This window comes from Dermacentor variabilis, chromosome 6 (assembly GCF_050947875.1).
Source record: "Dermacentor variabilis isolate Ectoservices chromosome 6, ASM5094787v1, whole genome shotgun sequence".
NCBI classification, from domain to species: domain Eukaryota; kingdom Metazoa; phylum Arthropoda; class Arachnida; order Ixodida; family Ixodidae; genus Dermacentor; species Dermacentor variabilis.
In genome coordinates this window covers 121,765,492-121,837,580 of record NC_134573.1, presented here as the reverse complement: position 1 = coordinate 121,837,580, position 72,089 = coordinate 121,765,492, and the positions used below count along the sequence as shown (strand labels likewise).

Below are 72,089 nucleotides of genomic sequence, written 5' to 3'. Positions count from 1 at the left end.
GGCATAGTGCAAGCTTTTCCGTATTATTGTGGAATACATTGTGAATATCGAAGAGCTGTTTTCACCATTACTACAAAAAAAATTTTTTTCACACCCTTGTATTATTAACGTTGGCAAGTTTTTCCATTCCATTCCAAATTATGTAGCCTTGCCTGTTAAAAGTACAACTGGAGCAATAGGAATAAATATGTAGTTTGTTCATATATCCTTGCAACTCCAGAGGCTGTGAATGACTGTGGTTCATCTGTTGTTATCAGAATTCTTAAGCAACGTATTCTGTGTGACTATTTACCTTGTTATGCTTTTTGTTTGTGTGGCCGATAAGCTTAAATTTATCGTACATTTACCCCATTTTAAGTTTTGTTAACCACAGTCGAAAATTCTGAAACATTTGAAAACTGTTTAAAACATTTCTGCTTTCGAATATTGCCTTTTCAATTCGAAGACCCCATCAAACGAACATATATTCGATTCATTATTTGAATTCGGAAACCTTGTTAACTGATGGTGAAGCAAGAGGATGCAGAAATGAGAAGACAGATTGCGGGGTATAAGTACAAAGATCTCAACCGGTCCTCGATGTTAACTAGAGAGAAAGAGTGAGACAAAGAAAATGCATGAGTTCAAGCAGACGCTGTAAGTTTTCCTACTCTGCATATGGAAAGGGGATGTTGGGTGGAAGACACAGCGAGGGAATACACTTGCAAGCGCACCTTAAGTTGCACGAAAAGTATATAAATTGTTCCAGATACATGTCGACTTGCGTTCTTGTGGGCATGTTCTAGTAGCTTTCTGTACCAGAAACGCCTATGCTTATGGTTTAAGGATTTCCACAGAAGAAAAGTCATGCTCTCGTTGGGGGGGGGGGGGGGGGGGAATAAAAGCATTCGATGCAGACCGTCCAGCAATGGAAACATGCTTTGAAGTGACGGTGTCTATGGCTTAGTAAAATGCATAGGTAACGCATCTATTGGTTAGTGTAGCATCGCGACGACCTCCTGATCTCTGACAATTTCTCAGAAGCTGCTGGGCAGTTTGATGCTGTTGCTGTGCCTTGCAACAATGTTGAAATAATAATAACAATGGCATATATCGCTAAGAGGTTGGGAAATTTACGATGACGTTTTTCTCTCCTTTGTTCATCGGCATTACGACCTCAATGGAAATCACTAGTAAACGTGCCATAAGACAGAACGTTTTTTTCTTGAAGGTTATTTGTTAACCTGTTGCGTTGTCCATGTTTCCTTGTCACTTCTGTGGCAAACCTTTCAGTTCCTTTTTTTATTTATGGAAGTATCCAAGAACAGCTCTACGCGTTTGTATTGGTGTACTTTCGGAAACAAAAACAGAAAATCAAACAGTAAACCGAAAAGAGAAGTCATACAAGTTGCAACGAAAGGGTGAATTAGAACTTCTGAAAATTTTCACTTCGTAGAAGTTTAACGAATGCAGGTAACAATAAGTTCGCTTTTGTTATTTGCTTATAATTGACAGGATTACTTATCTTTCTCCGATGACTGCTTTCCACCAACTAACAAATGGTATAGGTTATCGCTGAGTGCAAGTCGGCTTTTCGTGTCGGAAGTTTCTCGAATACTGGCGATTGTATTATCTGTTCTCACCAAGCTACGTGTAACCAAGTTCGGTGTGCGAGAACTTTCCAGTGTAATCACCAGGGATTACTGGAAGGTTCATTGACCCATGTATAAAGAGGTGACGCGTCTGATTCGGACATCAGAATTCTACGACCACCAGCTGTGTTCGCCACTGTCGTTGTGGTTTGAGTGTAACCTGTATTACAGCGCCGCTTTTAAGCGCCCGATCCTGCGGCGAGCGTCGGCGTAACCGAGCGAACGAGCACAGCGAAAGATTAAAGAGCGAAGGAGGAGAATAGCGGGGGATGAAAGACGCGGAGGAGGAGGGTGCAATCAAACCACGAAGTGGAGAGCGAAGGCGGTGAGTATGGCGAAAGCGTGAGAAGAAAAGCGGAGCGTGGCGACGATGGCTACGAGATGGCGCCAGAATATTGAGGGTCGTCTGGGTGGCCTCTCTGCGGCGGCTAAAGACCCTTGATAATTTGAAAGTAACGACACTCTCCTCCTCGTGGCGATTTCCTCCTCGATTCTCCTCACCCGCCAGCTGCGCACGACACGCTTTTACTCCTGGGCTCCCGCAGACGGGCCGCAGCATTCTATGGCGGCTTGTAATTTTGGGCCAATTGCGTGCCCCAGTGGCGTTGACTATCTTGAGAATTGCTGATAACAGCATCAATAATGCAGAAGTCAACGTTTATGAGGTGGTTAGTACTTTCTTAAAGCCGTGTGAACAAGGTATACTGATGTAAAAGGAGCTTTGAGGCGAGTTTTATACTCCAGACAATTTTTCTGCCACATGATGAGATGCTTTACTTAGTCCGTCTGATGTAGTATTGCTTGCGGCACATCCGTTTCTGTGTGGCTTATTAAGCGAAAGCCCTTGATCTCTGTTTCAAGGTCGCGTCGTGAGCTACAGAAAATATCACGTCACCGACAAAATGCCGGAAGCGAACGAAAGCATGTGCAACCGTGTAAAGAGATGAGTACTGATTAGCAAAGTTAAGGAATGATCTATTAGTGATTAGATTAATATGAATTAAGGAGGATTAAGGAGAATTAGGGTGGATTAAACTCGATGAAGCTGGATTGGGGTGAATAAAAGTGAATTAGGTGCATTATAGAGGTTTGGTGGATTAGGGGGGATTAAAGTGAATGAAGGGGTGCAGCAGTGGCGTAGAAGCAGAGCATCCGCCTCGCGTGCAAGAGGACCGTGGTTCGAATCCCGGTGCCGCGCAATTTTCCACCGGATTTCAAAAAAAGATTTAAGAAATCCGGGCGTTGATAAAAATGCATAAACAGGCCTGGAGCGTGGCTTGATCCCGGTGACCAGAACCGGTAACGCACTCCCTCACCAGTGCAGTACTTGGCCACAACCTCCAAAATGAATACAACAATTAAACCACGGCCCTCTGTCGCCATTAAGTGCGAAGCAAATGACCGCAGCGGCGGTCAGACCTGCGACGCCGCAGAGGGTGCTAAGAATCCCTTGTTCCGGACAGGCCGCCATATGAATCTGAACCTGGTACCGTTTAACGCTAGACCGTTATCTATTGAGGTGAGTCTAGCAGGGCTACTGGAGGAATTAGAAGGCAGTAAATGGGATAGAATAGGGCTCAGTGAAGTTGGGAGGACGAAAGAAGCATATACAGTGCTAAAGAGCGGGCACGTCCTGGGCTACCGGGGCTTAGAGGAGAGACGAGAACTAGGAGTCGGATTCCTGATTAATAAGAATATAGCTGCTAACATACAGGAATTCTATAGCGTTAACGAGAGGGTGGCAGGTCTTGTTGTGAAACTTAATAAGAGGTACAAATTGAAGGTCGTACAGGTCTGCGCCCCTACATCCAATCATGATGACCAGGAAGTCGAAAGCTTCTGTGAAGACGTGGAATCGGCGATGGCTAAGGTGAAAACAAAATACACTATACTGATGGGCGACATAAATGCCAGGGTAGGCAAGAAGCACACTAGAGAGAAGTCAGTGGGGGAATATGGCATAGGCTCTAGAAATAGCAGGGGAGATTTATTAGCAGAGTTTGCAGAACAGAATAATATGCGACTAATGAATACCTTCTTCCGCAAGCGGCATAGCTGAAAATAGACGTGGAGGAGCCCGAATGGCGAGAGAAGAAATGAAATAGACGTTGTACTTTGGTCTAACCCTGGCTTCATACAAGATGTGGACATCTTCGACAAGGTGTGCTGCAGTGACCATAGGATGGTAAGAACTCCAATTAGCCTAGACTTGAGGAGGGAACGGACGAAACCGGTACATGAGAAGCCGATCAATGAGTCAGCGGTAAGAGGGAAACTAGAGGAATCCACCTCTTTCATGTTCCTGTGCTGCCCTCTGACGCACGCCGCTGGAAACGTTTTGGAAGGGTGTCGGGGATTTCGCCGGTTGATTTGTGTACCTGCGCCCATGTTGAGTGCGCGTCGGTTGTGCGGTTCGTGGATCGCGATTAACTAATAATGGTTTCTCCGGGGCAGCATGTCGTTGGCCCATCGAGTATACTGATACTGTGTGAACAGGCCCAAGTGCGCTGTTGTGGTAACAGCGCGGGCCGATAAAGGCAGGCTGAGTTCCTGCCGACGCGGCTGCCTTGAGTTCGTTGTCGCTGATGTCTGCGATTGCACATCGCTTTTTGTATTGCTTTTACACATTCACTAAACATTTCGCATATTCAAGAAGCCTTCGAGCGCAGCCTTAATTCCACGTGCGTTTTGCCAAAGCGGTGCAGTCGTTTACATCTACAGCTTCAGATCGCTGTTAGCTCTTCGAATATTGTAGAAACGGCGCATCGCTAATGTGAAATAATCTCAAAATGTAGCAAAACATACAGACGTGTCAGTATGAACGGCCGAGTTCCTTAAACTGTTACTGTGATAAAGACGCATATATATTACGGGCTGTTACTACTGATTATCTATTTTGTTTAACTTCATCATACTTACAGTTTGCGCGTGCTATAAAGTATTATTAGAGACAACTGTGCTCGGCATAAGTCCCCACTTATATGCCGTGCAGTTCTCTCGCGAGAAGGCGGCTGCCATCGCTGACACCGTTGGCAACTGAGCGAGTTTATGCTGCTGTATCGAATGCACTATCTTTTCTTTCCTTTTTGACGCAGAGGTAAACAATGCTTCCTTGTAATTAAGAAATGTCAGCACAGAAACCCACACAGACCCACCATTTACGGGAATGCGACCGGTAGCGATCGGGAACGATGACCAAAGTACAATATGTTGGCACAGCGCGGTGTCGCCGCTTGCCGCTTACTGTGTACGTGCCGTGCGAAATGAAGAGTAGTTATCAAATCGCTATAGGGCCGCAACCTAACTATAAGAGCGGTTTTCTTCGTCCGGACTGATTATTTTTAGGTCCAGCTCCAGCGGTAGCAGGTACACGAACTCGACGGGCTCAGGCCTAACCCAAACTTCGCTAAACAGGATCAACATTGACTCAAACTTCACGTGCACGGCTTGAGAGGACTGAAGCTCGTGCATTTCAACTTCGAAGGCATGTCGACGCATTTTGAGCGCGAATAGTTCTATGTACAAGCGAATGAGCTGCAGCTATCGCGTTGTCGGTTCGACGGCTAATCACGTATACGTATAGGGTTCGGTCAAGCTATCACGGTCGACACTCTGATTTTGTCGGTCCTGTCGACGCGAAAGCCCGTCGCGCTATATGACAACTCGCACCCATCGGTTGCGTCATTGTCGGCCTGTTACGATCAAATGATCTCAGTGACACAGTGCTGAAAAGTCGGCCAATCGTTGGCGTCAGCGTCTTGTCGGTCTCGTATCGACCCAATGTTACCACGCCTTAAAACAGTACATGAAGTCAGGCACGCGCTGCCACCACCAACAACAGTGGGCCGACGCTGTAAGAAGAATGCGTCAGCAACGTGTTTTTGAAGTGTCGCCCAAGTGTAACGCAGGGGTTTATCGATAAATTTCACAGCTGTCAATGCAAGGCGGCAACTACGCGGTTAACGGTGCAGTTCGGACCAAGCCCTGGACCTTTTCAGTTTCAAAGTGGAGTTGCAGTCTTACGCACGTTTTCGGCACCGCACCGAGCTACCAGTAGAGTTTCAACGCGGTACATGGCACGAGCGTTTCTAACAGCGCGCGTCCAAGCGCTTTTTTTTCGGGGGTACTTTCCCCCGATATCTGGCCGCGCGGCCGCGCGCGTCCCTTCCAAAACGTTTCGCGACTAATCCGCTAGGGCAGGGCGCATGCGCCGTCGCGCCGTGAAAGAGGCGGATTCCGCATCAAGGTACACAACAGGTATTCGGCTTTAACTCAGGAAGAGGAACTTACTTAGTGCACAAGATATGAACGACAATCTTATGGGCATCATTAAGAAGTGTGCAGTAGAAGTCAGCGGCAACTCCTTTAGACAGGAAGTCAGTAAGCTATCGCAGGAAACGAAAGATCTCATCAAGAAACGCCAATGTATGAAAGCCTCTAACCCTACGGCTAGAAAAGAAGTGGCAGAACTTTCCAAGTTAACCAACAAGCGTAAAACAGTCGACATAAGGAAGTATAATATGGATAGAATTGAACATGCTCTGAGGAAGCCTAAAAGCAGTGAAGATACTAGGAATAGGCAAGAATCGCATGTATGCGTTAAGAGAGAAAGCCGGCAATATCATTACAAATATGGATGACATAGTTCAAGTGGCTGACGAGATCTATAGACATATATACAGTACCTGTAGAACCCACGACGATAATGGAAGAGAGAATAGTCAAGAGGAATTTGAAATCCAACAAGTAACGCCAGAAGAAGTAAAGAAAGCCTTGGGAGCTACGCAAAAAGGAAGGCTGCTGGGGAGGATCAGGTAACAACAAATTTGTTGAAGGACAGTGGGCAGATAGTTCTAGAAAAACTGGCCACCCTGTACACGCAATGCCTCATGTCTTCGAGCGTACCGGAATCTTGGAATAAAACTAACATAACCCTAATCCATAAGAAAGGGGACGTCAAAGACTTGAAAAATTATATACCAATCTCCATACTGTCGGTTGCCTACGAAGTATTTACTAAGGTAATCGAAAGTGGAATCAGGAACACCTTAGGCTTCTGTCAACCAAAGGACCAGGCAGGATTCCGTAAAGGCTACTCAACAATAGACCATATTCACACTATCAATCAGGTGATAGAGAAATGTGCGGAATATAACCAACGCTTATATATACCTTTCATTGTCTACGAGAAAGCGTTTGATTCAGTCGAAAGCTCAGCAGTCATGGAGGCATTACGGAATCAAGGTGTAGACGAGCCGTATGTAAAAATACTGAAAGATATCTTTAGCGGCTCCACAGCCTCCGTAGTCCCCCATCAAGAAAGCAGCAAAATCCCAATAAAGAAAGGCGTCAGGCAGGGAGATACGATCTCTCCAATGCTATTCACAGCTTGTTTACAGGAGGTATTCAGAGACCTGGATTTGGAAGAATTGGGCATAAGAGTTAATCGAGAATACCTTAGTCACTTGCGATTCGCTGATGATATTGCCTTGCTTAGTAACTAAGGGGACTAATTGCAATGCATGCTCACTGACCTGGAGAGGCGAAGCAAAAGGGTGGGTCTAAAAATTAATCTACAGTAAACTAAAGTAATGTTTAACAGTCTAGGAAGAGAACAGCTGCTTAAGATAGCTAGCGAGACACTGAAAGTGGTAAGGGAAACCTTTACTTAGGGCAGGTAGTGACGGCGGATCCGGATCATCAGACTGAAATAATTAGAAGAATAAGAATGGGCTGGGGTGCGTTTGGCAGGCATACTGAGACAATGTACAGCAGCTAGCCATTATCCCTCAAGAGAAAACTGTATAAGACCTGTGTCCTACCAGTACTCACGTATGGGGCAGAAACCTGGAGGCTTACGAAAGGGGTTCTACTTAAATTGAGGACGACGCAACGAGCTATGGTAAGCAGAATGATGGGTGTAACTTTAAGGGATAAGAAAAGAGCAGGTTTGGTGAGGGAACAAACGCGAGTTAATGACATCTTAGTTGAAATCAAGAAAAAGAAATGGGGGTCATGGGCAGGACATGTTATGAGGAGGGAAGATATCTGATGGTCAATAAGGGTTACCGACTGGATTCCAAGGGAAGGGAAGCGTAGCAGGAGGCGGCAGAAAGTTAGGTGTGTGGATGGGATTAAGAAGTTTGCAGGGACAAGATGGCCACAATTAGTACATGACCGGGGTAGTTGGAGAAGTATGGAAGAGGCCTTTGTCTGCAGTGGGCGTAACCAGGCTGATGATGATGAAAGTGAATGAAGAAGCATTCAGGTGGAATAAGGAGAATTAAGGTCATTAAGGAGGATTATGGTACTTTAACGTCGAAGGGGAATTAGGGTGAATGAAGGTGAGTTAAGGTGCATTAAGGATGAATGTGGTGGATTTGGGTGAAATAAAGCGAGTGAAGGAGGATTAGGGTGGATTAAGGAGGAGTAACGCGCATGAAGGGAGATTAGGTAGGGTTAAAGTCGATGAATGTGTATTAGCGCATATTCGAGGAGTATTATCGTGAATTAGTGTGCATTAAAGCGATTGAGAGATGATTAGGGTGGATTAAGGAGGATTAATTTGAATTAGGGAGGATTAGCGTGCTTGAAGATCGATGAAGGAGGATGAAGGTGGATTATGGTGAATTGTGATGGATTAGGGTACGTTAAGCGGTAATGCCGATTAAGGTGGATGGAGGATTAGCAAGGATTAAAGTCTATTAAACTAGGCTTTAGAACCTTAATACTTCTCCATCAACCTCAATCCCCTTAATTCACCCTAATCGGTCTTAATACTCCTTCGTCAAGCCTATTTTACGTCTCCTTTATCCACCTTAATCCTCTTTCATACACCTTAACCCTTATTCATGCATCTTTTTCTACCTTAATTTTGCTTAATACACTCTTATCCACTGTAAAAGACGTTTATCCACATTCATCTACCCTGATCCATCCCAATCGGTCTGAATCCTCCTTTATCAATACTAACAGACCTGAATCCTCCTTCATCAACCCAATCGACCTTAATACTCCTTCATCCACCTTAATCGTCCCTAATCTTTCTTCATGCACCGTAATTTACCCCAGTGGCTCTTAATACACCTTCATCCACCCTAACTCACCCTAATCGATCCTAATCCACCTTAATGCCCCTTCATCCACCTGGATCCTCTTTCATTCACCTTACTTCTTATTCATGCACCTTATTCCACCTCAATCCCACTTAATACACTCTAATACGCCTTAATCTTTCCTAATTCACGTTATTTCAATCACTAATGAACCATTAGTTACTTGGCTAATCATTCGCTTATACAAGGGTGGACATGCTTTGGGTCGCCTCTGTCCTTTCCTTGGTCACGTGATATTTTCTGTTCAGAGCGCCGCCTTGAAACTGAGATCTAAAGGTTTTCGCCTTAAAACTTAAACGCAATGTGGACTAGCTAGCGGCCGTCGCTTGCAATACCAGGGGTGTATTGGCACTAATTTTTTTTTAGGGCTTGCATTCATTGTATCTGACTGACGCACAGATCGACGTAAGGCAGAAATAATAGCTCCTCTACAAGTCGCTATTTCAATTTTCAATAAAACAGGCAGCGGATCCTAACAATCGCGACACGTGCGATCGAGAGGCCGCATCTTCGCACATAATTGTTCACAGCGGAGAGCAGTATGTATAGTGCTGCGTGTCCAACTGAATAACAACAGTTGGCGACGTGCCAGGTGATGGAGCCGCCACAGAATATTAAACATACTGCGGACAACCGCATTTTTATTCAAAGCACAAATCGCCGCAACAAAATCGCTGGTGAGTAGGCCGGAAGACTGAAGAAATGCAGCATTACGGGACGCTTTGCTACCAGCATTAAGAAAGGCGCTTCACACGCAAACAACCATTTTGTTTGTTGGAGCAAAGTTCTTTCGACTAATGTTATACAGACACTGCTTCCTACGCAAGCCGGCACGCTTGCCTTGTGGTATCACAAAAAAAAAAGCATAACCACCTTCAGGCTTGTTACTGCCGTTATATGCGCAACAGCACATGCATAGCGCTAGCTTACAGAGCAGTAAACACAGCCTACAACCTTCGCTACGCCGACTTAAACACAAGCAAAACGCAATATCCGAGCGTTTCCAAGGGCAATGGCAGGGATACAAATCGTCATGCAGAAAACGGGGTACAAAACTAGCTGTCGCGTGGGGACGCGAAACGGGCAAGGAGAAGGTGAGGAGGTCGCGCGGCGGCGGCAGAATTAAAAGAGTGTCGGTACTTTCAAATTATCGAGGTACTTTAGCGGCGACTGCTGCTAACCGCGCCCACGCGTCACCTACGCGCGCTGCCTCTCGCAATTTCCACATTAGCGAGGCAGTCGCACCAGCCATCGCTCCGTTTACACCACAAGACACATTGTTCGCGTCAGCCAATATATCGTGAAATGAAAAGACGTATCTTGTTGGGTTCAAATTTCGCATTAGGAATTATGTTCATCGTCGACATTTTTTTTCCTGACGTCAGGTTCGCCCAATAGGGAGCTAGTTTGGTGATCCACAGTGATTTCGTGTTCATCACCGCAATTACCACGTGACTATATCGTCTCCAAGTGCACAGTACACTACCGCGATTTTTGTTGCTTGTTGCTCGGCCAGGGACGTTGATTTGCATCCCCACCTAAAGACAAAGAGGAAGCCTGCTTCTTTTAGGTCATACTATGAACGTGCACAAACGTTTTAAAAGAAATAAAGTATTATTACTGCCGATATACGCAAAACGTTTTGTTGCATCTGTGAAATGAGAAGAATGCAGCGCATTGTTTCTTCTGTACGAGAGGCAAATTTCCCGCACTGAACAATGACGTGCTTACGAAGAAGTTGTGTGCATCAGAGTCTCGGGTTCAACGAAGCGTCAATGTTGGGCATAAGGTACATCCCAAAGGCTCCGGTATGTCGGACAAAGCTTTGTCATCCGCCTGATCGTAAGACAGCTTTAGACATTCATTTAATCGCTGAAAATTGAAAGGGATATTGAAATGCCACGATAATAGCGAGTGTCTGTAAAGTAAAAATATCACAACATATCATAAATATCAAACCTCCCTTCTGTGTCAAGAAAAGTTGTAGTCGCATGGAATAATTGGAATGTAAGAAATTTTTATAAAGCTTAGCAACTATAAGAATTCCCGCAGCAATAACGGGCAAGTTTACGTTGACTGGTAATACTGATTTACTTATATCACATCTACTGCACTACAATAGTATTCTATATAAACTATATACAGGCACACGTGTCAAAGAGAACAGCGTCAAAAATATTTGTTTCTAAAATCTACTAAAAGGTTTAGCTGTGGCCGCTGTTTAAAAAGACTAGAAGGGCAGGAAAGCTGAGTATAGGAAACAAACTGAGCACCGCAGTTAAGTTTGATCGAGCTGTTTAAGTTCTTCGTACATGTACAATGGCTTTCGAGTAGTGCGAAATAAATATTTAGCGCACGCAGAAGTGGCTGGGTCAGCCAGTTCGTCTTCGAAGCGAGCTACAGAACAATAGAATGTACTATACGCGCTTATTCAGGTACTTTATCAGTAACTATTCAAGTGCGTATTCTAACTGTTTGCAGAAGTGTACTTTATTGTTCGTACTTCCCAGTGTATTTAGAGTCAGTGTGGCTAATACGTAAATATCTGGAAAAATATTTTTAGTCGTGCATGTCACTAGGATTTGAAGGCATTTTCGACTTATTTTAAGACGTGTGCCTTGACATCAACATCAAGGAAACATTCCTTTCACGAATGTTATACGTTCAAGTCACTTTCCTGATGCAATGAATTCTCTGAGACCTTAAATTAAAATTGCAATATTTGCGTCATCGTACTTACCACCTTCACGCTAACTTATTTTTATTTTTATACGAGGCTCAGTGCTTATAAGTATTAGTACTCCGAAGCCTGCAGCGATCCCAAGCAGCGGCCTTAAAGCGTTTCTTATTTTTCTCATGGTTACGCTATACAGTCTGTAATCGTTATACTATGAAGGTTGTTATCTTGTTGTATGAGTAACCTCTTACCTTTAGCACTTAAATTTTCCTTTTGCACGACATGGAGCTCAGAAATGAAGCTTGGATGACGAGCCGTAGTTGAAAACTTTGATAACGCTGGCCACCCGGTGCGCGCTAAAATATATGACACGATAGTTTGACATCGATAGCTGTTGAAGGTTGTTTCCTCAATTCTTAGTGTCATCTGTCCCCGCTTCCATCACAATTAAAGGCCATAAAAAGTTTTCTGAAAATCAAGTTCCACCTGCCACATTAGGCGTAACGACGTTAGTCCTACGGCGTAAACATTTCGCCCTTCATGCACCTATATGAGGGCAATAAACGAGAAGCCTTCCCCAGCAAAACCACACTGCTGCGAACGCCTGGCTACAAAGAGGAACTAATACTTGCAAAATAAATATTGAAGGTCACTGTTCGCTGCCATTATTCAACAGTTTTCACATGCATCAAAATATTACAGTAATAATCTGCTAGAAAATAATTAATCCTCTCGTGACAGTTTCGGGGGCGGGGGGCACCACTTGTTAATCGTCTGAGCAGACCATGGTGACCAGGTCCCAGAATAAGTCACCCACCAGGACAATGTAGGCTGTGTGGCCAAGGCACACTTCTGCTATAATAAAGAAAGAAGGCAATACAGAATTGGCAGGGATCTCTTCAAAATGCAACGTGAATATAAATGTTCATGAAACGTACTCTGTTTCGGAATGACCAGTCTTTTCGAAGCGTAATTAATTACTATTAATTACTATTTAATTAATTTAATGCGTTATCATTCCAGGTACTTTAGTGCTTGAATGCGTAAAACAAGCAGTTTCCTTGAAAAGTGACTGGAACATCAGTGCATTTCATCGGACACCTTGAAAATTAACATATTGAAACTGGCGCAGTCCGAAAAATTCGTTCCAAGTGAATACGCCTTGCGAACTTACTGGCTGTAATTCGTAAATTGGAATAGTGGCCGTAATGTTAATAATAGGAAAGTAATAATGACTGCGTGTGAATAAAGCTGACGTCGGGTTCCGTTACGTACATCCGGCACTGCGGCACCGAGCAGTAGCCTACCATGCTGCACGCCTCCAAAAGCAGCCGCTACCTATTTAGTGCTTTCACATGCTGTCAAGCAGATACCCAAGGCGGCAACACCACACCACTTGATAAGAACCGCAGCGCAGGTGGGACTTTAAACTTTCGTTTTCAGCTCACTTCGGCGCTTCCGAAGCAGCCAACGCGGCCGCGGTGTCCACGTGATCCCTCATTGCACGTCACGCCGACGGTGGCGCCAGCTTTTCCAGTGGTGGAGCTCGCGCCCAGCTATTACTAGATGAAGCAGGAAGCGCCGACGCGGGGATACACGGATCGCAGAAAATACGGTGTCCGCGAGACGAGAAAATAAGAAAATCAACTATTTCGTCGGCGTGGCTTTTTCTGGGTATAGCATAGGATAAAACGGCGGTTGACGATGACTGCCGTCACTTTCTGAGTGCGCGGTAACGATGGCTATATGCGGCACGGAAAAAACGATTTTGTTGGGTGCCATAGTGCCGTGCATGTTTAGCGTCTTCAAGAGTGTGGCGCTATTCCATTTCTCGAAATCCTTCCCCGGGCACAATATATAGCTAATATTTACTTTTTTTATGAGCGCTTATTGAGCGCTCGACTTTGCACCTGATGCGGTTGCTTAAGAAATATCATCGCCATGTTTAGCACATACTGTTCTTGTTCATGGTTGTGAAGCAGCAATGTCTTCACCTGCTTTTATTTGAGAAGAAAGCAGAAAGCTGAGCAAGATGCCAATTGCTGGTTTCTATCTTTGCTAAAAACTAGAAATTGGAAGTTGCAAGTTATGCAATTGCAAAATTATTTTGCGCTTCATAATAATCCATCGTTCGCTCACCACCAGTTCAGAAATAATTACTTCACGCAGAACAAACCGTTAACTGACTGTCCTGCTATCAAGGCGTGGAAGCGACGCGCGCCTCATGCAGACACAGGCATTCTTACTAATGAAATCTGTCTTTTTCACGCACATGAATATTTTTTCCGTATATGCCCAATATAAGCGTAAACTGCACGTTGTTGGGGAAAAAAAGTCACAGGCCTGCGCAGCGTGCCCAGCACAGTCACAGCGTAAGCTGGAGGAGCGGCTCCTTAGGAGCTCCATTTTCGCGAACACGCACTACAGGGTCTTCACGGCGAAGTATCTTCGCATCGTTTTCAGGAGTACGATCTCAAGTGTCTGCGCAGCGTCGACGACGAGCTGCGGCTTGTGCTGCCCTCTGCTCAGCGACTGGCTGAGCCCGACGTTGCCTGGTTGTAGCAGCGCGCCTAGCTGTACGATGCGCCCCTTCGGCAGCGGTTTGTACCTTGCGAGGAGGCACCATTAAGTGTACCGAAGAGTAAACGCATGTACCGAGACTACAGGGAGCACATATCACATCCCTTGACCCTTGGCACGATACGATGCTGTTGATGATTATGCTGATTATTGGGCAGTCCCTTTGATACGGGCCGATGACAAATGTTGCTTAGCCTGCTGGAGGTGACCAAGTCCAGATACATGCAACGCGCAACTGCTACATGCAACTGCTTCGTGCCGCGACCCCTGGTGGAACACACCGCAACTGCAGTGCAAAGTTTTCACGCATCGACGATACGCGGTGCCCATGCCACATCGCGGGAGAAGTGGCGCAATTCGATGCTGCTGCTGATGATGATTTATGGGCATCCCTCTTGAAACCTGGCGATGACATACCGTGGCCTAGCCTGCTTGATTTAATCAGGCATGCTATACATCTTTTTATGCTAGCATTTTGTATACATCTCCTCAATCTTATTTTACAGCAAAGCTGTTAGCTTCTATAGTTTGTCGGCATTTTTCGTGTCTGCGTTGGGCAGCGAAAATGGGGCCGATCCCGGCCGCAGTGCAGCGTTAGGAACAGTGGCTCGTACTCTAGTAAGGCAAAGGCTTAAGGCGCTTGGCAAAGGTTAGCAAACAATGCATGAATTTTTGCAATCACGCATATAACATACAGAATACCAGGCGTTTTAATTAATAACAAGCACAAAACATGCATCCGAATCACCTAATTGATTATGATGCAAAGCACGCATCACCCCGCATACATTTCCCGGTAAAAATTGCTATTGGGCAAGCTGCCGTGATGACGGCAGGTGCTAGTGACGTCCCTAGCTTTCCGTATATGAGAAGTCCACCCTAGCAACTTATTTCCGTGTTCTTGCTGTGCCGCTATGTGTGGCTGCGTACTGTCAAAATTAACATTAGTTCCATTACTATCATTACTCTAAATTAACATTACTACTATTAGTGTAAAGCAGTAAAGCATTACATACCCCTCTCAGTAGTTGAAGTGGTGGTTTTCAACTGCTTCGCCGGACATCCACTTCGCAGTGCCAGGATGGCGTTCCAACTTGTTTCTTCCTCAAAACTAATCCATCTGTTCCTTGGACAATCCCCCATAATGAGTAGGGGCCACATACTTGATAGCAAACACATACTACTTTGCACCGCTAACTATGGAGCTGCTTCATGGCTTGCCACCTGACGTAATAATGTGCAAGTGCAATTCAAAGTGCGCACGTATCGACGCTGCGCGGCGCGCATCTCACGTCGCGTGACAAGTGGCATGGTACGATGCTGATGATAATTGTGACGATAACTTATTGCATCCCCTTTGAAACAAAGTGTGAAACCGGGCCAGTTGGTATTCCACATTGGTATAACCAGCGCGAAAGCAGACATCGCACACAAGAGAAAGCGACAACGACAAGCGCTGACTTCCAACTGGGAACCCTTTGAATCATCCGAAATGGGACGGTGACAAACAGACACCAAGCCTGCTTGATTTAAATAGTTATCACGTACATGCTTTTCATATATGAATTGCGCAGGCTTGTGACTTTTTTCTCCCTCAAGCGACTCCAACCATTTCTTGGTAAATCTCCCATATTGGTTAGGAGCCTGGCGATAGCTGCCACAGACACCAGCGGCGGCGAACGACATCGCTAGTCGAAAGCGCTAGTGGAATTAGCCCATAACAGCTTACGCTATAAAACGTCGTTACTGATTCTTATCATTGTGAACGGCCTCTGCTGCATTCCGATAGCTCATTTCCGGTAACGGTATTTTTGGAATCGGGGTGATGGGGAAAATGGGAAATGTTTATCTTAGCAGTCCGCATCGTGCTTCGAAGGGGTGTACAAAGAAAAAGAGGGCGCCAATGCCGAAACGCGCGCCCGCTGATGGGCTTGTCGGCATCTCGACGCCGGGATGTATACGCTCCGCCCTCAAGGCCATGTAATGTGAAATTTAAGACGAAGAGAAAGGTTACAATAATGCTGTTTACTATACTACGTAAACGGCATTATTGATATTGGTGTATACTATACACCGATATCAATTCCTATTGTTCTGCCCAGGGATTATAAAGGGAAACGAGGGAAAGAGAGGAGACGTCGAAGCAGTGCACCATGTGCCGCATTCTCTTGCAAGAACACTTCCCAAGATTATCACCTTTATCTACATGGCTGCTCTGACGGTACAGCATTAAACATCATTGATGTCTTTCCAAGATATCTTGATTTCTGTCTCTCGCATGCAAGAAAGACAATGTCTTCCACCTCCTCACAAAGCGCGCATGCGCGTGCGCCACGCGAGGGCAGCATGAAGTTTACTGTGCTTAAGCGGTTCGCGAACCATTATGAACTTTCATTTATCGGAACGGAACTGAACCGGAACGAAATCGGAACGAGCTGAACTCGAAGCCGTACCGAATCATTGTTTTCTTGGTGCGACACCCTGGTTATACGACCAGAAATGCATGGCTTTACTAGTTCTTATTCCGTGTATACCAGAAAAAAAAATCAAAATGGAGTTTACCTCTTAGTTCAGGTACAAGGTGCACTATTACATAATGCATTTTAACTGATTTACGATCCTCACAACATGGTATGTGTATTTCAAAGATATAACTTTAAGGAGCGTCTAATTTAAACATTGCGCTACGTACATTGCTCGCTTGTGCAACTGGCTATTATTGTAGACATTGTCGATTTATCTACGAAAGTAGAATTTGACTTCAGCAGAAAGGAAATACAGCAAGGAAACCTTGCACGAATAGTCGGTGACATTAATGTACAAGCACATTTCTTTCGCCGTAATTACCAACTTATGATATATTTTATTACAATGTCGAGTGCTCATGACCATTCTTGATGCAATGTCTCAGGTAGCCCTACAGTGGCGCCTTCGTGACTTACGGCCATCAAGTCTTTCAGGCTCTTACGCAACGAGTGAACTCGCCCAACTAAACCGTAACTGCATTGATTGCACTTCGACAAGGTGAAACAACCTTTCCATAAAAATAAAACTTGAAGGTCACTGACTGAATCCGCCTCTTGCGCAAAGGTTTAATACAACATTGCGATTAGGTAATAGTCAGCTAGCAGAATAATCAATATTTTTTTTTTACTTGCCTAAAACGACAGCTAATAAACAAATCAATATATCTTCACGTGTCCTTCGGTACATGAATTGCGCATCAGAATGTCCAGCGAGAGAGAGAAGCACAAGGCTGCGGAAGTTTTTACGTGCCACGTACCGCGAACGCTCTGGTCGCATCGTAAGTGAAGCATTTATTGCCCCACTACACGTGCGCGCGCACACGCACTTCCCGCCTCCTCGCGAAGCGTGCCTTAGAAGAAAGCGGGTTAGACAGAGCTTAACGCTCGCGATAGCCTATTTGCGTACAAGGTTAGGTAGGACTAGCTGGTCTAAAGACGCCAGTTGGCAAGTCGCCTGGAAGCGATCTAAGGTTGTGATAGCGCGCTACAAGTGTCCTGGTATGAATTCAGACTCGGCCGCAATCAAAGCGTCTTGGCCGGAGAGAGCTGACCATCATATATTTGCAGTTCAGTCTTCAATCGCAACTCATCAACAGGCACCGAGAACGCACCTAGCGCAACTATGAAGAGAATTAAGTGGACATTGATCGGCGTTCTTCTCTAAGCAGGTATGTTCGCAGCCTTTGCTTGTTAAGGACTGTGGCGCGTCGCATGTTGCTCCTTCTCCGCTTCCGACTCTGATTGCGCCTTGCAAAGTATAACTTCAATATGCCATAACTAGTACAAATTGCTTATAAACTGTAGCATGGCGACGGTTCACCGCCTTGTTTGCGAGAGAGAGAGAGAGAGAGAGAGAGAGAGAAATTTATTTTCAGAAAGGCAGAGAGGTCGGCCTGAGCTATAACTTGCTCTGGCCTGCTACTCTACTCTGGGGAAAAGGGACGGGGAGGGAAAGGGCTGATGAATGATGATGGTATAAGGAAGAGATGCGTATATACAAATTCACAGATTTGTGGTATCTCTAAAGGCGTGCGTTGTTTGCGAGAAACACCCAACATACGGGCACGCAACAGCAACGCTTTCGATTTGGATGCACATTTATAAAGTGAACATTAGCTCCAAATAGTGACCCACTTCAATGAAAATTCTCGATAAAGACAGGCGGCAAAACGCCTGCTTCAGCTGGTGCAATTCTGCCAGTGGAAGCCAGGGTATAAGGATGTGAGCATATACATATGCAGGCCATACATTAAAAGCATCGCTTGAAATACGCGTAGTATATCGGTCGAGCGAGGTAAAAAAATTACACAGTACGGTGATTTTCTTTTTTCTTTCCCGTAACTTTAGTCTGGCGGCTTCGTTACAGTAAGTGATGATAAGACATTCGTCTGCCTGTATACATGAAAATCTATAGGAACAGCTGAAGCGCTTAGATCACAACGAACATGACCAAGAACTAGGCCATATAGATGGTGTAATCCTACAATGCGAGAAACACCGCAAAAGCGTTTTTCGTCTTCTAGTTCTCGCGCTAGGTTTTCCAAGCTGCTTTTCTGATTATGTAACTGCGACGCACAAGCCTACTGGAAGCTGAGCAAATGAAAACACCGGAAGCCAACCTTAACTGCAACGAACAGAGGCGATACGAATTGACTCAAAATGATAGACTGACGGACCAGTTACTATTGCACTATGTGACATGCACCAAAAGCGGGGACAATCAAGCCAACAAAAGACACGAAAACACTGCGCTTACTTCGTCTGTGTCTGTTTTCTCTGTCGTCTCGAGTGTCCCGCTTTTATCACACGCACCCGAATGCACTAATTGCTTCGAGGTCTACAGCTGAAGCCTGTACGCATCAGTGCGATGTATAAAGAAAAAGTTCGGAGCTGCATCTGCAACTCAAGAAACAATAAGGTGGATTGCCAGCTGCCTTTTCTAAGCGTATGTCCACGTTGCAGGTCTTTTGGGTGAAATCGTTGCCCTCGTAGTACAGTGCGAAATGGCTGTCAAAGCCAGTTCGGCGCTCCTAAAAGAGGCTCGGCGTCGTCCAGAGAGACCGCTTGATCGAACTCCGGGCTGCCGACAGGGCACATCTGCAAGTCGACTGGGGAGACACCCACTCCCTGTGGAACGTGGGGCCCAACCTGGAGGAGGTCGTTCATTTCGCCGTCCTGTTCGTGGCGAGTTCTGTGCTGTAAGTGAGCTCTGTCTTGTAAATGAAGGAGAAATAAAGAAGCGTGATATAAAAGCTCCGCTACCGTGATTACAAGTGCTACTAACGCTAATAATGTGATGGGTGACATCACTGTTGATGTGCTAGGGTACAAATTACCAATGTTATCGTGTTCAAAGTAAAGTTTTTCTGTGGAAAGTGTTGGTTACTTCCTGACATTTCTGACATGGATGGCTAGCAGATGGATCAAAGGTGCTGACGGATGTCCTGAAAACGCAAAAAATAAGAAAGAGAAAGAAACAGCGTAATGTAATCCTCTGGACGCATCAGTGCAGGACAGAAATTGCAATATCCATCTGTTGCTTCTGTGCACGCAAAGTGAGATCAGAAAAACAATAATGAGGTTTAACGTCCCAACACTACTTTCTGATTATGAGCACGCCGTAGTGGAGGACTCCGGAAATTTAGACTACCTGAGCTTCTTTATCGTCCACCTAAATATAAGTACTCGGATGTTTTAGTAGGCGCCCATGAAAATGGGGCCGCCGAGGCCAGGATTCGAACTCGCGACCTCGTGTTTAGCTGCGCGCGCGCCCACGCACGCACGCACGCACGCACACACGCGCGCACACACACCCACACACACACACACACACCCACACACACACACACACACACACACACACACACACACACACACACACACACACACACACACACACACACACACACACACACACACACACACACACACACACACACACACACACACACACACACACACACACACACACACACACACACACACGCACACACGCACGCACACACACGCGCACGCGCACGCACACACGCGCACACACACACCCACAGACACACCCACAGACACACACACACACACACACACGCACACACGCACACACACGCACGCACACACACACACACGCACGCACGCACACGAACACGCACGCATACATACATATTAGAATGCCGCATTCTAATAAATTTTGCATTCTGTAGAATGCTACGGTGTATGCCCACAGACAGCGAAATAAGCCCCTCATCGGAAGTGAGCTTGAGAACTTACTTGGAACACTATCGCTGCGCGCTTCGAGTAACTTAGCGCGGTATATAGCTGGCAGAGTGTTATCTTTGTTCATGCTCACTTTTTAAAAGTGGGATATTATCATACAACATAATCATCTTGATTTAGAGCTTAAGGCATTACGCACAGTTTTACTTCACATTAGAAGCACACTGTAACGCACACCTGTGAAACATCTTCGCTGGAACATTGATAATACGGAGCATTCTTTCCCAATTGAGTATTAACAGCTTTTGGTTCAGTAACCACATTTTCGTGCGAACCACGAAAACGCATTTTCGATGAGATTAAAATGATTACTCCAATAGATACTGTTTCCGTACTGATTTGGATGAATGGGAATGCGAGAAATTAGGACTATAAATATTGGGCCCACTAGAGCAGCCCCACAAGAGCAACCTAAAGGCAGGAAAAAGAATGAGACGCAGGAGTAACATCTGCAGAATCACACGCCCAATTTCACACATGTTGCTCGAACGCCTAGGTCACTGGCACTCCTGCACGGAAAATGTAGTCATTGTTGCTAATCATTCATTTACTATTGCCAAAGGATATTGGCAGTGAGCTATTGTATGAGAAGACTAACGTTTCACTATTTGCGCCACAGACAGTCTACCTGCCGGGGATAGCATACATAAGTGATACAGCCTAACCGCTATATATTATATCCGATGCCGCGCTTGGCGTAAAGAATTTCAATGATACCGTAGAGTAGACGATTATCACTTATAACATATTTCCCGTACTTGGTGTTGCAGGCGGACACACAGTAACATAGAGGTGTACTCGCTACAACTAATGTCGCTGTACCGTTATCGGCTCGCATACGTTTATATATATATATATATATATATATATATATATATATATATATATACATACATTCTGGGCTGCTGCCAGCGCTTAGAGGCTAAGCCTACACTGCATTTTGAGGGTAGCAAAGGGTAGCTTTTACCGCGAACTCCTCTGTTATCATGGGCATGTCTATGATGCTCAAATCGCTGTCTTTATTACACTAGCTGCATTTTTCTGTAACGTATGAGTATAAAACGCACTGAAATGTTAGTTTCGCTGCTCTACATTGCGCATGACATGAAAAAAACTTCGAGTTGCGTTCAGTTTCCCATGCGCTCGGCAAACATCACAGCTCCAAGAAACATCTACAGTAATTACTCCCTTTATTCTTTGGCCCTTCCATTAGGACATGCAAGACATCATAATAAAATCAGTAATGATGTATCCAAGCAGCCTGCACGTCTCGATATTGTATATGCATGGTATGCCAAGTCTATAATGTCAGAGACGGCGCGTTCACGTGGAGCCGCTTCCAAATTTAAGAAAACAAATGTAGATTGTGACGCCTCAATCATATCTATTTTATGAGATTGTTTTTTTTTAAATTACATGCAGGATCGATCGTACGTACCGTGGTGGTAAGCGCTGCGTATCTGAACAAGTAACATGCGCCAAGGCCTCCTGGCCACGGAACCAACGATGTGAGTACAACGACAAGGAAGAATGCTTGTGCGTTTTCACTCTAAGAGTTCCCTGGTTTCTTCTGACAAGTATTCTCGCACACAACCGCCGCTACAAAAGCATGATTGATAAAAAAAGGTACATTTGAAGAAATGCACTATATCGAAATAGCCTGTATCAATTACTTGTATTTAGCTTATCCGTTTTTATCCGGATTGTACGAGTGTCTCAACATTTCCTCGGCATTATACTGACTCGATTACTTGCGCTGCTACTTACTTGTGTTACATGCGTTTAAACAGCTCGTTATTCTTTAGCACTTCATTCACCCGCAAATTGTGCATGAAGCTCTTCTGCTGTATTTATCATCTACTCAGGCACATCGGCACGACAACATTCATCATTCGGCTCCTGAGGGCTTTAAAGGAACACTACAGGAAAGTATTAAGTGAAGCTAAAGTGAGACATCGGTACCTGAGAACGTCTAAGGCGTCAGTATTTTTTGGGCACTGCGCTTTAGTAATTGACAAATTAAGATAAATGCAGGAGATGATTAGACACTCCCGCAGGACATTCAACCACCAGCCTGATCACGAACGCAGTCCTCGTCATAGTTCTGCGACTAGCCCTATCAGAGTCAATGACGTAAACATACGGAGCCGCGAACAAGTCCAGAATGGTCGCTGCCGTATATGAGGAGGAGGAGGAGATAAACTTTATTATAGAAGAGGTCTTAGGCGGGGGTTGGGGTGACGTTCCCCTCCCCGCAGTGGGCTCCTCTTCTAGGCCGCACGCCAGGTGGCCGACCGACGATGTCGTTCGGCGACCTCTTCGGCCCGCTCCGTGACTCGGAGTTGAACCTCCGGGTCCGAGCTGAGCAGCGCGGCCTCCCACTGCAATTGGGTAGAGAGCTGCAGACTGTTCGACGGCTTGTCTTGATTACATGAGTATAGGATGTGTGGTGTGTCTGCCTTATGGTGCCCACAGAGAGAACAGACAGGGCTGAACTGCTCTGGGAACCATATGGAGTATATGTACGGATTAATGAAAGTGTCTGTTTGGAGCTGTCGCCAACTGACTTGTTGTGTTTTACTTAGAGATTTATGTGGTTCTGGGAAGATTTGTCTTTCTTTCTTAAAGTGGGCAGTAATTTCTTTGTAGGTCGTCATTCGCTCCTTGGCCGACCTGAGCTCGGGGTAACGCACCTCCCGGTTAACTACGAATCCTCGGGCAAATTGGTGCGCCGCCTCATTTCCAGGATGGCCTGAATGCGCGGGGACCCAGATCAATGTGATCTGGCGGGTATTGGAGATTTTTCGTAATATTCTGATGGCTGCTGAGTGGGCCCTTCCTTTGCAAAAATTTCGAATTGCGGTTTTAGAGTCGCTGATGATGTATTTGGCAGTGGTGGAGGTAATAGCTAAAGCTATGGCAGCTTCTTCGGCCTCCTCTGGAAATTTTGTTTTATCGATTGTCGCTGATGCGAGGGGAGAACCTCGATGATCGACAACTGCCAGGGAAAAGGCGTCTCTGTCCGCATGTTCTGCCACGTCCACATGCGCCGTATCTTTCTGAACTGAAAATCTTTCGTGAAGTTTTTGTGCCCTAGGCTTTCTTCTGTTTGTATCGTACTGTGGATGCATGTTTTTGGGCAGAGGATGGACTATTAAGTGTTCGTGCACGTGTCTTGGAATCGGCAAGGTGTGTGCACGGATTCCTTCATATTGTATGCCTGCCTTCTTTAGGATGAAACGTCCCGTTTCAGTTCCTGATAGTCTTTCGTATTGTGCGGTGAGGTGTGCTTCCATCATTTCCGCTAAGGTGTTATGAATTCCTAACTGTAGTAGTTTTTCATTTGGGGTATGACGAGGGAGGTTGAGCGCAATTTTGTAGGATTGTCGAATTAGAGAATCCACGTCGTTCCTTTCTCTGACTGTGAGGGTGACGTATGGTGTAGAGTAGATGACTCTGCTAAGAACGAAAGCCTGAATTAGTTTCCTGGTCTCGGCTTCTTTAACTCCTCCTCGCCTATTCGCGATGCGTCTGATGAGGAAGGAGATTTGGTTGACGGTGTTTCTCAGCTTCTTAATTAGTGTGTCGTTTTTTTGGTTTGACTGTATCAGCATTCCCAAGATTCTTAGGGTTTCCACTTCTGGGATGGCTGCCCCTTCCGCGTAAATTTTGATCTCAGGCGCTTTATTTTTTCTTTGACGCTTTGGGTGTAGGATGAGGAGTTCAGATTTTTGGGGGAACACGCAAGTCCCGCGGCTTGTGCCTCCTCTACTACTACATCTGCCGCTTGTTGTAGCGTATCTTGTATTGTGCCGATACTCCCCTTGGTTGTCCAAAGGGTGATATCGTCCGCGTACAAGGAGTGTTCTAGGTCTGGGATTTTGGCGAGTTCGTGTGCCATTTTGATGAGGGTTATATTGAATAAGAAGGGGGAGAGGACCGATCCTTGCGGCGTTCCTCTGTCTCCTAAAGTGAAGGTGTCGGATTTGATTGTGCCAATTTGAATTTTAGCCGTTCTATCGGAGAGGAAGTCTTTGATGTAGTTAAATGTTCTTTCGCCTACATTCAACGGTGAAAGAGAATCTAGGATTGCTTTGTGTTTGACGTTATCAAATGCTTTGGTTAAATCTAGAGCTAGGATTGCCCTTGTGCTCCTGTCTTGCTCCTGAGAAAGGACCTCGTTTGCTAGTCTGAGCATCGTATCCTGTGTTGATAAATGTGGTCTAAAGCCGACCATAGTGTTTGGATATAAATTCTCTTTGTGCATGTGGGACTGCAGTCTGTCTAGTATGACGTGCTCTATCAGTTTTCCTATGCAAGAAGTAAGCGAAATAGGTCTGAGGTTTTCGAGCGCGAGCTTTTTGCCCGGTTTTGGGATGAATTTAACGATGGCATGTTTCCAAGACACTGGGAGTTTTCCTTCTCTCCAACACCCGTTCGCAAAGTCCGTGAGGGCTGTGATGGAAGCGTCGTCTAGGTTTCTGAGTGTCTTATTGTTAATGCAGTCCTCTCCCGGAGCGGATGTCGTGCGTATCTTAAGGAGGGCTGCTCTTATTTCCGCCATTGTTATGTCAGCGTCCAGGATGGGGTTAGGTTGTCCTTTATAATCGGGTAGGGACTTCGTCTCTCGAGTTGTGCAGAAGTATTTCTGCTGTAGCGTGTTTATAATATCTTGATCCGTGCCTGGGTCTATGTTTAAAATTTTGGTGATTTCCTTTTGAGTCGTAGCTTTGTTCGATTCCGGATCAAGAAGATGCCGCAAAAGATTCCACGTCTCTCTCGTGCCAAGATTGCCATTTACATTTTCGCAGATATGGTTCCACTGCTGTCTTGCAAGTTCTGCGGAGTGGTGTTGAATTGCTTCCGTGAGTGTGACTATCCTGTTTCTAAGCTTTTTGTTGTATTTTTGCTTAAGCCATCTTTTTTCTAGACTTTGCCTTGCCTCCCACATGTGTGTGAGGCGGCTGTCAATCGTATTTACGCCTAGGTCATGTACTACGTCTTTAGAGGCCTTTCCCACATCTGATAGGAGGGTTTGTGTCCACTGTTCTAGGTCTGCGATCGGTTCCTGATTGTGGTCACGGATCGTCCTAAATTTGTCCCAGTCGGTGATTCTGTTTTTTCTAGGTTGGGGTTTGAGATTGCCAATGACGATTTTAGACGTTATGATATAATGGTCACTTCCCAGATTTTGTCTGGTGTTGCTCCAGATTAAGTCTGGGAGATTTTTGCCTATCGTGAGGTCCGGGCACGTGTCCCTGTTCACGCTGTTGCCTATCCTGGTAGGTTGCATGAGGTCCGTGTATTGGGTTAGCCCTCTTTGCTGGATAAAATCCATTAGGGCCGTGCCTTTTCTGGATATTGTTGCGTGTCCCCATTGCACGTGTTGAGCGTTGAAGTCGCCCACAATTAGGATTGGGTTTTGGCCTGCGATTTGTAGGGCTTTGAGTATAGCGGCTTTCGCTGGTCCAGCCTGTGCCCTGGGGTGGCTGTATGCGTTAAGTATGAACAGAGAAGAGGAGTTTCTTTTGCTAGGTAGAATTTCGAGTAATATACAATCGAGCTCTACGTCTTCAATCTCGTGGTTAACCACGGTAAGGTTTCTATGTACCATCGTAGTGGTTAATGGCTGTTCTGCGATGTGACATGGCAGAACTGCCCGATACCCTGGCAGTTTTAGTCGAGACATTCTGGGTTCCTGGATCGCAATTACGTCAGGTTTTTCGGATTGCGATTGAATGTGTAACTGCAGATGTGCTTTTTTATTGCGCATAGACCTGCAGTTCCACTGCCAAATTGTTATGGTTTTAGGATTGGCCATTTTGCTGGGATTGATCGATTGGCGCCCCTTGAGTTGACGGGGGAAGCCAACGTAAAATTTCCTGTAAAACGGTGTCGAGCACTCCGAACTTGTGATTTACATCCTGTATGTGTTGTTCAAGGCTTTGTGTTAGATTGTCAACTCTTTGTGTTAGGTTATCGAGTTTCTGGCTGTGCTCTTCCACTTTTTGTTTGAGTTTTGGGACTCTATCTTCGAGTGAGGGATTTCTTACGTCAGTTATTGCTCGTTTTTTGCGAGGTGCTTCTTCCTTGCTTACTACGCTTACTGGTGTTTCGACTGATGCGGCCACAGTAGTTTCCATTTCTGTGACCTCCAGCATTGGGAGTGGTTGTGGAAGAGGGTCCTTAGAATTTGTGGGGGCTTTTAGTTTACTGTTTTCTTGTTCCAAGTGTTTGATTCGGTCCGTGAGCATTTGCATGTGGTGGAGTGCCTGATCGAGTTTAGACTGTAATGACTGCAGCTCCGTCCCCTTTCCGTGAGAGGCCACTCCCGCCCAGCTCACCTGTTTCGGTCCGGGACTCTGAGTCCGGCTACTGGTGCTGTTGCCACCTCCGCCGTCTGTATACGTTTGAAAAGCGCGCCAATTTCCAAACTTTTTATTTCCTGGCATGTGCTACCACTATGCGGGAATAAAGCGAATTTATGTCTCGCGCCTCCTTCTCTCGGTTTTCGTTGCATGGTTTGTTTGCTCCGTCGCGTCTGCATACTACCGCTCGCGCATTGGCGCGCGCGCGGGCGGGCAGCGGTTACCTTGGGTTTCGTTCCGCGGGCGGTTTCGACTTCTTGCGCCCGCAAAACTGATGGCTATCTCGTTACTTATCGCTCAAAGGTCGACCGCCGGTTTTTCTCTCGTTTGTTGCTCACAGGGATGCGCATACGCGAGGAATGCCGCCGTGCATACGTTATCTTCTTTCTTTGTTTATTCATTTTTTTTGAGACTCCCGAAATTTAGCGTAATTTTTCTAGGCTGGATCTAAAGTGAGAAAATATTTTGCGCTGGTGCATATGTACTGTTTATTCATGAATACCAAGAATGAGAAAAGGAAATAAACTTATAAGAATTAAATATTTGATGCGTTGTTATACACACACTTGAAAGGCTTAGAAAATGCGCACACGAGAATATTTCGCAAGTGTCAAATGTTCCTGCTCCTACACGAATATTTACCTCCATAGCGTAAGTGAAAAAAATGCTACCCTGCAAGGGGTAGACCAGTAAACCGCTCGTAATAGAAACGTCATTGTATTGCATTGTTGCATGAAAGAAAATGCTTGTTGTCCATTTTGCGTGGTATGTACAAAAAAAAAAAAGAAAACTCATTCACGTTACCCTTGGCCACGAGCGGTCGAACGGTTTCGTTTCCTCCACTCTGCTCCGCCCGCGCTTTCGCGTTCCGATAGTTTCGTTATCGCGTAGTGCTGTGCTGGTTTCGCTGCCTGGCGAAACTCGGCACAAACTGCAAATAGCGGAGAATTCCACGTCCACGTGATGTCGCGGGATTCCTGAACAGTTCACACCACTTGACTAAGAGCGGCGAATGCAACGCTCTGTCTTGGCTCGGTTTCTCGATGGCCACGCGTTTCCGTTTCGCGAAGAAAACCGCAGCGCCATCTGTCGCGCACCGGTTTACGCAGCAATGGCACTAAAGGGCGTTGATGTCGTATGCAGCGCCACCACACACCACAAAGAGGCGGGCGATTTGAATTGCGCTAAACGTAGGCGGACCCTTCAGACGCAATGCTCGCGTAAACTAAGCAATTTATTGGTACGACACAAGCGCCGCGAGGTTTCCGGATGGGTATTTAGCAGTCCACGTTGACTTAGCATTTGCTTTTAGTGTCCCTCTAAATTTTAGTGCTTCCTTTTCATTCCTGCTTGTTTACACGACGCTGGAATGTTGTAGATAACCGGGAACAAAAGTTTCCAGCCCCCTTCCCCAATTCTAATGTTTCGTCTTTTTATTTGACCGAATACGGTCCAAGCAGGAGAGAGAGTGCAAAAAGGACAAAAAGATTAGACCTTGAAAAAAAAGCCCGCCTATTGACAAAAAGGCACTAAAAATGGACGATGCCTGCTCACACAAAACTGAACGAGATATTGCACGCATAAGAAAAAGGCATAAAAGGAGAGAAGCAACCCGCAACGTTAACAACATAGCACATCACAGACTATGCATTCCGACGTTCCAAATCACTCCTCAGGGGCAAGGAGGAGAGAATTATGCAGCAGTGCATTCCAATCTGTGATTGTATTTGGGAAAAATGAAGACTTGTAAACATTCGTAAGAGCAAAAATTGGTTCAATAATGTGTTGATGCCTAAGACAAGATTTTTCAATGATTGTTTGGTTATGTATTTGTGGGGATCAATGCATAGTCTGGAAAAATATGCGGCTAAGAAACTTCTAGCAATTCTGCTGCGTTCTTTTAAGCATTCCAGCTTTGATTCCTGCAACATAGCACAGGTAGAGACCCGGCGTTTAAAGCGGTTATATATCGAACGAGCCGCGAATCTTCGAAAATTTTCTCTTTTTTTTTTGTATCTACCGTTGTGTGAGGATCCCCCACAATACTTCCGTACTCTAGAGGAGCTCTTACTATGGCTTTGTACGCCTTGTTTCTTAGTTCGTTTGATCTTCATAATTTGTGTTTTAGGAGGCCTAGTTTTTTACGAGCTGAAGAGCATATATATACGTTATCAGTGTGCATGGTCCATTTAAGCCACGACGTACTCGTAATGCCAAAATACATATATTCCTCTACTTGTTCGATCATGTTACCATTTATGTTATACGAAAACAACAGTGTGTTTCTTTTATTAGTAAGACACATCTATCCTGCTTTTTCAAAATTAATGATCCTACCCCACTTAGCACACCATTCTGGCAGTAACTTTAGATTCACGTTCAACTCATGTTGATCAGGAAGAGAACTTAAGTTTTTAAATGTGGCACAGTCGTCAGCAAACAATTCAGCTGAAACAGTTGATTTGAGAGAGTCTACCATATCATTCATATAGATGTTAAACAAGACCGGTCCTATTTAAGATCCTTGGGGTAGTCCCGACTAAACATCTAAATTTCTAGAGCACGACCAGTCTATATCTACATATTGTTTTCTATTAGTCAAGTAAGATATAACGCAGTTCATTATTTCGGAAGATATACCAATTACAAAAACTAAACCAATCTATCAAGTCTCTACGCTTAGCGAACTCGCTACTCAGGAATTTCCTCTTAACACAATAGGCGGGGTCTAAATCTACGCTGTAGCGACATCTGTTTCTCGATGACCCAAAAATGGGGCTCAAAGGATTAGGTTTTGCTTACTGCCAGCGCCGGACGCTATTGTGGGAGTCGGAAACAAGTCATAGACGCCTTGTTTTCGACACCACTTGTACTTTCCGCTACATTGTGCCGACATCCAGATTTACCAACCGTAAGTTGTGATTCTGGTAAGACATTTTCTTTTTCTTGATGTGCAGGTGTCCGAAATTTCCAGCCAGGAAAATCTCACTGGATGGACGCTAGCCTGAGCGTGTCAGTTCGTTCACGGAGAGAAAGTGCGCGCAGCAAGAGTTGGACGACCTGCTACATCAAGAAGGTGGCCTTTTTAATACAGCTCAGTAATGAATTTGCGCTACTAGCCAAATTAAAACGTCTGTCCCAGGTAATTCAAACTCTTTTGCAACAGCAAGTAAACTGCTCAGAAGGTGTGAAAAGAAATCATGCACAAAAGCGAGTGTTAATCACCTTCCTAAGTTACAGATTCAGGCAAAACAGTGACATTGAGTGCATAAATGAAAAAGAAAAGATGTCTGCGGGTACGTAGACACTTCTCTAGCCGCCCCATTTTGCAGGCAACGAAGAAAATAGGGGGTAAAGATTGTAAGGCTAGCCAAGGTGATGACAAAGTACTGATGAACATTATGCAAATTCATGATAGATGAGAGTAGTCGAGGCAGCGAATTAGTATTTTAACGCGTGAAACCCGGAGGTATTGACAAATGGATTTATACCACTAAGAGAGATAAAAGTAACAACATGAGAAAAAATTTGAGCTTTCAAGCTGACTCGAGGAAGGCCGGCACACATGACGCTCGCTAGCGTTCTAACGATAACTTTGAGTGCGTTCTCTGATATGCCCGAGTGCGGAGAGGTAACAATTTACAGCAACGACAAACAATGCATGAGAGAGCCGTTTTATTGCTGTAGACAAACCATGTCCTATTTCAACAGTGTTGCCATTTCGTCAGATGCTGATGAGTGAAACAAAAGAGGCGTCTCGTACAAAGCGTATGTCTGGTGGCACAAACTTAAAAGAAAACACAACTATGGTGATGTCACAATTTCGACTGCGGCCATATATTGTTGCGCTTTGTGTAATAGCCGAGATATAGCACTTTAACAATTCAATACGCTTATTCAAATAATAATAATAATGAAGACTTTAGCGTAGTTGCATCACGCAGGGGCTTCGCTTAGTCGATCGCACTCGTATTCCGCTGGTGTGATTGGAGCCTGAACGCAGGCCAACGATGATGCTCTTTCTTGTTTCCGTCCGAATGTGTGACTGCGTGCTATCAAGGCATCGAAATTCCAATGGTTTCCGGGAACACCACCCGAATCATTAAATCTCTTGGGGCTAATTGTCATAATCACAAAACGAACGGATTCTAGATGTCAAGCTTTTAATTATGGGGCGCTGTATCACTAAAGCAACTGAAACATTTGCGATGCATTGCTTAATATTAGGTTTAAGGCTTAGCAGCACGCCACTTGAAGTAAATTGTTCCGCACTGCTCTCTGTAGTAAGCGATCATATTAAGCCAACAGCCAACGAAGCCTAGGAAAGCTTATGGGCAATCACCTGTAGTTGAAATTGAAATGGAGGACATTCTAAAGAAAAAGAGAAAGCGTACTAAAAATAATTTGTCGACAGGGCGCCGAACCTACAACCTATGCTTTACGCATGCGGTGTTCAACTATTTGTGGTATAGCAACGCTCATAACTCCATCCAGTAACTTGTCTAGCCCTGGGAGCGTCAGCCAGCGTCACTCAGAGCCATGGCGGGCGCATGTGGAACAGCCTTTCTATTCTCCAATGGCGTCCCGTAACGCGTAATGTGAACACTGCGTGCTCGAATCCAAACGGCGAGAAGTAATGTTTTCGTGCACCTTCATTTCTTTTTTTTTCGTTATTTTCTGCGTTTCCATTTCAACCGCAGCTGAAAATCCCTACGCTCTGTTTCCCTTCTCATTATCCGTGCTGAGGTGACTTATACGATTATTTTTTATTAGAAAATGTTTACACCTTTTTCTTCATGTCCCCATGACAAAGGACATGCAAGAACAAGCTGAATTTCTATACGTAGACACTGTGTGCAAAGGAAATAATATAACATTTGTGGAGATGGGATGTTACTAAAAAATAGCTTACGTGTTCACACGCCATGATTCCGGCCTATCTTTGGTTTCTCATAAGCGCGTTTTTGCCGCAAGGTTCCCAGCGCCCACATGTTTACCAGCACGCAAAGTGATAGCGTTTTCTGAGCTTCAAACAGCGCTGAAAGGTAAGTTATAGGGCAAGTTTGCTTCCATAACACAATGAAGCATCTCTCAACGACAGTCTGATGATGCTATGTGTGTCGCGACTAAAACTAGAAACAAAGTGTCCAATTTTGTGCAAAAGAGGACGTTTGGCAGCGTTTTTGTTCACGCCACATCGCGAGAGGCCGCTATCGCGGTAGCTGCGTCCAGCCAGGCGATATCACAGAAGCGTCAGCATACGCACGTGTATGTATGCTGTCGTATATTTTTAACGAGTTACCACGAAATGCTCGCACGGAAGGTTGATAGATGCAGAATCTGATATTATGACAGGTTGTGACGTCAAACAGCACTTGAGAAACTGCCATGGCCTCATAGATAAGTGTGTAAGCGAAGATATGGGCTATTGCTAGTGTCAAAGATACGTCGACGTGAACAAAGGAAGCGCTTGCTGAACGGCGCCGAAAGAAAGAAAGAAAGAAAGGAAGAAAGGAATTACAGAGTCTGACATCCGAGAGCACACATGAAAGGATAGTGTGCGCAAAGTGTTTAGAATGGTTTCACACCAGGCATGTTTCAAAAACTACCGCAAGGTAAGCCACTTATCTCCAAGCGTACAATCTGATTTAGCCACGACGGACACGACTCCGTAACGCCGCCTTCAAAGCTGTGGTGAATAACGCAGGAAAATTAAAAAAACGACGTGGAGAATATAATGTTCTTTAACTGAAATAGTAAAGCTATGTGTTAGAACTTCCAATTGCTAATCAAGACAACGAATAAAGGTGCCCTTTAATGTTGTAGAAGAGGTTACAAACGGTTTTCATATCATTTTACCTAATTTTAGTTTTGAAACAACACTAACGGCCACCTCCCCTTCGTGCGATATGAGCAGCGGAGTAGCAAAGCGTTCGCCTTCCGCAACAAATAAATATTGCTTCTTGCAAAAATCCAAGTGTGCATCGCTTTACGTTATCACTGAGCGTAAATGTCATTGTTGGCGGCCTTGATTTGAATGGATTTGCAAAATGAAAGAAATGTTCTAAACACCTACTTTTATTTTCATATGCATAACTCAAATATGTACTTACATATGGCAGAAATTTTTCAGCGCGTAAGGACCACGAAAGAGGAAGACATCATGAAAATACGCTTAGCGATAACTAAGGAAAAATTGGACTAGCATGTAAAGCGGACAATGTAATATTGCGGGCGAGCGCATAAGAAGGGAATACAACTAACATTAATTGATACACCAACAGCACAAGAAAATGCAATAAAACCTTGAAAAAGATAAAACTGCAGGTACATCTGATATTTCAACAGGAAAGCATTGCCGATGAGAAAACTGATAACTTGAACTCTTGATGTTTATTTCCTTACAACAGGCGCTGCAGAAAAATGTTTCCCTATTCGTACATATCCAAGAACTTATGTCTCTGTGTTCAATGTCACCTTGCGTATCTGCACTGGTTACGTTATTATACGCACCCATAACTCCATCAATATAATTGTACCATCGAAATTATTTCGAGAAAACCGGTCCTGTCTATATTCTCTCCATCGCAAAATGACAACAAGTATAAAGCCCTGTCCATCGCCCAGCATTTCTAGCAAGTCTGTTTTGAGCCACTGAAGGACCACAGGACTCCCCGATCAATAATTTGATACGTCGTCCGAATGGACCATACGTGCATTATAAACTCCAGGCTTCGATTATTCCTTCGCCAGTTTCTCCGAACGCCGCTGTGAAGAACCTTGGCCTTGGTATTAGGTCTGACGTTAATGTGGGCAGGTGAGTTTTACCTGAATTTCGGTTAGGGTGGTCTGCCACCGAAGCAAATAAAGAATAGAAACATTTTCTTTTTCTTGGTAATCAAAGAGATGCCTTTGTTGTTTAAAGAGAGCTAAATAGAACTACGCTGAAGAAAGGTTACATTTATCAGCATGTTACGAGTGACATTTTACTCTGTGGGAGTGCTGTTCAAGGAGCTCAGGAGTAGTTTTGGAAGATGTTGCACAGACGGCATTGTTTGAAGCGTGAAATATAATGACATATGTAATACAATATATATATATATATATATATATATATATATATATATGTGTGTGTGTGTGTGTGTGTGTAACGGAAATTGTCGTAAGGTGTAAGTTCACGTATTCTGTAATTTAGTAGTAATTTCCCTATATATATATATATATATATATATATATATATATATATATATATATATATATATATATATATATATATATATATATATATATATATATATATGTGTATATATATATATATATATGGAAATGACTACTGCACTACAGAATACTTGAACTTACACCTTACGACAATTTCCGTTACACACCTTTTAGTAGCAATTTTACGCCGCTCCGCTATAGAGAGGCGTTGCTAACACTAATAATTTGATAAGCTGTCATTTGGGCACTTGTAATGTTACGGTGAAATTTGGCAATACACTTTTGTGCAACATATAAGCGTTCTCTTGAAAGCGCAAGCTATTTCATGACTTCAGCCAGTATATGGATGGTCAGCATATCTAGTTTCTGACGGGTCTCTCGAAATTTCGAAAGGCTGCCATGGATCGATCATTTTTCTTCACACATAATGAGGGGGTTGGGGATAATAATTGAAAGACTCGTCTTGTCTCTCTGGGGCAGAACCTTCGCAGGTTACTTGTCTCACGTTCCTTATTCAGGAAGAAAGAAAACCGATTCTTCCTTTTTTGGTTTGTGACAAAAGCATTGCGACAAAAATATTTATTGTGAAGAATGGTAAAATTAACGCCTATAACCATGAATGCGCTGCATCCCGCAGGTAGCAAAGAGAACTGATTTTGAACAATATCGGTGCGAGCTGGTAGTAGTTCTAGGCGGTGTAAGAGTTATTTGGAAAGGTATTGCAAATATTCACAACTTGACTGGCTTGTATATTTGAAGCTTTTTACTTGGTTGTCATGCATACTTTTGTGTTCGTTTGATGGATTATCCTTAGGTGCCCAGTTTTGTTTTCAATGTAAAAGACGCTTTCGCACCATTCGGTAAACATCTTTTTCTGCATGTTCCAGCTTTAAATGCGATTTCAGTTATATGGATACTCAACGCACAATGCCGCCGTCGGCCTCGCCGTGATGTTCTCCATATTCTGTAGGTGCGAATGAACGCGCGTGAGGGTGAGCCGAGGATGGTGGCTTGATCTCTCGGGCGCACAAGGGAGGATGGCTGGGAAGAACGCTGATCAAACGCATTACAAACAAGCACACGGGCATGAAGGAGGACAGTGTCATGCGCCTCATACGCTCTTTCGCAATTAGTCACATCACTTATGTGGCTGCCTTCCACGACTGGAATGTCACCGAAAGGGAGAAAATCAACAGCCTTATACGGAAGACTTACAAGATCGCCCTTGGCCTACCGGAGTCCACAAGCACTGCTCGTCTGCTACAGCTGGGTGTATACAACGCGCTTGAGGAAATCGTGGATGCGCAAAGAACCTCTCAACTCGAACGCATGCCTCTGACAGCCACGAGCCGGTACATCCTGCAGAAACTCGGCTTCAACTACCACGTCAACACGGTCAGAAACAGGTCATTCCGCCCGACCTCAGCGACACGCTGATTGTCGACCCTATCCTTCGAAACATGCACCCCGAATTTAATCGGGGCCGACGCCAGGCCCGTGCCAAGGCACTGCTGCGATCCTTGGGTGGAAAAAGTACTACGCGCTTTGTAGACGCCGCAGAATACAGACGAGAACACCGGACACGGCGGTAGTCGTAGACGTTAGCTCCCGGCTTATGCACGCATGTAGTGTCGCAACGGAAGAGGTAGCGAAACAGCGGAAGAGGTAACGATTGCGCTTGCGCTTACCGACCCCCTCTGCGAGGTAGTGTTTAGCGACTCACAATCCGCAGTTCGCAACTACGCGCGGGGGCGCATTTCCTCTGAAGTACTCCAGATTCTAAGGAAAGCTGGTTGACAGCACTTCGATAACACATCGATCATGTGGTTTCCAGCGCACGTCGCCACCCCCACCGATGAGGGCCCCCCTTACTTGAACGAGGTAGCACACCACTCTGCGCGAGAACTGACCCGCCGCGCAGAATCGGAGACCGCCTCTTCGAGTTCGGAACTCCTGGCTCAAAACACGCGAGAACGCTTGGTCAGGTACAATGACATCACCAAGCACTACCAGCTAGGCAGGCGGTTGCTGCCCGCACCTCATCCCAAGTTGAAACGTCGCCAGGCAGTCGTCTGGCGACAATTGCAAATACAAACCTTCCACAGTCCGGTGCAATTGCAGCACATTTTCCCCGCGCAATACCCGACTGCTCTTTGCAAATTATGTCAGGAAAATAGAGCGACGCGGCCACACATGTTGTGGGAGTGTCGGGTTACATCAGCTACAATGGCAGTAGCTCCGGAGGCTCTTGCGTCGAAGTGGGCCGCCGCTCTGCGCAGCTCCAACCTCAAGACACAAGAGTGGGCTGTCCAGCAAGCCCGAGAGGCGGCGACGAGGCAAGGCCTCGAAGTCCCCTCATGGGAGACCTGAACCCGGGTGGTCAAATTTGGCGGATTCAAAATAAAGTTGTTGCCATACATCCATAGTTACATACTTATTCCTGGACATTGCCTGTTTAGTAAAGTGTAGTCTTCATATATTTAATTACTTCATATTATGTAAGTGACTTTTCCGGTTATGTGAATATTACAACTTTTTTCAATATTTTTTTTGCAACCTTGCACTGTGAATTCCTAGAACTAATCCTGTATTTTTACTCTTGCATTGTATTCTCGCCCCTTCGCTTTGCAATGCGTAGCTATGTACCTTGAAGGCCTCACAAATAAACATGGTGCCGATAACATAATTCTAGTCATTGACCTTGATTATTCGAAGAGGCGCACATCATTTGCTCGAGAAATTGAAACACGCATACGTCTAATTAGCAAAACTCCACTAATAATCTTTTAAATGAAATCACTTATAGCAGATACTGCAATTTGCGATTTGTAGCCGGTGAGTTTGTAAGGCGCATCCACTTGGAATTAATTTCCAGAATGCCACCAGTTTGGAGATATGCGCCATCAAACTTACCGCTAAAACGCACTGTTGTTCCACTTAATTTTTAACGTAACGCTCCGCTTTACATTGAAGCACAAAGTAACTGGGACGCCCGCGTATTTCGTTACTTTTGGGAATGATGTCGCGAAAGTCGTGTCATCCTGGAGATTCTTGTCAAGTGTTTGCGTCTTGCAAGCTCACAAGCTACAACTCTTAAATTGTAACATGTGCCATAAAGTAAACAATTAAGAAGTTGATGAGTGAATTTTCAGTAATTAGTTGAACATGTGTTTCGATTTCCCATGCTAGTAATGTCCAGCGCTTGGAATAATTCCGCTCAAGGACAAGAATTATGCTATTTGCCATGGGAGATTTTTGAAAATTCATAGAAATCAAAAATGATCACTTTGTATGTTTGCTTGGGTTGGCGTGACACCATGCTTGTTAATTTAGTCAGTAAGCAAATGTTTGTGCGTTTATACTGCAGATAAAACTACTGTTGTTATTTCGTATAACTGTCTACTACAATGTTATGGTAATCGATGCTTGGCCTTTCGGACGAAACTCACCTTTTTCTTCCATAAATTGTTACTTTTTATCTGTACACCCTTGTTTACGCTATCGCAAATGTACCAACGCTTTTACAACCATTGACTTCGATTGACGCGTATCCTGGCTTAAATTTTCTTAATTTCATTCGTTAGCATCGGGCACTGCACGAGTTCTTTATTATAAAATTTCTCCCTGTTCTCATATGTCCGTCAGGTAACTATAAATTCGGGCGACAAAAGAAAAAAAATGGGAATGCTTGCAGTATAATTAGGGAAGTTATATATTAAGCCTTCAGTTTATGAAAATCGACGCAGAGGCATTTCCGTATAGCATGGTTCATTATAATAGTTTTATGTCGGCAGAAAACACGATCCCACAACTGTGTTTGCAGTAAACTTGGAGCCTTTTTCTATACATGAGGTGTCGACAAAGATGGTTTAATTTCCAGCAAAGAAAAGCACAATGAATGAAAATCGTCCGGATCAAACTGCTGGTCCGCTCAATAAGCTTACTGGTGTCCACAAAGAATTTAATTCGGCCTGGGATTTTGTCTTTGAGAAAAGTTGCTCTTGCATTTGAGGTATTAACTGAATAAACTATACGGCCGGTCATTTCAAAATCGCTATTGGAAATTTATTCTTTAAAACAGAAAAAAAATTATGTAGAAAGCACGTAGGAATCAATATTTTTACGAAAACCTACTAGGGATGCCCGAACAGCAATTCTTGTGACCGAATTGAATAGGAATGATTTGTACAAGAAAAAAATTTAATCCTGTATCAAATTCTATCGAAATCGTTTTCGAATATGGAACAATCGTTTTCGGCAACATTAGTAAACCAGGTTCACATCCTGTTATATTTACCGTTAGCAAGCCTTTATGATTACGTGGGCACCGACAACCTAGCAGCAAACCTTCCTTGTTAGCAATGTTAAGTTCAGATCGAATCAAATTACACGAATGTAAAAAATTCTTCCCTAGATTTGTAGCTTTAAGAAATGCCGCAGCAATCACGAACGAATGTAGGTTGGCTGATTATGATCATTTCTTAATATCCCAGCTGTGTTCTCAAGAGCCATTCGTCTGAGGGAAAGTTCGTTCCTGAAATATGAAACAACACTCTATATTTGATTGCTCCGAATACTAAGAATGTGGGAACACCAGGTACGAAATGATTTGTGTACCGTAATCATGGTTGAAGGAACAACCGCCTCAAATAAGTGTGTCGTTTTTGAGGCACTCATATACACAACGTTGTCTGCACACTTCAACGCAAATAAAATTAAAGCCCAATAAGATTGAAATAAATCTAACGCACTCAGTACGTTACAATTAGTTAATGTAGCTCGGCCACTCTCCCAGTCACATCAGGGGTGCCCCAATGTAGTGTCATGGGGCCTTTACTGTTTCTAATGTATATAAATGACATTGTTAAACCCATAACTCCTGGTGTGCAAATTAAACTGTTTGCAGATGACTGTATTTTGTGCAGTGGCATAACTTGTCGGAATGATCAGACTGTCCTTGAAAAGAATTTAAATACATATTGAAGTGGTGTAATGAATGGGGGTATGTTTATTAACGCTGATAAATCCGCATTTCTTCGTATTACTCGTAAAAAAAACCCTAACTCTTTCTTATACGCTAGGTTCTTCAGCTCTGCGTGAGACTAACAATTACAAATACTTAGGTGTTACTTTGACTTCCACATTGTTGTGGAACATGCACATTAATGATATTTGTTCCTCTGCTTTCCGCAAACTCTGTTTCCTAAGACACAAATTGAAAAATGGCCCTCCTAATGTTAAATTACTGTGCTATTTTACATTTATTAGACCAAAGTTAGAGTTTGCATGTATATCATGAGATCCTTACACTAAGTCAAATATCGCGCGTCTTGAAAAAATACAAAGAAAGGCAGTTAGGTTTGCATTTCATAAATTCACAAGATTGAACTTTCTCTCTAAAATTATGACAGAAGATTCCATACCCACTCTTGAATCACACCAAAAGCTGTTAACGCTCGAATTCCTTTCCCTTCTCAACAATAGACTTGAAATTAAACCATCCCCTTACATAACGCCTGCAATAACACGGCACACAAGACAGCATCATCCGGACTGGCTAGCGCCCTATTATGCTCGAATTGACGCGTTTAAATTTTTTTCCCAGAACAATATCAGACTAGAACGACAATTTACAGACACCGTGTGACTAAAAATTGTATAAATTTGTATTTGCTTGTTACTAATTTGCTCTCTTTTGTATGCATTCTATTTGCCATTTGCTTGGACCGAGAGGTCTGCAGTATGTACTAAATAATAAATAAATCTGATTCAAACATTATGCTGAATATTATTGCTTGCGTTCGTAACTAGTTGCCATTTGGACAGTTCCGATTTACTTGAGCTAGTATCATTTGACACCGGACCCAAAGAAACTGCTTCCGCAAATATGACCCGCAAAACTCCCTTTCTTCGCGCTATTAAATAAAGTTAACCTCTGGTATTGGCGGCTAATTATCAGCATCTTATTTATTCTAGTACGATGTCGAGCGCTCATAAATATTCTTACTGCAATGCCTGCAGCAGCTGAACGGTGTAACCTTCACGAGTTAAGGCGTTCTAATCCTACACCTTTTCACAATATGCAACGCTTCGAGAAGACTTTCCGGACTAGACTGCGCTGCATTTAAAGCGTTTTGAGAAGAGGACAACGCTTTCAAAAAATCTGTGGTCGCTGACTGTATCGGTCTCCCCCCCACCTCCCTGAGAGTTTAATGCAACATCACAGCTGAGCAATAGCGAGCTAGCAGGCTAATTAACATTTTTAAGCAATTGACAGCTAGGTGACTAATGAATAGAGCTTCACGTGTCCTTCAGTACGGGATCTGCGGGTCAGTACGTCCAACGACAGAAACAAGCACAAGGTTGTGGACGTTTCTCGGCGGCGCGTGCCACGCTAACGCTGGTCGAATCGCAAATGATCGGTTCAATGCCACACTGCGTGTGCGCGCACGCTTACTTCCTCCCTCCATGTGAAGCGCGTCTCAGAGGACAGCCACTTACATACCACTCCGCGCTCTTGCCTGCCTACTTACGCACAAGGCTGTAGGCGAGACGAGTTTTTCTAAAGATGCCGCTTAGCAGGTCGCCTGGAGCGGTGCGAGGATGCGATCGCGCGCTGCAAGCGTCCCTGTCTGAATTCCGGCAGCCTCAATAAAAGCGTCTCGGGGAGAACTGACCGCCGCACATTTGCCCTTGTTAGTCTTCGATCGCCACTCGCCTGCAGGCACGGAGAACGCAACTATGAAAAAAATTACCCTGACACTGGTCGTTGTGCTTTTCTCAGCAGGTACGTTACGCATCCCCTTGAACTGCGGCGCATTGCATGTTCCTCCTTCTCTGCCTTGCACTGCTTGTTTTGTGCGCGCTTTGCAAGTACGTCTTCGAATGCCGTACCAATAAGTACAATTCACCTTGTGTCCTGCAGCGCTGCAAAGGTTCACCGCCACCCTTTCGAGGCACACACAACATTGGTAGGACGCTGAGTCACCGCTTTCTATTCCCATTACCACTTCTAGGATGAAAATGCGCTGTAATTAGGCACATGGTTAAGCGAAAATTTCCTGTAACTATAGAGAAGAAAAATATAGCTAGCTGAAGTGGTGCAATTCTGCCAGGGTAAGGACGCCAATATGTGCAAGTCAACCATAACAATAAAACGGGTGTTGGAAAAATGCGCGCTAGACCGGGCGAGCCAGGTAAAAAAATTACATGGCACAGTCATCTTTTTTTTTTTGTGCCGATGGCTTTACACTGGCTGCTTCCGTGTGACAGGTGAAGATAGGACATCCGCCCCTTATATATATGAAAGTCTGTAGAAAAAGCAGAATGGCTTGGATCACAGCAAACATGATGTCTAAGAGCTTCACTAGTTGGTGCGATTCCAAATTGTGAAAAACACCGCAAACCTTTTTCTCGTCTTATAATTTTTCACCGCATTCTTCACGGTGTTTTCCACATTACGTAATAACGATGAAGAAGCCTATTGAAAGCTGAGAAAATGGAAACACTCGATAAGATTTAACTGCAACGAATATGAACGATGCGAAATCATTCAAATAGACTTATGGTCTAGTATCTATTGCACTACGTGACATCTACCACATGGGGAGGCTCCACTAAGGCGACGGAGCAGCCGGAAACGCTGCGCTTTCTTCCTCTTTGACTTTTCTGTTGTCTTGAGTGTCCCGTTTGCGTCACACATAACTGAGTAAGCTCTTTGCTATGAGAGGTCTGCACCTTAAGCCCACATGCACGTTCAGTATATAAAGAAAATAAAGCTCGGAGGTGCATCTTCCACTTACAGAACATTAAGTTAGATGCTGTGTGTCTTTCATAAGTGTTAGCCCACTTTGAAGGCTCTTCTGTTGAATCATTGTCCTCGTACCATAACGGGGGAATTGACAATAAAGTTCTCCTCAGTGCTGCTAACGGAAGCTCAGCGTCAGCCCGGGAGACCTCTTCCTCCAAATGTGGGCCGACCAGGCCTGCTTCCTGGAAGACCGGGCACATTTCCAAGTAGACCGGGGGGACAAGGATTCCCTGGCAGACCTGGGGTCCGACCCGGAGGAGGTGGTTCATTTCCACGTCCTGGTGGCGGCCAGAACTGTGGTGTAAGTGCACTCGTCTTGTAACTTAAAGAGAAACAGAGAGCATGTTAGGAAACTACCGCTATACTGTACAAAGGTGGTGCCTACACTAATAATGTAATTTTCGTAACGGCACACTTATGTTACGGTGGAAATTACCAATGCCATTTTGTGCTTTGTAAAGGGTTTGTTCTTGAAAATGCTAGTTACTTCCGGATGTTTCCGGCATGGATGGCTAGCAGATGGAACGAAGTGCTGACACATGTCCTGAGACCGTGAAAGGCAGCATAAGGGTAATTTCCTTTATGCATCACTGCGGGAAAGAAAAGACCGTCTGGTGCTTCAGTGCCCAATGTATGAGATGAAAAAATAAGCTCTTCCCTGTGCTTCCCAGCCGACATGCTGTTCTCTTTCTGGAGGAAGGGAATACATTTTTTTACAGCAGCCTTCCGGAAAGCAGTGTGTGAATAATGTTAAAGTGCATGCCCACAGGCAGTGAGACGAGCCCCTGATTACCAGTGTCATTGACAGCTTCTTTTTGGAACACCACCGCTTTGCGCTTTCCGCATACTGCATACTGCATGAGGCAGTATACAGCTGACAGTATGTTACCGCTACATACATTCCCATTTTAAAGCGTTAAATTGCGTATTTTTGGTAAGGGCACCAATATAAATGATCGAGAACTTCCGTCAGAGCTTTCTAAGGCATTAATCGATGTTTCGTTTCTCATTAGAATCACAATGTAAGACACACCAATGAATCACCGGGGATGCAAACACGCAGTATTCTCCATTTTACAGTTAACGGCTCTTAGCTCAGTAACCACATTTGCGTGTGAACCACAAAACGCACCTTCAATAGGCTTAGAAAGATTACTGGAATAAGTGCATTGTTTTCATAAATATTAGCTAGAATATGAATCTGAGAAGGACTGTGGCCAGATTCGGTTACCTCTGCCCCACTGTCTGGGAAAAGCAATCTAGAGGCAAGGAAAAAAAATGAGGCGAAGGAAGAACATCTCTAGAATCACACGCCCAATTTCACACATGTCTCGTCTATCAGAAGTGAACCACTAAACTTCGCTTGATGAGCGACGGCTGCGAGCTCAACTCAGTAAACACTTAAATGCTCTCGCATTCGTCTCTCGAATGCGCATTTCACTGGCGCCGCAACAAGTGAAATGACACGCCAAATGACCTTGAGAGCTAGATTTTGTATGATGATTCTAACATTGCCCTACTTTCGCCACAGATAGTCAAGCTGCAGGGGATAGCGTACCCCGGTGATTCAGCGTTACTGCAATGCATAATTTGCGATACCTCACTTCGTGTAGAGTCCGAATGACACCGTGGAGAAGATTAATACGAGTTTATAGTATGTTTGTCGTACCTCGTATTGGAGCTCTGCCGTTATGTCGCAGAATAAATCAAGACAAATAATATAACATCTTATTGTACCTATACTGCGCTGCTGCCAAATGTTTATAGGCTAAGTATACACGTTTCTTTTTCAAGGTAGCAAAAGATAGCTTTCACCGCCAACTCATCTGTCATCATGATGATATGCATATACTGAAATAAGTATTTTGATAACAGAACATAGAGTTTCACAATAAGGCTATAAGTATAACACGTATTATAATTTTAGCTTATTTGCTCTACATTGCGCATGAAATGGTGTCATCTGTGCTTCCATCCATTTCTCCACACACTCGACAAAGATCGACATTCCAAACAACAGGGACAATAAATACTCCAAATTCTTGTTTAACGCATCCATTGGGGCGATTAAAAGATAATATCCAACTCAATAAAGAGGTATCTAATGGGGACCAGCCTGGAGATTGCTATACTTAATTGGTGTTGCAGTTTTAGACTGTCAAAGATGGCGCATTTACGGGGAGCCACTTTCAAATTCAAAGAGAACAAATGTGGATTGCGATGCCTTATTCACGTTTATTCTAAGAGTTTATTTTTGTCTCACGTGCAGGGCCGTGTGTGTCGTCCTGGTCAGCGCTGCGTTCCTCAACAAGTACAGTGCATCAGAGCCCCTTGCCCACCCATCTATCGATGTGAGTATAACGCGAAGCCAAAATTTGTGCGTTTCGACTATGATAGTTCACTGGGTTTTTTTCATGTGTATTGTTGCATAAAGCCGCCGCTTCCAATGCATGACTAATAAAAGAGGACATGCGAGGGAAAGCACGATATTAAAACACCTGATATCAATGTCTGCTTTGATGCAAGAGCATCAAGTCATCCATTCAGAAAAAAAGCCAGTGTTTGTGGCAGCAAAACGTCACTTAAATTCCTGTTGGCTTCGATCCACGTTATGTGCGTGCCTCGATGGAGCATAGAGGGCGAAAGGGCACACCTGCTGACGTGCTGGTGCTCCAGGTGTTGTGTGAGGGAAGAGGGTATCGCCGCGACACTACGTTACCCTCTCTCTCGGAGTCCTTTGTTATCCACACGTTCCATGTCGGCGTAATCTCTCGCCTGTGTTCTAACTTCTCCTCGATAATAGGATAAAAATAAAATATATTCGAAAGGAAAAACGTAGGTGGTAGTGAGTTCTGAACCTCCGACCCCACGCTCAGAGGCCGAGTGTCTTACCCCTTGGGCTACAACAGCGCCTTCTAGATAGCAGGCCTGTGCGCTCTGCTTTATGGCATCATGCTACTTTGGCGAAAATTTCAATTGGTAAGCTCGGCGTGACCAACGCGATGATGTCCGAATCACTGCGACTTAATCGGGAACGTCCCCGTTGGAATGTGTGGCAATTGGGCAAGGTAGCATGACATCAGGGATCGAAGTGCACTGGCCTTATGCTCTCTAGGAGGCGTTGTCCATGCATCTACGCGCTCGCTTGCCCGCCAGGCATTTGTAACTCGAAGGACCGCTCGGCCGCGTTCCATTGGACAACAATGCTTTCAGATTCACAATTCTTAAGAAGTGCTTAGGTCTTTTAGGATTTATTTAGCCTATTTGTCCACATTGTACAATTTTCACATTTTCCTTGTATTTATGAATTGATGCCTGCCTTTACTGCATGATAACGTTATTGAGCTGCTCGTTATTCTTTATCTGCAGCTTTATGCAGAAATTGTGTGAAGTGTCACAACGCTTCCGCTACATTCTACTCAGACACAAGAACATTAGTATGTTCCTTATCATGTTCATGTGTTCCTTAAATTTACTAGTTCTTTGTCGTTCCAGCATAGTTAGACGACACTCAAACGTTGTAGAAAACTGGCAACAATATTTGCCTTCATTTGCAATATCACAATAAAAAAAGCCAAGCCTCTAAGTTTAGTGAAGCCGGCACTCCGTCATTTTTTCGTAGCATAATAGCTGGCGTGCGAATTCATGCCCCGGCGACTATTGTCTCAGAATAATAGAAATAAATGCCAAATGGAATGGTTTTGCTGGCTGGAACCACGGGAACCCATTCTGGGAGCCCAAAACGCGTCATAGATGTCATGTTATCGACACCACTTGTACGTTCCAATACATTACGTCGAAAGCAAGCATGACCAGCCGTAAGTTGTGTTTGTGGTAAAACATTTTTCTTTCTATATGCACAGGTATCTGAAGTAGTATCCCACGAGGTCAAGCAAGCTGGATGAGCGTCAGCTTGAGCAAGTTATTTTGTTCAATAAAAGCATATGCGCTCAGGAAGAGTTGAAAGACCATCTACATTGAAACAGTGCTGTCTCTTAATACAGGTGGATGATGAATTTTCACAATTTCCCAAATGTAACACCTGCCCCAGACAGCTAAAAATACTTGGGAAGGACTTGCAACTGCAAGTCACCCCCTCAGAAGGTGTGAAAAGGAAATCACGCACAAAATACAGTAGAAATCATTTTCGCAAATTACCCGTAGAGTCAGAAGAGTGACATAGCCTTCATAAATGAAAAATAGTTGAGCATGCGTACACACATAACAGCCGCCACATTCTGCGGAAAACAGCGTTAAAGAGCGTAAGACTGAAAAGTTATAACATAGTACAGAGGCACATTATGCAAATACATGACAGGTGGGCATAGTTAAGGCCACGAGTGAGAATCTAGAGGCACAATTCCCGGAGGAAATAACAAGTCATCACTAAAAGGGCTCAAAATGACAACCCGAAAAAATATCGTACTCTCAGGGTGACTCGAAGAAGCCAGCAACGCCTGGCACTCATGGCGTTGTAGCGATAACTCCAAATGCGTTGTCGAAGACGCTGGAGAGTGGACAGGTAACGCAATACATACAAGGACAAATCAAACATGAGAAAGTCGTGTTTTGTTGTAGAAAGACTGTCTTATTTCAACACTGTCGTCATTGTGCCAAATGTTAAGAAGGGAAATAAAAGATGAGCCTTTTAGGTGGCAAAGCAGATGAAAGTCGCACAAATTTGAATGAAAATGCAGCTGCGCTGATATCACAATTTAGCCACGCACCCCACGCTTGATTTCGTCGCAGTACCTGAGGGACAGCAGTTGGCCATTCGTGATCTTTATTGTGAAAAATTAGAACACACAGGTTGAACGTCATCTCCGAAAATATGTTTGTTTAATAAAACCACGCGCGCTCACAAAGAATCGCACAACCTGCTACCTCAACGTTCTCATCTATGGTACTGCTTGATGTTACTTTTTCGCTATTGGCCTAACGCAATATCTACTTAAATCACTTTAAAAGGCACTGTACCGCCAATTCAGCTCCTCGGAAACATGGGAAAAGAGGTCACGCAAGAATGCGTTTAGGAATCACTTTCTTTTAGGAATCACTTTCGTATTTACGTAGAATTTAATGCGAATTTATTTTTCCTAATGGGTGCCGTATTTCTTCACCTGACAGAACACCTCGTTATTTTGCGAGGGTGTTAATGTAGCAGAGGCTCTAGCTTATCCTCTGCGAAATTACGTGTTATGGAGGCTGTTTCGAGATATGCTCCATCAAACTCGCGCTAAGAATACAGTGTTGTTCCACTTATGTTTTTAATAAAACACTCCTTTGTGCACTTAAGCACGAAAATAACCAGAACGCCCATGTATTTCGTCACAACTGTGGGGATGGAGATGCCGAAGCTGGTGCCATCATCAAAATTGATCTGAAGTTTAATTTAATAGAGACGCCTTCTAACTCACTGACTACAATTAGTAAATTGTGACATGTGCGGGAAAGTAATCATTGAGATGGCAATTAGTGAATTATTATGAATTAGTTGAATTTGTGTTTCGGTTTATCGTGGAAGTAACGTCCAGCTGTTTCAATATTCCAGCTCAAGGCTGGAAATGATGCTATCTACCCACATAGATATTTAGAAATTCTGCAAAACATAAAAGTGATAATCCCATATGATATGATTTGTCTTAATGCTACGACATTAGTCTACAGGTACATGTTTATAAAATTAGTGCAGGCACGGTTTTATAACGTACTCTGCGTCCGCCTTCCGTAAGATGTGCGGGAAACGGTACTATAAGCTCCTGTTAATCTGCTTTGCAATTATTGCCACAGCCTATGTTTCAAAATTCTGTAAAACATAATATTCTGCACCTGGCATATTTTATTGTACCTACATTGCACTGCAAATATAGGTTTAGATGTTAATCATTAACAGCTTTTGCAAAGGTAGTGAAAGAAAGCTTTTACCACGATGCCATCTTTCATCAAGCTCATGTGTATGATGCTCAAATCAATATTTTTATTCCACTAGATGAACTTCTAATAAACTTACACTACATGGACTATACTCAATAAAGATATTTGTCATGCGATCTATTTTAATGGAAACATAAGTTTTAAAAATCGGATGTGACCGATACGGTAGTGTTTCCTTCTCTGTTCTTTCAGCAAGACGGACACTAGATGGTCAATCAGCCGCAGCAGACCATTTGATAATAAACTAAAATTTGTTGTTTATTTGGTTTTAACCCTATTGTCGCATGGGCGGTGTTAGAAGGGGATGTCGCACAAAGCAAGGAATTTACACGGTTTTAAAAGCGGCATCCGCTGAGACATTCTTCGGCAAAAGTTGCGTTTTGTTGCGCTGACACCGAAACCGGGCTCACGAAGAGCGCCCGAACTTACGTGACTGCTTACGTGAAGGTTCCCGACTTGTTTGCTTTATTTGGGTATATGGTTGACCGCCTGTGAGCTCCTCCTATTGTCTTACCCCGAGAAGGTGATGTCTACCTATTGGCGCTTGCAGATTGGACGACGGATTGGATGTCTCTGCAGGTGATCGCAGCAAGCTGCTCCACGTCATGACTAACGTGGGCGGTGGTTCCAGCACTGTGTGCCTGTCCAATTTCGGTATGAGCGCAACAAATAAAATGTTTTTTTAATGAATACAGCAACCGTAGAAAGTGCTTTTGAAACCTCGCGTATTGCTTTTGCTCATGCGTCCTTCTCCAACATTGTCACTGTAACATTGAACTTAGGACCAGCAATTAACGAGTTAGGTAACCAACCTTAGTTAATTAGCATGCGAACTGTGGCAGCTACTTGGGCATCTAGTGCCCAGCACGCTGATGGAAAGAATAGTAAAGAAAGCGTTGTCTCATCTTTTAAATCGGATTTTTTAGAAGTGTGTCTCCCTTAAGATGACTAATGCGGTATAAAACACATTGAAATGCAAGTTTATTGGCTCTAAGGTGACATATAAGATAATACCATCTGCAACTGCGCCCATTTCTCCACACATTCGACCAGCATGAACATTTCGAACGAACATCTACTATAAGTCTTGTCAAGCCCTCCCATAACGGTGATTAGAAGGTGATAATAAAATTAGTAATGATGTTTCTAAAGAAGAGGCGCTTGCACATATCTGTATCCTAATAGCATCCCAACTCTTGTATGCCAGAGCAAATGCAGACAGCGACGCCTCATTCGTGTTATATCAATGAGCACGTTTTTTTTCCCGTCTTACATGCAGGATCGTATGTCCCCTGTTGTTCAGCACTGTGTTTCTGATCAAGTACAGTGCACCAGAGCCCCCGGTACCGCCGAGATTTCGATGTGAGTCAAATCTTTTGTGCTCCCACTTTAAAAGTTCTCCGGTTTCTTTTCATACATAATGCTACTCGGACATACAACTACACCTAAGTGAGCATGACTCACAGAAAATACATATCAGTGATGATTTAGCGGTAAATGCGAGAGACATGCTCTGACCTTTCGTCCCACCTCACTAAGGTACCAGATCCATGATTTAAACCTCGTTCATCCCGTTGCAAAACGTTGCTCAGGGGCTCACTCGACACACGTTCTGCTTCTTCGATGAGCGAAGTGCGAGTGATGGTGGTCTGGAGCTGATCCCCGTCAGTTGCAACGCTCCTAACGCTAACGCATTAAAACGGCCCGCGAAGGATAACACGGTCCTGAACAGGCTTATATCAATGGCTTAACTTTAGCTACCTATTTCTGCCCTGATTGTGCAACTGTCTCAACATTTCCCCTGCGTTTGAGATTCCATTGCTTCGTTTAATGCATGTTCCAACATTTTGTTGAACTGAAAATTGTTCCGAGTGCCTTAATGGTTTCGCCTGATTTCCCATATATTCAGGCGCATCCACACTGCAATGCTCATCATTGGCTTTCTGCGTGCTGTAAATTTTGCTAGTTCCTTCTGATTCCGGCCTAGTCATACGACGCATAAATGTTGTGGAAAGACAACAGCGAAAGTCGAAACGTTTCGAATATCACAAAAATAAAACAAATTTTACATGCTTCTAAATTTAGTAAATTTGGGAGTGAGGCACGCTTTGATAACATAGTAGCGGCTGCCCAAATCTACACCACCCCAGCGACGGCTCTCGGTGGATAACCGAAACCTCTTTGTTTTCGCTGGATACAAGCGCCGAAAGCAATTGCGGGAGCCGGAAGCACATCGTAGAAGCCATATTTCGGACCACACTTATTCATTCCGGTATATTAGGTCAAAAACAAGCATCGCTGACCGCAAGCCGTGTTAGAGGTAAAAATATTATGTTACTACTGGCTGAAGCTGGATGTCAAGTTGGATCTCTGTTATGCTGGTTTGCAACACAACGCGTGTCGGAGCCCGAATTTGTTTTGAAAAGTGAAAATAAATCATTCTAATAGAAAAGCTACCTTGCGTTTGCCTCATTGAAACGGACAACCATTTATATGCGTGCTTCTTTTGATCAGCAATCCCTATTTTTTGTTGATCACGTCGCATCATACCGTCTCCGCGCTGGAGGCCAGCTACGAATTTGTACTGTCGCGGCAGTGAAAGCTGATGCTGTTGCCCAGCAACGCCGTCTGCGTGCAATGCCCGAAGCTGTACACCCTTTTATCCTCAGTGAGGCGAAAATGCAATGCATTCACACTCCCGCAGAAAAATTCCCGTCATGAATTATTGAGAGCTAAGTTGACTAAGCAAAAAATATTTTGTCACTCACTACGGGGTGTTATGGTTTGCGTGTAACACCCCAGGCAAAAAGGATGCTCGAAAGACCCTGCTCAACCGAAACGGAGGATATAATCCTAATTTGCTATGGTTGTCTCGAGCTGCTGCTGTTATGGTTGGCGTATAACACCCCGGACAAAAAGAATGCTCAACCACCATGCCTCATCGAAATGGAGGATGGATTCATAATTTGTTATGGTTGTCTCGAGTGGTCGCTGGTCTGGCGGACGCCCCGCAGTGTTTACAGGCCCCTTTGTCTGTGTGCGTGATAACCCTTTCCACGGACTGTTTAACTTTCTGTGAGAACGCTTTCCGCGAACCAACGTCGCCTAGAAGAAAGGACCAGCCGCGTACGATCCCGGACCCGCGGGTTGCCACCAGCGGAGGCAAGCTTGTGAAAAGTCACCTTGGAAAGTGGGACCAGCCGCAAATCCACAACCAGACTCAGTGTCTATCACGTGACGTTGGCGTCAGCAAGATCCCGCCTGCGATAATAATAATATATGGGGTTTTACGTGCCAAAACCACTTTCTGATTATGAGGCACGCCGTAGTGGGGGACTCCGGAAATTTCGACCACCTGGGGTTCTTTAACGTGCACCTAAATCTAAGTACACGGGTGTTTTCGCATTTCACCCCCATCGAAATGCGGCCGCCGTGGATCCCGCCTGCGATGTTAGTGGGCCTATTTAAGGGGCCCCGCAATGTACTTTTTCACTTCATTCTCTTCTATTACATCCTTCACCAATCATTGAGTAAACAGTGCAAGTTACACACTAGAACTCGCCTCGTTCCTGCCTAGTCGCCATGGTCTACCGGACGCCTGCAGCCTGCCGACAACGCCACGCTACCCAATAGCAACGTCGGTCGAGGTAGAAGAACCAGGCGTCGCAACAGTGGGCACATGCGCTTGATGCCTTCACATATAAGGAGCGTGTCCCTTGCATCGAGCTCCTACATTTATATGCCGTTTCCTTGTAGAACTTCGGAGTAAAGTTCACTCGTGATACATTCGAACTACAAAGCAAAACTGGCGCCAGCTGGAGACTAATACAGGGTGTCCCATGGTCTCAAATTTGTGCAAATATTTAAAATGTGCAACTGCCCAGTAGATGCACCGAACCAAGGTAATGTTATTTGAGGTCGCGTGGTCAAATCCGCCTTTTTATTGCATTTCGCCTAATTGAATAATTAGGTAGCAGTAATTAATGAACTGGTAATATAGTATGTTCAGAGCTAATGTGACAAGGAGAAAATTGTACACCATCCGAAAATTATCTAGCCAACTTTCCTTTGCTTCCTATCTTGAAAGAAAGCCCGCGAAGGGCGAAAAAGTGCCAAAATACGTAAAATACCGAGGAGCTGTAGCCCATCGCACATGGTAAGACAAGCGCACATGTATTTTTCATTATCTTGTTATGGTAGCAACGATAGTTTTTTTATTACTGTGATATACACTGATGAGTTTGGTCATAATCTTAAACAGAATCTTGGCCAAAGCTAAATTTATACACAACCGTTGTTAGGTAAAAATTAAATTATGGGGTTTTACATGTCAAAACCACTTTCTGATTATGAGTCACGCCGCAGAGGGGAACTACGGAAATTTGGACCATATGAGGCTCTCTAACGTGCACCTAAATCAAAGTACACGGATGTTTTGGCATTTCACCCCCACCTAAATGCGGCCGCCGTGACCGGGATTCGATCCCGCGACCTCGTGCTTAGAAGCCGACACACCGTCGCTAGGCAGTTGAGTGACTTGAAATAGTGTGGCACTTGAAAGCAAACTCTTCTAGCACAAACTGAGTGAATCAATTTATGTCTGGTTTGGAATTCTCGACATTGAAGTCTCCAACGACGATCACAGTGTTTGTTAGTGTCATCCCGGCTAAAGCATACAGAGTGCGTTGTCATCAACTTCTCGATATCACACTCGGGCGTGCCTGGAAATATACACACAGTGAATAACACTATTCCTTCTTTCAATTATATCATACAGACATCACCCCAGTCGATGGCATTGTCCTCTTGCGAGTCTACGGTGCCTGGTTGTACATCATTTTGTCCTTTGCATATATGGCAATGCCTCCTGCTAGTGAATGCATGTGCTGTTCATAAACGATTACAGAATACCAATCGAGTTGAAACAATGCGTCTTGATTTATTTAATATTATTTATTATTATAATTGAAGCTTGGGTCGCTTCCGCCGCCGGTCGGCCCGGTATTGCACAATCTCCGAGCTCACGCTCACCTTTGTTCTTGTTGACGCACAAACACGAAAAATACATTAGAACTTGCAATTACTCATTTCATTTATTATTGCTATTATTAATATTAGGGGAGAGGGCTTGCAGCCTGTTTCACCTGCTGCCGCGAGTCGGCCCGGTATTTTACTACCTCCGGGATCGGCCCACATTTTTGCCCACGGACAGGACAGATACCTAGGAGGGCAGGAGGGGGAGCAGGGGTAGAGATAGAAGTCATTAAAAATACGACGGAACTTTTATTATAGAAATTCACTTAGCAAGAACGTGGAGAGAATTGAAGTAGGCGTAGAGGGGGGGGGGGTTAAGTGAGGTTGTCCTATCATGGCGGATCGTTTGAGAAAGGCGTACGAAAATTACATAGACGACCAGAAGGGAACCAAAACAAATGCACTAAAACAATGTCTCTGGACGTATCTGATAGTTCAGGCAGTCAGCGTTGCCGATGCGACGACTGAAAACTTGAACTCTTCTTATTTATTTCCTTGTGACACGTGCCGCAAGAACGCGTTTCAGTCGCTAGGTTCAATGTCACTTTGGGTATCTACGCTGGTCACGCCTTCATAAGTGCGCACAACTCTTGCAGTACAGACGTACGATGTGGATTACTTGGAGAGATCCGGTCCTGCCTTTTTTTTTTCAGAGCAAAATGACAAAAAAGAAACATTCCGTGCAAGCCTGTTTTGAGCCAGTGAAGCACCACAGGACTCCCCAAGCTGTCATTTACTACGGTCGTTCGAACGGGTGATACGACCAGTAGAATCTGCACGCTTCGATTCCTGCTTCGCCAGTTTCTCGGGTGCCACGAACGCCACTATGAAGCACTTGGCTTTGGTATTAGCTCTGACGCTGCTGTCAGCAGGTGAGTTCTAGTCACACGTTTGTGGCGGGCTGCCGTGAAAGCTTTTCAATACGAGACGTATTCGTCAATACTGATTCAACATGTGTTAGTGTAATTCAGCTAATTCTAAATCTTCGCAGATGTAAAGTTAATTTTCACTATATTGGAAATGAGTTTTCAATCCGTGTAGACGCTTTTCAAGCAACTGAGCCTGGTGTTGAACATGTGCCGCCATTTGCATAGTTGCATGTAATACGCTTTAAGCAAAGCAAGGCTTCCCAATACAAGGTGTTCCACGTAACTTGAGCCAAGATATTAAACATGAGAAGCACGTCGGAAGTGAGTTGAACCGAACGCATACTATTCGCACTGGCCTACAATAACTCAGGCAATTTATTGTTTTCCCCATAACTAATTAAGCTTAATTACCCAACTTTATAGTTATTGGCTGAGGACCCCACGTACGATACGCATGTTCATTGAGCACCTTCAGAAACCACCAATCGTGTTGTTCCCTGTACGATACGTCTCACTAGTCCATTTTTCGAGGTTGCAAAGAAAGCCGCGAAATTTGAAGAAAAAGAAACACGTGACGGAGCACCTGCGCAGTGGTATCGTGCTGCTCTCAAGCGTGCCGGGTGAACAAGCCCGGCTTCGTCGTGATTGGCGACCGGGAAGAGGCAGGCCGTTCTTTATCTCCTCGGCAGCGCTCAGCCAGCAGCATGCATTTGCGCCATCATCCGACGGGAGCCGACCTGGTTCACCGAGAGTACGCTGGAGAGCAGCACGATACCACTGCGCAAGCGCTCTGTCACGTGGCTTTTTTTTTTTTCATATTTAGCGGGCTTTGCTTGCAACGCGGAAAAAATGAGTACTTGAGACGTATCTTACAGGAAACAACGCGACCGGTGTTTCTGAAGGTGCTCTACTAGTCTGTGTATCGTACTTGGGGTCCTCAGCCAATAATTAAGAAGTTGGGTAATTAAACTTAATTATTGAGTCATGGTGAAAAAGAAATTGGCTGAATTACTATAGACTATTGCGATTAGTACGCGTTTGGTTCAATTGGCTACCGACGCGCCTTTCATTTTCGGATTATTGGCTCAATTTGCGTGCGACAACCCGTATACTACCTGCCTCGTGTGTTTATATGCTGTCACAAGAAATTCGAGGTACGAATTGACTGGAACAACACCGGTGATTTCAATACGAAAAGTTGTCATTGCCACTTTCTGTGTCTCCCCGTCCTGCTTTTCTGCTTCGGTTGAGAAAGCGAGAACAAAAATTGAGGTTACTATTGGGTCAGTACTGCCAAATGACTTCCGCCGTGTGGAAATCTGCGACATTTGTTTTCTCTCCATCTAGTAAAAAAAATATTTATTGTGCAACTACATCACGTGAAGACTAAGAAAGGTTCAATATATTCGTGACGTCGAATAAGTGAGGCAGTGAACGAGGGAAGAATGTTGAACAAGTAGGTAGGTATATGTCGCGTTTCGTAAAACCTCGAGAGACTGCAAATGTACACTAAGCGCCGTAGGGCAGATCTGGAAAGGCTTTCCGCGCACTTGCACATGGAACTGAGGGTTTTTTCAAAACGACGATATCCTAACCATGTGTTTGTTCCAGCCCTGTTCGCGGAGGCGCAGCGATTCCCCGGTGGAGGGGGAGGATTCCCACGGCCCGGTGGCGGGCGCAGATGTGGTGTAAGTGCTTTATCGTTTCTTCACACGACGTGAAGCTTTCATATTTCACTCTCCTAAGTGTCTGTATATGCGCGAATACGTGCATTACTGCAAGGATATTCTTTTACTCGCTGGGGTAGCCACGTGACTTGATAACTTTAGAATGAAATTAGATATAAACACGCAGAAATGTCCGTTTCGCGTAGATACGGTAAAAGCGACTGATGGAATACATTGTCCATGATACACTGTTTATGCTCTTCAGGTTGATAACTTCTAAACTGCCCACTGATGTATACAAGCGTTCACTTACAGCTTGCTACTATTTTGGTTGCGCAACTTTTAGTGAGACGTCTATGCCGCCGCGCTGTATAAAGGCGCTAATAACGTTAATAATTTGATGAACGTTTCTCAGTTTGGGCATTCGAAAGGTTACACTCAAAAATTTGCAACGTGGTTTGACGCAATGAAAGGCAATTCTTTGGGGAAACGCAATTTATTTCATGACTCCAGCCGGTATGGACGCTTAGCTTATGCAGTAAAGGCGCCGTCAGGTCTTTCAAATCGCGAAAGGCATCCACAAAATTGCCATTTTCTTTGATACATGATGCGTGGGCTAAGGATCCAAACAAACATTTCGCACTTCTTCGCGCGAACCTTCACAGGTTACTCCTGACTCTCATGGTGCTCACTCTGTATGGAAGGGAATGCATTGTTTCTTTTTTCTTTATCTTTTTTGCCAACAGCTATTTGAAAAAGGAGAAACATAGTGAAGTACGGTACGTCGTTATGGTAATAACGGCGTATGCGCTGCTTTTCGCATGTGCCACGGAGAGCTTCTCATTTTTAACATTATTGGTGCAAGCTGGCTGCAGTAGAATTCAGATTAAAGCTAACAAAATGTTAGCGCGATATACAACTACGCTTTTAAAGTCAATAACAGCGTCCTCTGAGTGGGGGCGCCATTAGCCAAAGGCATTACCGTCTTTTAGGATTTAATAAAGCATTAAAGCATGTTTTATTCTATATTAGAGACACGCTCTAAGAGAGAGAGAGAGAGAGAGAAAACAAGGATAGGAAAGGCAGGGAGGTCAACCAGAAACGCATCCGGTTTGCTACCCTACACTGGGGTTGGGGGAAAGGGGAATATAAAGAGGAAGAAAGGGAGAGAGTAAGCACTGAGTATGTGTGAGGGGGACACCATACACAAGAACACTATAACCTGTCTCTTAAGCCGGTGCACTTGAAGTACTGCACTAGTGCACGAATCGCTTTTCGAGCCAGTGACGGGTGTGGCAACGGTCCGAGTATCTTTGACTCGGTGAACGGTCTGGAGTCCAGTCGCCGTAAAGTTGCCCGCAGAGAGAGGCGTTGGACATCGTAGCGAGGGCAGGTACACAATAGGTGCTCGATGGTCTCCTCGCACACACAGGAGTTGCACATCGGGCTCTCGACCCTTCCCATACGGTAGGAGTATGCGTTCGTGAACACCACTCCCAGCCACAAGCAACACAAGGTTGTTTCGCCGCGGTAAAGGCTAGATGGCAGTTGTAGTAGCGTGGGGTCCAGTTTACGTAACCTGCAATTGAAGGCAGTTGAAATCCAGAGATCTTGTGACTTCTTCCGTGCAAGTAGGCGAAGTTGTCTGGCAGCATCCCACCTCGCCAAAGGTGTTGTACGCGTCTTAATATCTTCGTGGGCACACCGGGCAGCCTTGTCAGCTAAGTTATTGCCGACGATGTCACAGTGAGCAGGGATCCTTTGAAATATAATGTGGTGTCCTCTTTCCAGAGCATGGTGGTGCACTTCCCTGATGTCAGATATCATCTGCTCGTAAGTTCTGTGACGTAATGCAGACTTGATACTGTGAATGGGCTGCCTTAGAGTCACAAAATACGACACATTTCTCTGTTAACTCATCGGTGATGTACGTCATAGCGGCATGGAGAGCTGCAAGTTCTGCCGATGCAGATGTAGTCGTGTGCGACAATTTGAATTTAACTGTAACGTTCTTGGCTGGAACGACGAATGCGGCAGTTGAGCTGGTAGGTGAGGTTGAACCATCGGTATACATATGAATGTGGTCATGATACGTCTGGTGCAGTAATAGGAGCGTAAGTTGCTTCAGAGCCGGCGCTGGATGAGTGGACTTTCTTGTAATTCCAGGAATAGCAAAATTTACTTGAGGCTGTTGCAGGCACTAGAGGGGAGAGGAAGGCTTCGCCACCCGTGTAAAAGATGCCGGTATGCACTCTTGATGAGAGCTAATCACTCGTGAAAAGGTCGCTTGAGGTCTCTCGGCTGGTAGGGAGGCCAAATGATGGTCGGGGATCCTTGACAGATGGCGAATGTGCGCTCTGAGAGAATCGACAGCTACATGTGTCTGGATTATATGATCTACCGCGATGGCGATTGTTGCTGGCGTTGAGGTGCACCGAGGCATCCCTAAACACGTGCGTAGGCTTTGACCTTGTATGCTCTCCAAGGCGCGAAAGTTCGTCTTGCATGCATTTGACAACACTGGTAGGCTGTAACGTAGGAGTCCGAGAAACAAAACCCTGTACATCTGCAACATAGAATGGACTGGCGTACCCCAGTTTTTCCCGCAGAGAAATTTGAAGACCTGAGCAATGGCGACTAACTTCTTCAGATAGACGCAGTGAGGGCTCCACGAGAGGTTGCGGTCAATGATGACGCCCAGAAAGCGATGCGTCTTAACGTAGAATACAGCTTGACCATTGATGGAAACAGGATACAATGGCATTTGTTTGTGCGTACAACCAAGTAATGCGCACTTTTCAGTAGACACAATGAGGCCTTGTTCTCGGAGATAAGACGCCGTCATGGTTGCCGCCCGCTGAAGCCTGGCTCTAGGCTGAGGGTAAGTCACCGCAGAGGCCCAGATGCAAATGTCGTCGGCGTATATTGAGGCATGAACTGTCTGAGGTAGGCAATCCGCTAGTCCTACCAGGACGAGGTTGAACAAATTAGGGCTCAACACTCCACCCTGCGGCAAACCACGGCAGATGTAATGGTCTGAAGTTGGGCCGTCTTCGGTCTGTAAGAAAAAACGCCTTTCAGTCAAATAGTCCCGAATCCCTTTATATATCCGGCCACCAACTCCAACAGCCTCAAGTGAGTTCAGTATGGCCTCATGGGCCACGTTGTCGTATGCTCCTTTTATATCTAGAAAAAGCGCCGCAGATAGGCGCTTGAGGCTTTCTTTATATTGGACCCATGTTACGATGTCAATGACGTTATCGATGGACGTGCGACCTCGACGAAAGCCTGTCATGGCATCCGGATAGATGTTGAATCGTTCTAGACACCATTCTAAGTGAGCAAGAATCATTCTTTCCATCACTTTCCCGACGCAGCTCGAAAGCGCAATCGGACGATATGATGAGAGTTCATGCGGAGACTTTCCAGGTTTCAGAATGGGGATCAAGCGGCTCGATTTCCATTGTTTAGGAAGGACGCCGTTCTGCCAAGACTTATTGTAGTAGTTGAGCAGCTCATCACGTGCGTCATGTCCAAGGTGTCATAGGGAAGCATACGTGATGCCATCAGGTCCTGGTGACGAAGAACGCCTGCAGGTCGCCAACGCAGCATCGAGCTCTTCGAGTGAAAATAGCAGGTTCATTTCTGGTACACGTGCCTCAGGGATGTAATTCAATGCTGCGTCAGTAATGATGGCCACGGACCCAGCAACCCGTGCACAGAACTCTTCAGCCACTTGAAGTTCCGAGCAGAGTTGGTAGAGGGCCAGAGCAGCGAAGGGCTTCCTTTGTTGCGGAGATGAGCGAAGACCCCTTACCGTTCTCCATATGTGCGAGAGCGAGTTTCGGGGATCAAGCGACTGACAGAACTTTCGATCGCTTACCTTGCAATTTATCCATGCGACGTTGGACTTTCTTTTGCATGCGTCGTGAACCCCTCAGATGCAAGACGGACTTCATGCGGCGATACCTCCTCTCCACCTGTCGGCGTGCCGCACGCAGCATCTCCAGTTCTATGTCCAAGTCTATTCGCCTTGCTGACCTTATAAGCGAGCAGATGGATGTTTTTAATGCCTCTGCAATTGCTTCTTCGATAGTGTGTGAAAGGCCTTCCCGACATGTGTCATCCATATCGTTCTTAACCTTTGACCAATCAACTGTACGCAAGACAGTAGAGGAGCGTTGCTCAACTCGTCTAATCTTTGTGTGTTGGAATATGGTCGCTTCCATGTGTTTCTATGTCCGTAAACCATTGGACGCTCGAGGCAAAGCGCCGTGACACCAAAGTTAAGGTCAAGCAGCTACTATAGGTCGTGCCTCGCAGAAATGTAGGGCTGCCGTCATTCACACAGCACAAATCATGGTCGGCAGCAAAGGAGGCGAGACTCCTGCCTTTGGAGTCAATTTGAGTGCTTCCCCATACCTGGGGATGCGCGTTGAAGTCACCTGTGATAACCCAGGGGCCATTGTTCATTAGTGATATATTCTTAAGTCGTTCGCCGTCAAGGTGACCCGCTGGGGCTATGTAGGCTCCAATTAGTGTAAATGACACATTCTTCTTTTGGACATTTAGGCATACATATTGGTTGTTGTCATGAGGCTCTACCACGTTAGCGACATATGTTAAGTCCGTGCGGATGTAGATGATCACTTTCGTGCGCGCACCGCATGTGGACGAGACGAAAGATTCATAACCTGACAGTCTGAGTGGAGTTGATGTGATATATTTGGCTCGCAAATGACCAGTATGGGGAAGCGATTTGTAAAAATGAATTGGCGAAAGTCTGATATCCGGTTCCTTAGACCCCTGGCATCCCACTCAAAGATCGACGCCTTTTTAAGTTCAGTGCGGAAGGAGACTATTGGTAGAGCCATGATGCTTAAACGATGCTAGCAAGCACTGGATTTAGTGCATCCAGTATTTGCAGAGCGCTTCGAGCTGCTGGTGTTTGCAGCTTGTTCAGTATAATGCACATTGTATTAATTAGCGATTGTAGCATATCAGCCACCTGCCTGTCTTGGTCGCACAAATCACCGACAGTAGACGTCGGGGGTTGTCGAGCGAAAGTTTGCTGTGATTGTGTTGGTGAATGTTTTTTCGGTAGAGCCGGCCAGGATTCGGCAGATGTGGGCTTCTCAGTAGACTTGCTCTTCGCGCTCCTTGCCACATTGTCTGGCCTGGGCGGTGGAGGAGGAGGTGGTGTTGTAGGAAGTGGCATGCGCCTTCCTTAAGGAGCGCCAGCGACGTGAACGTCGCTTCCTGATTTTATCGGCGGCTTCGCGATGAGATGAATGATCTCTTGCCATCTCTTTCAAGATGCCCATTTCCTTCTTAATATGTGGGCATTTCTTCGATGAAGCTTCATGTGATCCTCCGCAGTTTGAACACTTCATTACAGTCGTGCCACATTTATCTGTAGCATAGGGCTCTCCGCAGCGGGGGCATGCTGCCTGATTTTCGCCGACGCTGCTCACGTGTCCCAGTTTCATGCAGTTGCGGCACTGAAGAGGTTTTGCAATGAAAGGCCGCCCTGCATGTCTGAAGTGTCCCACCTTAACATGCGAGGGTATAATTTATCCTTGAATGCTATTTGCACGCAGCGTGAACTGCCTAGCCGCTTACATCAACGATGACCTCATCATTGGCTGACTTGATAAGAATCGGCAAATCGTTATTAAGGATGGCGACATCTACGGCATAGATAACGCTGGTGACTACGCCAGATCCCAGAGGGATGTAAGAGTACACCTGAATGCTGTCGAGGTCCGTTACGCTGCCTAGAGTGGTCAAAGCAGCCGCATGCTGGACATCAACCGCCAGTAGATTTTTTCGAGTGTTCACTCGAATGTCCGATATTTCATTTGGCACCAGGGCTTCCAGTGACATCGACACAGATTGCCTGTTAAGTAGCTTCATGTTTACGGTGGGAAACAGGGGCACAAATATGATGGTATTGGCGTCCGGCCTCTGCGTCTGTCTCACTGTTTGCGTGCTTGACGATGAGGACGTCCTGGTGTTCCTTCTCTTCGCTCTGCGGCTCTGAACAAGCTGGAAGTCGTCATCGGAAGTGTCCTCACTGCTGAGAGAGTAGACATGGGTGTCCTCGCTGTCGGTGTCGCTCTGCTGACCGACCAGCTTCCTGGAGGTGGCCGCTTCTGACGCCGCCGTCGCCGGCAGACGTGCAGGGTCGTCCACTTCCATCACGACCGAGCAGGGAGCAAGGACTAGTGGATGAATTTAGGTTTTCACAGAAATTAACCGGATCTAGAAAGAACAGCGCTGCATCAAAAGACACTTCGTCGTCGTCCACGCTGTAACATGCACCATTGCAATACCAGGCGTGATACGCTTAAACTGTGAAGTAATAGTCGCCATATGAGCAGCTGTTAGCTCAATAATTGTGTATCTACAGCAAGCCATGTAAATGCTTTAACGGTATGTTAGAGAAAAAAAAAACACTGGAATATAATTTTTCTTTTCACACTCATTAGCTAGAATACGAGTATAGTAAATCCTGATTCTAAAGGTACAGCTACCTTAATACCATTGTTTGGAAAGATCAATCTAGAAACAGGACAAAGAGTCGGACGCAAGGGTAACACTTGCAAAAGCGCACACGCGCCGCCACACATTCAACGCCACTTGGAAGGGTACCACTCAACCGCGCTTGAAGTGCGACGATTGCGAGCGCAGATATAACTATGCACTAAGTTTGCGCTCGCGGTCGTAGCTCGAATGCGCAGATCACTGTTGCAGCTTTACCTGAGAAATTGTCACAACCACCCGCTGCAAGCTATCTCCTCCCTCCCCTCTTCCTGGGAAAGAATAAACGAAAAAAATTGGCTCAGGATCTTGACAGTGCATTTTCGATCAAGAAGATGCTGACGTTTTTCTACTGAAGCCATGGAAATCTACAGAGTGTCCCACGTAACTCGAGTCATACGTTAAAAATATGCAAATGCCACGTAACTGGAGAAAACCAAGGTGATGTTGTTTGCTGTCGCTTGGAGGCACTCATAACAGCTTTTCATTCCGCCTAATGAGATAACGAGTCTTAATTATTTATTCAACTTCTCAAATATTATAGTTAGACGACAAGTGTAAATGAGAAAATTGTAGAGCAACATCGGGAACTCCCGATACAGATTCCTGTTGCTGAGTATGTGCTATATAAATGTGTTTCTCCGAGCGTGAAACTAGCCAGCGAATACACACAAAGTGCCTCGGGCTGCCAATCGCGCGGCAATTTTGCGTGTATTTGCGGGCTTCTTTAACGCTAGGAAAAACTTCTATGTAGCACGTATTGAGCAACAGAAAGCTGTATCGGGAGTTTTTCACGTTGCTGTACAATTTTCTCAATGACACTTCTCATTTAATTATAAAATGTGAGAAGTTTATGAATTAAGACTAATTATTAAGTCGGAATGAAAAAAAATAATAATCTGAATATCTCCAAGTGACGGCAAACACAGTCACTTTGGTTCTGTCCAGCTACGTGGCATCTGAATATTTCTAATGTGTGGCTCAAGTTAGCTGGGACACCCTGTAGTAGCTGGTAGAGCCACCCCGAATAACGCACCTGGGTCACGGAGCGTTACTGTTGTGTGCCACTACCATTTGTGATGATTTTAAGCTAACTAAATGATCTATATGATAATGTACAGGTATTGAACGCATGCTTATCGTTAATACGTTTCCCCCTACAGCGTAGTGAAGGCGACGTTCAGCGCCACGTAAGGACGTTGAATGGCTCAAACGACTGCCATTGACACAGCGTCCGGCCGTAGTAGCATGCATTAGTTATTGCAGATTACGCCCCATATCTTATGCACCCACTGCGCTTCTTACAAAAAAAAAACTCTAGGATAACTATTCATAGTTTTTTTCAAGATAGTAAAAAATACTTTCACGCGAACTCTACTACCGTCATGATGAACAAGTAAAAAAATTGTTCTAATATGCTGAACCTTTCAATAGAGATGTATATTAGATAACCCACTTTGAAATGGTTGATTACTTTCTCTAAGACCACCCATGAAATTATATTACCTTTAGTCTCTTTTTCTCCTAACACTTTAGAAGCACCGATGTTAAAAACTTCACGAACAGAAACATTAATACCCCCATCCCGTGTTCAGGCCCTCTTATTACAGTGGTTGGAGCATGATAATCAAAACTGAGAGCTGGGAGAGTTTGTGTGGTTCTATCTCAACGAAAAAGTGCGCGAAAAAGGTAGACGAGAAAGAGAGAAAGGATAAACACGGGCGCCCGTGTTGGTCGTTTCTCTCTTTCTCGCCTACCTTTCTCGCGCACTTTTTCGTTAAAATGGCATTATCATCAAACCCGTTAAGGTTTCACCAAGGGACACTCGGCTGGAGACCTCTGCGCTCTAACAATATTCTAATTCCAGTATGTCAGTGAGCGCGTATACGCGGAGTCATTTAACGAGCTCAAAATTACAATAAAGCGTATATACTAGTCGACGTCTGAATGATGCTTAATCTCCAAGGTAAAAATAAATTAATATATAGATTTTTACGCGCCGAAACTACTTTCTCATCATGAGGCACGCCGTAGTGGGGGACTCCGGAAATTTGGTCCACTTGGACTTATTTAACGTGCACCTAAATTCAAGTACACGGCTGTTTTCGCATTTCGCCTCCACCGAAATGCCGCCGCCGTGGCCAAGATTCGATCCCGCGACTTTGTGCTTAGCATCCCAACACCATAGCCACTAAGCAACCACGACAGGTAATCGCCGAGATATGTTCTTGTTCTCAATGCAGGGCCGTGTGTGCCGTCCTGGTCAGCGCTGCGTTCCCCAACAAGTACAGTGCTTCAGAGCCCCCTGTCCACCCATCTATCGATGTGAGTAGAAAAGGAAACCGCATGCTTGTGTGTTTCCAATGTAAGAGCTCACATACCCTCTGAAACATATCAGCTAAGGTAGCAAGCCCTGCATACAGCAGGGCTAACGTCTTTAGATTCCACTAAGCTCTTTGTGTCTAGAGATCTCTCTAAGTGTTCTTGATTTTTTTTCATGCGCACTGTTGTGCATCATAGCAACTACCCAATCTTGATCAAGAAAACTGCACAGAAAACCATTGAATATAATTTTCAAGACAGCAAATAGCCGAACGCTTCTAGAAAGTTATAGGCTTTATTAAAGCAATAATGCACTTGAAGGCGTGCATTCGCCGCAGTGAGAACATTTAGCTAGCACTTGCTTAATTGCGTTATTCCGTAGGTAACAAAACCATTAATTAGGACATTTGTAGTCACATGATAGCTGGCTACACCTATAAGCGACTTATTCGTGTCTGCTGTCACCAGCGGCGCAAGCGCCAGCGTGGAAGGTGGTTCACCCGCTGCCGGAACTGTCTCCCGCAGCCACCGCAGAGGGAGAGGACGACGGGGGCAGAGGAGGGCTCTCCCTCACGAGCTCTCCCACCACCAAAGCCAACGAAAGCACTAGCCCGAGGGCATGTTCCTCTCAAAGAGCTATTATAGGAGGCGTTCACCGACGAAAACGCCCTACAACTACGTGACGTGAGGGCAACTGGCGCCTTTTTATTGGTGGTAAAAGTCCGACTGCCACTGACCACCAATCACTGACCACGAAAATGGGCGAAAGAGCTAAACAAAGCCATTCGTTTCAAAAGGGAAGGACATCACAAGGAAAGCACCCCAGTAAAAGGCCTCGTAGGGTTGGCGAATACTCGTATCGCCACATCAATCCTTTCCAATACTCCTTGCCATTATAATATAACTCGGCGCGAGCGAGACAGGTGTGTTCTAGACTAATGAGAAAACATTAAAAAAAACTAATAGCAGTATCAAGTTACTAATAACTTACTTCGAAAGTGAGCTTGGATTGTTGTCCTGTTACCAATTATATTACGAAAATGTGTACTAATGTGGACGGTGGGACGCATGCATATGAAGAAATAGGTAATATTAATTTGACGGTTTGACTCTTTAGTGAAAACTAGGACTACTATTTCTTGTAATTTTCTGGCTCTTGGGATGAAATGCAAGATGGGACGTATGTGCTCCCATCAAATTTAAACGTCATCCCTTTGGGACCTTGGCAATGGAACGTCCGGCTTTCAGATAATAGTGATGGATTAGACTCAAAGAAAGGGAATCATGTAAATTGAGCCTGCCTTTTTGTAAAACAGCGACCCAAAATATTGTGGGTTTATGAAGGTTAGAGTTCTGAGCCATGATTTGGTACCGATGCCTTATCCGATGCTATTCATTTTCGCGCTTCGTAATTTTTCAGAGCGACTTTCCGCTCGCGTTACAAATGGGATGAGCCGGCCATGAACGGTGGACGATGGGTGTGCCAAAGAGTCGAGTGGAAGGCATCGCTACAAAATCGTGGCTGACAAATCACAGTGGAATAGAACAGTCAAAGAATGATTTCGTTACAAACAATGAAAGCAGTCATGTACTATTGTTTGAAAATGCTTCATAGCTTCATAGATCCTCCATTAGCTTAGAAGAAGATATACGACTTCTACAACTAAAATGTGAACTCTCTGTAGTGCGAAAACTACAACTGGGCATAATCACTTTCTATTATATGTGTTTAACCATGCTATTCGTCGAGAGGCATTCTTAAAATTTTTTAGCGTTCAAATCGGGAAATACCTTTCCAGGGACTCCGCCAATAATGATCATAAAATAGAGCAAGGCTATATTTCATGGCAATAAATGAAAACTAATTTTATCCAATGTGTGTAAGCTGTGAAAATGGAGACAAAGCTCGCCCGTCAAATGAGCGTTATTCCCTTCCGATAAAATAATTTCCTTTTCATTAGAATGCTTTTCTTTTAATTTCGTCACTGCGTACACTGCGGTTTCAGAAACTTCAACACAGCTGCCTTGAAGCACTGTTCGGCGCCATATTGATACTTTGTCGACACAGTGCATCCAGGGTAACAGCATTAAACATTTTCGAGCTACCTAGTTACAATTGCCGAAATTTTCAATATCACAAACTAAACCGATCAATGACGCCACTAAGTATAATAAAGTGGGCACTAAATTTCTTCGTAGAAAAATTCATATCACAGTATTAAATCGACAGCAAGTCTTACGATAACCTGTTTTTGTGATAAAAGTACATCATTTTGTTTTGGTACAGGTGTCTGAAACCGAGTTTCCAGCAAGGAAAAACACACTGGATGAACGAAGTTGAAGAAATCTGTAAGTTCTTTCAATAAAAGCACGTGCGTGCAGAAAGAGTTTGGGTGACCTTATACCTCAACGTTCTCATATGTCATACAACTTGGTGTTGATCTTACACTATTAGCCCAATAAAACATCTACTCAAAACCTTCTTAAAATATTCTGTAGCTGCAATTCAGCTCCACAGAAATTACGAAAGAAATCATGCATAAAAGTGCCCAGCAGTCACTTTCTTAAATTATATATTGCGCGAAAAGGCGGAGATAAAGGGCATAAATGAAAAATATATATATATATATATGTATACACATAGCTGGGCATGAGTATACTGATCATGCGCAGTCGCTACTTTTTGCAAGAAAGGGAGACAGTAGGATGAAAGATCGTTAACACTAGGCAAGATGATCATCGAGTACAGCCCCGAATTATGCAAGTGCCCATGACAGATGGACGTAGCTAAGGCCACGAGTCAATATCTTGAGACACAAAGCCTGGAGGTATTGGCATGCTCGTTCGTGTTCTGGCGATCACTGCAAGTTCATTGTCTATATGATGGAGAGTTAACACAAATTGCAGCAAGCACCAACCATATGTGAGAAAATGTTTGATGTCTCTTGCTGTGGAAAGACCACGTTATATTTCAACATTGTCGCTGTTGTGACAGCCGTGGAGGAGCAAAATAAAAGATGCGTTTGGTACAAAGCATATACAGGTGGCACAAAATTAATAGAAGAGGCGACTGCGTCAATGTGATAAGGTAGCCTCAGGACCTTGCTACTTTCGCATTGGGCTTAACACCGGAGAGATAGGAGTTGCCCAATTGAGGACCCCTTTTCCCAAAACATTTCTTGCGTAGCGGCCTACGGAATGGGCAAGGCTGCGTTGATCTCCTTGCTATCCCGCCAGTCGATCGCTATCACGAGGAACTGGAGCCTAAACACAGGCCAATGACGATATGCTCTTACATCCGCTTCAGTTACTTAATAACCGCGTGCACTTAAGGCCTATAAATTTGAATATATTTTCTGGAAACACTGCGCGAATACTTAAATAGCATTGGAGAAATCGTCATAATTACCACCATAATTGATTACAGCTATTGAGTTCCTAAATATGATGCCAATTATATCCCGAAAAAGACTGAAATATTTTAACAAGTTGATGCAATGGCTAATATGAAGTGCAGGGCTGGGTAGTACACCTCTTACTATAGTATATCCCTACTGAATTGGCTTATGTGATCATTTTTCATTATCAAAGAATGACGGTAACATTCAAGGCTATATTTGCGTTTTTTTCCTTGTAGCGATCGCTGAGAACTTGCATATGCATGTCAAAGGCAAAATTTTCTAATTAGACAAGTTACGAATCGATACGACAAAATTGGGTTAAAATTAGGAGAAAAAAAAGTATCCTGCTGACTGCAGGAAGCCTAATCTTGATTTATGACTTGATGGTTTGTACAGACGTTGCAGTATATCAGTGGCTTAAAAAAATTTAAGCCCCAAGTTTACAAATATATATCTGTGCGCCAAGAACAGGTATTGTAGATCTGTAAAATATATTTGCAAGTGTATCCTAAGTGGACAAATGAGATTAACGAATATTCAGCTTACCTGAAGTTATTACAATGATTACGAGACTTTGAAAAATTCCGACTCACAAACTAGTGGTGTACAACGGAGTATACTACACCTATTCTGTTAACTTTAAATGTCTCAGTAGCTGTCTTTCCATGTCTCGGGACAAGATTGCTTTAAGAACATAAGTTGCCGCTAGTGCCGCCCCTGCCGACAATGAGGATATAGAAATTGTAATTATGTGGTTTTACGTGCCAAAACCACTTTCTGATTATGAGGCACGCCGTAGTGGAAGACTCCGGAAATTTCAACCACCTGGCGTTCTTTAACGTGCACCTAAATATAAGTACACGGGTGTTTTCGCATTTCGCCCCCATTGATATGCGGCCGCCGTGGCCGGGATTCGATCCCGCGACCTCGTGCTCAGCAGCCCAACACCATAGCCACTAAGCAGAGGATAGAGAAATATTGAAGGACAATATGGAGATGTATACAAAAATGCTGTAATGCAAAACGTGAACGGTATACCTCATTAAACCCAGCAGACTACGTAACTATTTGTCACCACCCCGTTTAAAGGGGAATGCCAATAAACCTTCATCATCATGAAGACAAGAAGCAGCCACCAAGATAAGTTAATAATGAAGGGGAAGTGTAATGCAGCTGTAATAAAAAAGACAATTTTGGGGATATAATAAATGTGAGGTGGGGCAAGGAATTTGGAAATGAGTAATGGTGCCAGTACTAACGTTTGTCAGTAACTATTCGTGCTTAAAAGCAGATATCGTCACGGTGCCGGAAGTTAAACAAAGATTGGCAGTCTGGTTAACATTGTGGGACCATGGTAAGAATACAAATACGGTAGTGCAGGGTTACATGCGCTTGGTGTAAGGTCGCCCTGATTGTTCGTGTTCTTAAATGTCGTGAATCGGCCACGTGCTTTGTGCATAGAAAGGGGGTTTACTTCTCCCCCCCCCCCTATGTCAGCGGGACAACCCTTTCTGTGTTATGAGGGGTCACAGGGACCGCGCGGTGTTGGGTGACGTGTTGCGGCAAACGCCAGGAGGGCGAGTGCCGATTCCGGGAAGTCGGTATTGTGCGCACGGTGGTGGCAGTCCGCCGACGGTCACACGAGTCCACACAGACCAGCCTTGAAGGGGACCGCTGTACGCGGTATTGTGGTTCTGGCTTCCGAATACCTGACTAATTGGAGGCGCCGCCGAGGTTAAGGAGGGATTAGCAACCTTGACCACGTGCCGCACATACGGAGCGGGGATCTATTCTTCTACGCGTCCGGAAGGCAATCGGCAGCCTTGGATGTTGGGTGCGATTGCCTGTGTGGTGTTGAAGGCCAGCTTACAGTATACGCTGTAGAGATGCGGTGCGCATGTGAGGAGTGCATTCGGACGGCGCCGTCTTGTAAACACGCACTCGGAGAACTTTGTCCTGTATACAATAAGTTTGAAGGACAAGGACGGTCATCAGCCTCCCACGCGGACAAACCTTGAGTGCAACTGCACTACGTGGTGTCGATGCCCCTGCTTCCGAGACATTTGCGGCCTAGAGACGCCCGTGGGGTTTGAGGTGGCCTAGCGATAACTTGTTCGGGCCTGGCGTGTTTTGCTGAGCCCGTCACTGACTACGTAGAAATGAGAGGGCAACGGAGTTTTAGGGAACAAGGAAAAAAGCTTTGTTTTCCAATATGTTAATTTTTAAAAGTAAGCCCATCCCTTTGGGTTGTGGCTTAAAGAAACGGTTGACTCTGATTGGCAACTGAACCTGTCGGACTGGCCAACGGACCTACCGCCTTTTTTTCTTTGTATATTTGGGCTATAAAATCGGGACGACATGCTGTCCCTCTGACTTGGCTGAAATCAGGATTACTGATAGATCAGTGAGGCTCCGTACCATGTACGTTAGACTAGGCTGAGATCAGAATTGCTGATAGATCAGTGAGCCTCCATACTATGTTAGTTAAAACGAGTCTGGGCTTTAACAGTCATTGAGACAGTCCAAGAGTGAGACTTTGTTTCTCAATTGTTCAAGTTTGTAATGTACTTATTTTACCTGCCATGTATATAGAAAAGTTCAACTATAGATATTTCTTGTACTTCTGATCTCCATCGCTTCCTGTCTTCATTTGATCAACTGCCGATCATTGTCCGAGAAGCTTCAAATTCCAACGGAGAAGCGAGGACAACAGAGAACGAACAAAACTTTACTCTTGGTATCTTTTGAAGTCAGAGAAGCGCTGAGCAAAATAAGTTTAGAGAAAAGACCCGGAAATAGGGATGAATATAGGTGAGCGGCTGGAAGTACACAAATATTTGTACCTCAAGAGCATGAGCACAGAATGGAAGAAGAGGTGAAGAAAATTTTTCAACCAAGCACAGGGTAACAGAAAGTATAAATGGACCCAAAGGCATCATCAAAAGAAAAGGAAGAGAAATAGAGGCAGCAAATTAGATGCAAATGGTGCAAACAAGAAGACCACATAGATTTACAAGAATAGCAAGAAAGAAATCGAAAAAGAAAATCTGAACGATAAAAAGTTGAGGGCACTTAGGCATGTCTAGATGGATCAACGCGAAAGTATTGCGACGTGTTTGCGATGACAACTCGTCTTACGAAACTTAATGATGCTGTTTTCACGTTGCCTTGAATCATTTCTCGCATCCCGTGTCTCCGCGTCGTTCGCGTATTTACGTGGACTTCCAAAGGAGGCCGACTCAGCTACTCACTGAGAAGTCCAATTCCTAGTTTCATACACTGAATCGCACAACAGACCTCGAAGAAACGCCACACCGATTCGCAGCGACGGGATGCGTGGCACTATATATAGACCAGCCACATACGCAGTCGGTCCCTGTGGCCACGTGACTTTTTGTACCATCTCCGTCGAAGTTTGGTCCATCGGGGCGCATGACAGAACTCGCCGAAATCACCGCACCAACTGGCCCCGTGCCAATGCCATCAGCGCTTTCGCAGATGGAGGTGTCGTATGGGCACGCTGGAATGATGAGCGGCATCGGAGCCAGCTGTAGACGTTGGCGACGACGATCGCCATGTGACTCTGACCATGTGACTTTTTGTACCGGCTCCCGTCGCACTGCCGGATTTCCCGCTTCATGAGCCATATAATGCTTTCGCTTTAACAATAACAACAAAAAAAGACAGAGCTTTGCTATTTGAGGCTCGAGCTGGTCGCCTAACGTTAAATACATACCGGAGCACATACTCGCACCAGGATAAGACATGTGTCTGCAGCAGCTAAACTCTAGAGACAACTCAGCCCATCCTGCTGGAGTGAGAATATGTTAACCCAGCGATATTTGTAGGTAACGGCCACCTTCAAGAAACGCTGCCACTCAAAGCGGATAGAAGCATTAACCAGTGAGCAGCCGCGGTAAACAAAAAAATTACAGTATTGGCCGGGAAAAAGCACCGAAGAGATTGATAGGACCGAATTTGTTACAGGCACAGGCAATTGTACAATGTAGGCAAAGAGGTTTTAAGCATGAGATAAAAGCTTAGGGCGATGTAGGTAAAATGATAGATGGATAAGCATGTGCGGATTAACTGATTAGCCCATGTTGGGTAGGCGACTGTGTCATCACTCCGTTTCAAAGGGAATGTTAATGAATATTTATCATCATCAAGCTACGACCGACGCCGGTGTCAACTTGCTTTGGCGGCTTGCATATGCAATGACTAGCTCACGTGGTTTCGCAGTCATCTGTTGGAGTTAATTCACACTCCGGTATACGCCTCACTTGCATCGAACAAATAAGTCAGCAAAGCTTTGCCGCGAAATTACAGCTTGCAGAGAACTTAAGTAAGGAAAAGATGCTCTCTTGTGGCGATGTGAAGGAATCATCGTACTGAGTTCTGCTGCGCGGTACATACGATTATATGATAGAATTTACTTCACAGGTGTACTTTCTATTGCGGCACGCCCTCTTACAACATCACAGCTAAGCTCGGAGCCCCAACCACCGTGCTGGAAGATGCTGTTGGAAGCACCTTTACAGCCCTTGGGATGCCCTCAATGTTTAGCTTTGCGTGAGGACCTATGGCAGCCATTTAGTTGCTGCCAGCAAGGCGTGGACGGCCTAGG

At 44.7% G+C, this 72,089-nt stretch overlaps 2 protein-coding genes across 9 annotated transcripts; both read left to right on the top strand.

Annotated features, from left to right (window-relative positions):
- Window positions 1-17,307: 17,307 nt before the first annotated feature.
- Window positions 17,308-53,402, top strand: LOC142585148 (uncharacterized). Of its 8 annotated transcripts, none has more exons than XM_075695673.1 (8): window positions 17,334-17,697; window positions 18,992-19,227; window positions 21,719-21,804; window positions 29,622-29,806; window positions 41,803-41,993; window positions 43,962-44,043; window positions 48,906-48,988; window positions 53,314-53,402. In XM_075695673.1, exons 5-8 carry the CDS (start codon window positions 41,851-41,853, stop codon window positions 53,321-53,323), a joined length of 318 nt encoding a protein of 105 aa, XP_075551788.1. In that variant the 5' UTR covers window positions 17,334-17,697; window positions 18,992-19,227; window positions 21,719-21,804; window positions 29,622-29,806; window positions 41,803-41,850; the 3' UTR covers window positions 53,324-53,402. The 8 variants fall into 8 exon arrangements, 7 of the variants coding, with proteins under 7 accessions (XP_075551786.1, XP_075551788.1, XP_075551791.1 ...); XM_075695672.1 differs by having other exon boundaries at window positions 17,335-17,697; window positions 29,622-29,740; XR_012829042.1 differs by lacking the exon at window positions 53,314-53,402 and adding an exon at window positions 48,177-48,280 and having other exon boundaries at window positions 17,338-17,697; window positions 29,622-29,740; window positions 48,906-48,989.
- Window positions 53,403-53,434: 32 nt separating this feature from the next.
- LOC142585149 (uncharacterized) lies at window positions 53,435-66,465 on the top strand. Its single transcript, XM_075695678.1, has 4 exons — window positions 53,435-53,532; window positions 55,141-55,217; window positions 63,983-64,064; window positions 66,349-66,465. Exons 1-4 carry the CDS (start codon window positions 53,487-53,489, stop codon window positions 66,354-66,356), a joined length of 213 nt encoding a protein of 70 aa, XP_075551793.1. The 5' UTR covers window positions 53,435-53,486; the 3' UTR covers window positions 66,357-66,465.
- Window positions 66,466-72,089: the final 5,624 nt, after the last annotated feature.

What these genes read in the sequence shown, in the direction of transcription:
- LOC142585148 (XM_075695671.1), top strand. Translation starts at nt 19,033, where the DNA reads ATGGCTGTCAAAGCCAGTTCGGCGCTCCTAAAAGAGGCTCGGCGTCGT. An exon ending in TTCGTGGCGAGTTCTGTGCT is followed by an intron (nt 19,228 to 22,161) that starts GTAAGTGAGCTC and finishes TCATCTACTCAG; the next exon opens with GCACATCGGCACGACAACAT. An exon ending in TAAAGGAACACTACAGGAAA is followed by an intron (nt 22,226 to 29,621) that starts GTATTAAGTGAA and finishes CTTGATGTGCAG; the next exon opens with GTGTCCGAAATTTCCAGCCA.
- LOC142585149 (XM_075695678.1), top strand. Translation starts at nt 53,487, where the DNA reads ATGAAGCACTTGGCTTTGGTATTAGCTCTGACGCTGCTGTCAGCAG. An exon ending in TCTGACGCTGCTGTCAGCAG is followed by an intron (nt 53,533 to 55,140) that starts GTGAGTTCTAGT and finishes TGTTTGTTCCAG; the next exon opens with CCCTGTTCGCGGAGGCGCAG. An exon ending in GTGGCGGGCGCAGATGTGGT is followed by an intron (nt 55,218 to 63,982) that starts GTAAGTGCTTTA and finishes TTCTCAATGCAG; the next exon opens with GGCCGTGTGTGCCGTCCTGG.